Raw genomic sequence first — 72,089 nt, forward strand, 5'->3', positions numbered from 1 at the left:
TAAAGGGGAGACAATACTTTTATTATTGAATCAATATGGAGTTACTCTTAGAACAGTTTTCCTGTGATTCATTAGTAATGCTATTACTTTTCCCTATTATTTTCTATAGACTCTATCAATTACAAAAATTATCCCAAAATATTTTTCAAAGAACTTGAAAAATTTATGCTAAACTCAATCTGAAAAACTAAGGTTTGAAGAGAAAAGGTACTCCTGAAAAATAAGAATGAGTTGGTGAACTTACCAGATCCCACTTGGAGATGTATCTTGAAGCTATATTATTAAAGACTAATATGGTCCTTTCAAAGACAAAGACAATGGATCAGATTAGAGAATCTGTCATCAGTGACATTGCAGGGGACATTGTACACTGGGAGGGAAGTACAGGGAAAATGGGATATTCAAAAGATGACAGGAGTAAATATGATAATCCTCATGAATCAGTATTTTCTATACCATATAGAAAAATCAATACTGGACATTTTAAAGAGTTGGAAAAAACAATGTAAAACAAAATTATGGTCATAGGTAAAAAAGATATATTTAGGCAATAATCTAAAGTATTAATTGCAAATAAAATATATACATTATAACCAAATTAAAGTGAAGAAGTCTTCTACTAAAAATATTGAAATTTAAAAGACAATCTGTAAGCTAAAAGAAGATATTTGCCATTTGGGTGCTTAATAGCATTTTGATATAGAGAATATGGAAAGAATAACTTTAAATCTATATGAATGAGGAAAACAATAAATGGAGAAAATGTGTGCTTTAGTATCATCATCGATTAAACAAATAGCATGCCGCGGGCTGGCTTAAACAATAAGAATTTTTTGGCTCACAGTTTTGAGGCCAGGAAATTACCAAATGAAGGCATTGTCAAGGCTATGCTTTCTTTTCCATGGTTGTTGTTCTGGAGCTGGCTGCTGGTTATCCTTGGTCCATGGATCCTCTTTCATGTGGCAATCTACATGGCAGGCTCACTTGGACTCTCCCTTCTCTTCCAGCTTTCTGGCTTCTGGCTTCTTTTCTCTATAGCTTTCTCTGTGTCTAAATTTCATTCTGCTTATAAAGGACTCAAGTAATAGGATCAAGGATCATCCTAATTGAAGTGGTCAACATTTTGGCTAAAGTAGCCTTATCAAAAGGTCCTACTTACAATGAGCTCACACAGAGGAATGGATTAAGCTTAAGAACATAGTATTCTGGGATAGCTCCAAACCATTGCAAAGTGCAAAGTGAAAAGTGGAATGTTGTTCATTCTTACTAGTTTCAGAACAATGTGGATTTCTGTTTAATCTTCAGTTCAATGTGATAAAATTCCATACCTGCAAAACTGGCAAACACTCAGAAGTTGATTATTAACACAGAGCAAAGAGAATGTGGATAAGTGTACTTCTGCTAGAGTTGAATATGTGCATACCGTATGACCCAGCAATTATTTATCTTGTTTATATCCTGTACATATGCACTAAGAAACTTACAAGGATGTTCATAGCAATGTTTTTCATAATAGTAAATTTTTGAAAACAATTTCAATGTCCTTTGACAAGAGAATGAGTAAATCAGCCATGGTATAATCACACCCTCTTGCTAAAATCTGATGGATCTTTGAGAGTAAAAATTATGTAGATGTTTACCATTTCAACATTGCTCACAAACAAGCAAGGAGGGAAGAACAATCAGTAATTTTAAAGGCATCGTTAGAGTTTTATTTCCTTAGTTGGGTGACTAGATTCATGACTGTTTATTTTGCTATTATGCTTAGGAACTTATTTATGTTATATATGGTCTTTTGTATAAATCAGATATAGAATAATAGAAACAAAAGAATGATCAGAAATAAAAAGCCCAGAAAATCATAGCCAGCACTTACTTGTGCTTTCTATGAGCCAGAAATGGTTATAAGTACTTTATGTGAATTTAATACTTTTTTCTCATAAAAACTCCATGATGTTTACAATAATTTGATCTTCATTTTATATATAAGAAAAATGACACTACGAGGTCAATTAACTTGCTCAAGATAACACAGCTATTAAATGGAAGAGCTAGGATCTGAACATAGTCAACAGGTCTCTAGAACCTATGCTCATAACCAGTGGAATGCATGAAGAACTCAAATGGGGAAAAAAATCTATTAAAATACCAGTGGGACCAGGAACAGGAGGGTAAGAATTCAGTCAGTCTAGCAAATTACAGTACATTGGCAAAACCAGGGTGTTTGTCAAACTTCTCTATACCTCCTATAATTTGCTTTGTCCAATAGGACTTTAGAAAGCATGATACAAATTAAATTTGAAAAGTGTTTCTGTGTTGGAGCTTCCTCTTTTTGTGTCCTGGAAGACTCAATTTCTAGGTAACAAACCAGCTAACAGGATGAGAATCCAGGGAGAAGAAAGACCATTCTAGACTAGGCCAATCCAGATCTATGGACCTACATCTGACCTGGTGGCTACACACAAATGAGTGAACTGAGTGGAGAACAGAGAACCACCCAAATGACCATATTGCCCGCTCACAGATTTGTGATCTAAATGAATCATTATTGTTTTAAGCCACTAAGGTTCGCAATGTCTTCTCTGCTGCAAAATCTAAGTAGTAGAGTCAATAGAGTTCCAGGAAGATGGCATCAAAGAAAGTAGACAGAGCTCAATTCTCTCACAAAAACAGCAGAGGAAGGATAAAAAGCTGTATGGAGGACCTCTTTTGGGGCTCTGCAGACCAGGAGAATGCTGCATACTACACACCTCCCTTCCCAGGAGGATGTGGGACATAGAGATGAGGAAGCTAAAGAAATTTAAATAAAAACTGCGAGTTGCTAGCCACCAAGGCTGAGAATAGCACCCATTCCCTACCCTCAAGATGAACAGCAGCCTACTAAGAAGGGAAGTAAGCAGCTGACTCACTGCAGCAAACTGAGAAGGGAAAAGACATCTTCCTCCCAGGGAAGAAGGACTGTATAAATCGAGGACAGAGAGTGGTTTCTCTTCAGTGAATTTGGCCAGCAGAGCCTGCTCTGAATCTCCATTCTGGCCAGACCAGAATCATGGGGAGGTTGAAAGATTCACCTCTGTGGAAAGATATGCTTATGCACAATCTCCTGGTCAGTCAGGAAACTGCTTTGAGGTGTCTTGTCCCAGTTACCTTGATCTGGTCTGCACCCCATTAGTGAGTCCCTGTCTCTATTTTGATAATTTAAGATGGGAAATATTAAAGACTTAGAATAAGTTGAAACCAGAATTAAAGAAGATCTTTAATTGAAACAAAACCACTAGGCAAGAGAGATAAATTGGCCATCAGAGTAATTCCACCAACATATTTGGCCTAGACACCAGCATAAAATTATAAGTCATGCTAAGTAAAAGGAAGATACGGTCCAGCCAAAAGAACAAATTGAAAATCCTGACAAAACACAGGATTTAAGACAACTAATTGATGATAATCACACAAATCTTCTAAATTAATTCAAGAAGTTGAAGGAAAATATGACTAGTGAGATAAAGTATAGTAAGAAGGCACAGGGTAAACATAAAGAAAAATTTGAAAGCCTGCAAACAAAAGTAACAAGACTTATAGATATGAAGACACAGTGGATAAGATTTAAAAAATATATCATATGCATATAACAGCAGACATGAATTGGTGGAGGATTGAATTAATGAAACCAAGGGGAGAATGTCTGAATTTAACTAGGAGAACAGAAAGAGAAGATAGTGGAAAAAGTGGAACAGGGTCTCAGGGATTTGAATGACAATATGAAACATACAAACATACACATTATTGGTGTCCACGAAGGGGAAGAAAATGAAAAGGGTGCAGAAAGGATATTTGAGGAAATAATGACAAAAACTTACCAACATTTATGAAATACATACATGTCAATATCCAAGGACAATGCACCCCAAACAGAATCAATCTAAATAGACCTATTCTGAGACATTAACTCTTCAGAATGACAAATACCAGAGATAAAGAGAGGATTCTGAAGGCAGCAAGAGAAAAGCAATGCATCACATAAAAGGGAACCTCAATAAGACTAAGTGCTGATCTCTTATCAGAAACCATGGAGGGAGAAGAAAATGGTATGATGCTTTTAAGGTACTGAAAAAGAAAAACTGCCAGCCAAGTGTTCTTTATCAGGTAAAACTGTCCTTCAAAAATGAGGGTGAGTTTGAAATCATCACAGAAAAAACAGAGAGTATGTTACCAAATTATCAGATTTACAAGAGATACTGAATGGACTGCTAAAGACTGAAAATAAGCAAAGGTAAGAGACTCAAAGAAGAGTATAGAAATGAAGATTGTTAAGAAGGGCAAATTAAAGGGTAAAAATACAAACAATATTAAGATATGACAACAGAAAGCCAATGGACAAAATGGAGGATGTAAGTAATGCTTTTACAGTAACATTGAATGTTAAGGGATTAAATTCTCCAATCAAAGGACATAGACTGACAGAATAGATTAAAAAAGAAGTCATACATATGCTGTCTACAAGAGACATCTACATTAATCAGGGAGACTTCCATCAGCAATTAGTGATTTACCTAATCAGTTGAATGCCTTAAAAGGGAAAGTGATTTCAGCACTCAAAGACAACATACCAGCTCATCTTTAGGCAGCCAACATCTCCCAGAAACTCAAGGACCTTCAATGGATTTTCATCAGTGCCCTAGTTTGCAACCTGCCTGCAAAACGTGGACTTGTGCATCTTCATGGGCACATGAGAGACTCTTATAAAATTCCAGACTTGAGAGAGTTTACAGACCCAGAGCCCCAAGAATGAGGAGAAGGCCAGGTCCCCTTGGGGAAGGATCCTGGTAAACTGCCAAAAATTTATACTGCTACTATTCCTCCCACCTTTCCCCAAAGAGAACTATGGCCTTCTACCAAAGTAACTGTGCATTGGGGAAAAAGAAATCATCAGAAGTTTTGGGGATTATTAGACACTGACTCAGAAGTGGCGTTAATTCCAGAGACCCAAAACATCACTATGGTCCACCAGTCAGAGTAGGGGCTTATAGAGATCAGGGTGATTAATGGAGTGTTAGCTAAGGTTCATCTCACAGTTGGTCCAGTGGGTCCCTGGACCCATTCTGTGGTTTTTTTTCCCCAGTTCTAGAATGCATAATTAGAATAGACATACACAGTAACTGGCAGAATCCCCACACTGGATCCCTGACTTGTGTAGCAAGGGCTATTATGGTTGTAAAAGCCAAGTGGAAGCCACTAGAACTGCCCTAACTAGCAAAACAATAAATCAAAAGCAATACAATGTAAATTATAAGCCATGTGGTGTAGCAGTGCTCCAAATGTATTCCCAAAATGCAATGAATGTTCCACAATGATGAAAGTGGTTGTTGATATTGGAGGAGTGGGGTAGGGTGGGTATGAGGTATATGAGAACCTCTTATATTTCTTAATGTAATATTTTTTATGACCTATGTATTTTTTTAAAAAAAGACAATTAACAACAACAAAAAGCAACACTGGGTTCCTGGAAGGATTGCAGAGATTAGTGCCAACATCAAAGAATTGAAGGATGCAGAGTTTGTTATACCCACCACATCCCCATTCAACTCTCCTATTTGGCCTATGCAGAAAACAGATGGATCTTGGAGGGTAACACTAGATTATTGTAAACTTAATCAGGTGGTGACTCCTTTTGCAGATCTTTCCTAGATGTGGTGTAATTGCTTGAGCAAATCAACACATCCCCTGTTACCTAGTATGCAGCTGTTGATCTGGAAAATGCTTTTTTCTCAATTTCCATTAGTAAGGACCACCAGAACAGTTTGTTTCAGCTGGCCAGGCCAGCAGTATACCTTCACTGTCCTGCCTCAGGGGTATATCAACTCTCCAGCCCTATATTATAATATTGTCCTCTGGAACTTGGACATGTCTTCCTCCTGCAAGATATCACACTGGTCCATTATATTGATGAAATCATGTTGATAAGACCCAGTGAGAGCAAGAAGTAGCAAAGACTCTAGACTTATTGGTAAGAAATTTGTGTGAGAGAGGATGGGAGATAAATCCAACAAAAATATAGGGTGCTTCCACCTCAGTGAAATTTCTAGGTGTCCAGTGGTGTCGCTATGTTGAGATATCCCTTCTAAAGTGAAGGATAAGCTGTTATATTTGGTCTCTCCTATGACCACAAAAGAGGCACAATGCTTTGTTGGTCTCTTCAGATTTTAGAGACAACACATTCCTCATTTGGGTATGCTACTCTGGCCCATTTACCAAGTGACCAGAAAAGCTGATAGTTTTGATTAGGTACCAGAACAAGAGGAGGTTCTGCAACAGGTCCAGGCTGCTGTGTAAGGTGCACTACCATTTGGGCTATAAGGTCCAACAGATCCCATGGTGTTGGAAGTTTCAGTGGCAAATAGAGATGCTGTCTTGAGTCTTTGGCAGATTCCTATAGGAGAATCACACTGAAGACCCTTAGGAATTTAGAGGAAAGCCCTGTCATCCTCTGCATATAACTACTGTCCTTTTGAGAAACAGCTTTTGTCCTGTTACTGGGCCTTAGCAGATAATGAATGCTTAACCATGGGCCACAAGTTACGATGAGATCTGAGTTGTCTATCATGTGCTGGCTATTGTCTGATCCAGCAAACCATAAGCTTGAGCATGCACAGCAGCAGCATGCGATAATAAAGTGGAAGTGGTATTTATGAGATAGGGCTCGATTCGGTCCTGAAGGCACAAGTAAATTATATGAGGAAGCAGCCCAGATGCCCATGGTCACCACCCCTGCTGTGTTACCTACTCTTTCCCAGCCCACAGCTTTGACCTTTGGGAATTCTCTTATTATCAGTTGACTGAGGATGAGAAAACTCGGGTTCGGTTTACATATAGTTCTGCATAATATGCAGGTACCAACAGAAAGTGGATAGCTGCAGCACTGCAGTCTCTTTCTGGGACATCCCTGAAGGATAGCGGTGAGGTGAAATCCTCCCAGTGGGCAGAACTTCAAGCAATGAACCTAGTGTTCATTTTGCTTTGAGGAAGAAATGGCCAGAGGTGTGCTTGTACACTGATTCATGGGCTATGCCAATGGTTTCTTGGATGATCAGGAAGGAATATGGTTGGAAAATTGGTGACAAAGAGGTCTGGGGAAGAGGTATGTAAATAGACATTCATTTCTGAGTGAAAATGCTTGCGTCCCATGTGAATGCTCTGCAGAGGGTGACTTCAGCAGAGGAAGATTTTAATAATCAAATGGATAAGATGACCAACTCTGTGGCTAATGCTCAGCCTCTTTCCCCAACCACTCCTGTCATTGCTCAATGGGCCCATGAACAAAGTGGCCATGGATTTAGGAATGGAGGTTACGCATGGGCTCAGCAAATGAACTTCCCCTCACCAAGCCTAGATGAGCTACAGTCAATCTGCCAGCAGCAGATACCCACACTCAGCCCCCATTATAGCACCATTCCTTGAGGTGCCCAGCCTACTACATGGTGGCAGGTTGACTTAATCATGAAAGGATCACTTAATCATGAAAGGGCAGTAATTTGTTTTAAATGGAATGAACACATACTCTGGATATGGGTTTGCATTTCCTGCACACAATGCATCTTCCAAAACTACCATCTATGGAATTACTGAATGTCTTATTTACTGCCATGACATTCTACATAGCATTGCTTCTGATCAAGGAACCCATTTCACAGCAAGTGATGTGTGGGAATGGGCACTTTCCATGGAATGCATTGGTTTCCCATGTTCCCCATCACTGTCATCCCAAAGCAGCTGGATAAATAGAACAGAGGAATGGCCTTTTGAAGACTCAATTACAGTGCCAACTAGATGGCAATACCTTGCAGGGCTGGGGCAATATTCTCCAGGAGGTTGTGTATGCTCTAAGTCACCACTCTATGGTGCTGTTTTCTCTCATAACCAGGATTCATGGTTCCAGGAACCAAGGGGTAGAAATGGGAATGGCATCACTCACTATAACTGCTAGTAACCCACTAGCAAAATTTTACTTCCTGTCCCTGCAACCTGAATCTCTGCTGGTCTACAGGTTTTAGTCCCAAAAGGAGGAGTGCTGTCACTAGAAAACAAAACAATGATTCCATTGAACTGGCCATTTTGGGCTCCTCATAACTCTAGATCAACAGGCAAAGAAGGGAATTACTGTCCTGGTTGGGGAAATTGAGCTTGACTATCAAGGGGAACCAGGACTGCATCTACATAATGGGGTAAAAAAGAGTTTGCCTGGAATACAGGAGATACTCTAGGGTATCTCCTAGTACTGCCATGCCCTATGATTAAAGTCAATGGAAAATTGCAACAACCCAGTCCAAGCATAACTAACATTGGCCCAGAATCTTCAGGAATAAAAGTTTGGGTTGCCCCACTAGGGAAAGAACCACAGCCAGCCGAAGTGCTTGCTGAGAGTAATGGGAACATGGAATGAGTAGTGGAAGAAGGTAGTGATAAATATAAACTTTGATCATGTGACCAGTTACACAAACAAGGACTGTACTAGTCATGAATCTCTCTTCCTTGTTTCATTATGAATATTATTGTATATGTACACAAAACAAATTTATTTGTTTTCTTCTCCAACCTTTTCCCCTATCATAAGACAAGTTGTTTTAGCTTCATGTCATAATATTTAAGGATGTCAAGTATAAGAGTGAATATTACCCAAAGATTTGTACTCTACTCTATAGGTAATTAATGTATTTCTGGTTGTACACAGGAGAGTTGAACATTTTTAGGTAAAAATGTATATATATGCATGTTTGCTACTATTTTTACTTATAGTTTAAGTTCATGTGTATGGTTGCCAAGTTGACAAGGGGTGGACTGTGATGGTTAAGCTAATGTGTCAACTTGGCCAGGGAATTGTGCCCAGTTATTTGGTTAAGCAAGCCCTGTGCTAATTGTAATACAAGGACATTTATGGACTTTAGTCATCAGTGACTTTACTGCATAGATTGTTGATTACATCTATATCAAACAGGGAGATATCCATCAGCAATTAGTGATGCTTTATCCAATCAGTTGAATGCCTTAAAAGGGGAAGTGATTTCAGCACTCGGAGACAATTTTCCAATTCATCTTTGGACAGCCAATGTCTCCCAGAAACTTATCAAGGACCTTCAATGGACTTTCAAAAGAGCCCTTGTTTGCAGCCTGCCTGCAAAACCTGGACTTGTGCATCCCACAGTCACATGAGAGACACTTATAAAATCATATACTGTTGAGAGCTATCTCCTGCTGATTCTATTTCCCTAGAAAACACTGACTAATACAGCAAGGATGCAAATTAATGTTTGTAAGCCAATGCTCTTAGCAGCATTATTTAAAATTGCTAAAAAATGGAACCAGCCCAAGTGTCCATCAGTTTATAAATGACTAAACAAAATGTAATATATTCACACAATGGAATACTATCCAGCAATAAGAAAAAATGCAACTGGGATTTTGAGTGAGATGTTCAGTGAAATAAACCAGACACAAAATGACAAATATTGTATGTTCTCACAAAAATGAGCTATCTATGATGAGTAAACTTACAGTGTTAAACTCTAGAGTATAGCTTACTAAGAAATAGAGGGTTGAGAATGGGAACTGATGCTCAATGTATGCAGAGATTGTAATAAGGTTTATTATAAAACTGTAAATGAATAGAGTTGACGGTGACACATTATAGTGAGTATAACTAACACTTCTGATTTATAAATGAGATTGTGGTTGAAGTGGTAGTATGTGGATGTAAATGTCAATTATAAGGAAACTAGAGAAAAATCTAATGTATGTATAACAGTGATTTTAATGGTTGATGATGATTGTGGTTAAACATATAAATGTAAGAATGTTCTTCTTTTACAGAGTTAAAATACGAAGATACATGCAAAAATTACAATTTTAGTGTGACTTATGAGCAATAGTTAAGAGTAACATTGTGATATTTTCCCAGCAATTGAAGGAAGATATTAGATCACTTCTAATAGACAACTATAGGGAAGTTTAAGGGAGTATGGGATTTTTCCTTTTGGAGTAATGAAAATGTTCTTAAATTGTCTTAGGTGATGACAGAACAAATCTGAGATGAAAATGAGAGCCACTGAGTGTACACTTTGGATGAATTGTACAAAATATGGGGTGTATAACATGGGGAATGCAGTGGGGGAAGATGGTTTGTGGTTAACAGAACAAATATGAGACCATTCTCTTATGAACTAAGGCAAATATATAATACTAATACAGGATGTTAATATATGGTTGGATTGTGGGATAAATATACCAAATGTAATATATGGCTGTAGTTAGTAGTAATATTTTGGTGATACTATTTCATAGTTTACAACAAATGTTTTACAACAATGAAAGGTGTTGTTGGTGGGGTTATGTATGAGAACCTTGATGATGATATGCATATCTGCTTTTTTAAGTTTACAACTTTTACTATACAGTTATTGCTTATATATGTTCATATATGAATTAAATACTTCAATAAAATTTTATTTAAATAAAAGTCAAGAGAAGGTGGTCCAATTCAAACAGTGTGTCTGTCTTCATTCAAGTAGGTAATCACTCATTTCCTATGCTCAGAATTATGTTAAATGCATGAGAGGAGATTATGCTAATCATAGCTGCCTGTACATGGTTGCATCAACGTTTTTAAATCTTTCTGCATTATCCTGAAGAGACAACCCCTTTTTGATGGCTCAGAACACTTGAGACTAGTGAGAAAGATTGAAGTGAAAGGAAACACCCCCTCAGTACTAGTCCCTGGATGGATAAATTGGAACTAGTCCATGACCAACTAATGAGGAACCCACAATCCCACCATAATATCTGTGTGTATACACATAGACTTTTTGAAACAATCCAAAAATTTGGAGGATTCAAAGCTTTATCATAGTGTGATTTCAAAAGTATTCTTGACCAATCTGCCTGCACATGTTTTAGTTTTCCATATGAGGAAGCAAATTAGAAGTAAATCAAAACTTGTGTTATATATAAATGAAAGATTATTTGAAGTAACTCAATGCACGTAGTTTTGCCTATTATAAACATGATGTGTGTAACATTTTGGTAAAGTACTGGCCATTCTGAAGGCATTGTTATAAAACAGTGTTTTAAGCCCCTACTTTGTCATGCTATAATTTATCAGTTTAAAAGCAAAATTAATGTGTTGGTATTTCCCTTTGATTAATACTGCACATTTTATTCAAAGTGGTTTGCACTTTCTTTTTGTTTCTGCCAAAAAGACCTGGTAGACACTGACAAGGAAATGGAATATCATTTGGGCCAAATTTCTGACATTCATTTCCTTCAGACATTAATTTAGTACAAAGGAGAATAATGTGTTGTTCACAAAGAATAAGGAGAAAAAAACCATCATAGTTGAAGCCAAATCCTTTCATTTAAAGGTTATACTGACTTAACATAATTTTCTCAGGAGGAAACTTTGTTGTTTGAGATGTCTAGTACAAAAATCATTGGAAGTGAGTGTAGTTGCATCTTGCCTATTGTATATCTTTGGGTAGTTAAGAAGAGTGAATATGGAGAAAATTCTATCTGTTTGTAACCAGAATCAAATTTGATATATGGTATCAAGAGACAGAAACCAAACTGCCCCTAAGGAATATAATATTGCTAAAGTAGTTTGATGTATAATTAGAAATTATGCCTGTATTTAATTAAATCTGGGTCAGTGGAGAATAAATCTTCAGTTCTTTGAAGCAAAGTTTGAATAGATATTTAGACCCTTACCATTAAAGTGTATCAAAGAACTTTTTGAAGGTGAATTGCAAAGACAAAAAGGAAATAGATGTTGAATATTTTATAGAGAAAATTTTAATTTCAATTCATTAAAACTCATTCTGTAGCTTAAAACTAGAGGCCAAACATGAGGTAAGAGCATTTTTAATTAAGCAGAGATGTAGTAGCAAAGAACTGCTTTAAATTACTAAGGCAAACTGAATGGAGAATACTAGTTTGCCTATATTGGAACAGAAATTGTATGACATTACAGTTTAAAAGAAAATACTTCTATGATATATCCAAATAAATCAAAAGAACAAGTGTAACTTTTAGACAGACATTTTATTTGCATATACAAATATACATTTATAAAGTAGAGGAAATTTTGTTATATGAAACTGGTCTTTATTTTCCATTATACCAACAAATCTACAAAATGCCTGCATAAAATCTGATTATACAGATTTTTCAGAGAATCTGTATTTTAAAAAGACTTTCAAAATGGTCTCAATTTTAGGGAAAATAAAATTTCCTTTATTGCAACTATTTTTTCACATCATCAAAAATATGTAAGGAAGAACAGCTTAAACCCAATGTGCTCTGGGTTTAGTTTGCCTGTATTAAAATATCCATTCCATTAGTTTTGTCAAATATTTTAATCTCTCTAAACCTTTATTTACTTTTTAGTCTTTTATTATCTTTTTTAAAGATACATAGGTCACACAAAATGTTACATTAAAAAATGTAAGAAGTTCCCATATATCCCACTCCCAACCCTATCCCCACTCTTCCCTTATTAACAAACTCTTTCATCAGTGTGGCACATTCATTGCATTTGATGAATACATTTTGTAGCACTGCTACACAGCATGTATTATAGTTTACATTGTAGTTTACACTCTCTCCCAGTTCATTCAATGGGTTATGGCAGGATATATAATGTCCTGCTTCTCTCCCTGCAGTAGCATTCAGGGCAAATTCCAAGTCCCAAAAATGCTCCTATATCATACCTCTACTTTCCTTCCCCTGCCCTCAGCAACTTCCATGCCCACTGTCTCCAGATCAATGATACAGTTTCTTCCATTACTAAGTCACACAAATTCTACAGTAGAATACCAATAAGTCCACTCTAATCCATATTTTATTCCTCCATCCTGTGAACCCTGGGATGGCAATGTCCACTCCACCTCTAAATTGAGAGGGGGCTTAGATCTCACATGGCTGATAGATGGGATTCTCCTGCTTGCAGCTGTAGACACTCTTGGTTCCCTGGTGTGGTGGTTGACCATCCTTATCTCCCTGTTAGCTGACCTGGGTAAGTCCAATGAACTGGAGAGTAGATGTTGAAACTCTGCTGAGGCTCAGGACCCAGCTGGTACATGGACAGTGCAGAGATTAAAGTCTCCTGAGCATACACCAACCCCAGTGCCAACCACAGGTTCAGTAAAAGTGACAGAAGAGGCATGTGTAGAAAGTTCACATCTGAGTCCAACTCCATCACACTCAGGAGCACAAAATCCAAAGTAGGGCTCACTGGCAAAGCACTGTGCTTCAGAGCTATCTGCCATGATTGTAGGATCTGGGTTTCTCCGTAGCCCTCAGGAGCACCACTACCTGGGATTGCATCTACTTTGGCTGTTACTGAGATCCTGCTTAGACGTGCATAAACGCGACCCCTTTGATGACCTCCCAACTCATTTTAAAGTCTCTTAGGGATATAAACTCATTTGTATTTACCATTTCCCCCTTTTATTCAAGGTCTTTTTCTAGTTGCATCTCCAGCTGGTGCTTGGTATTAATCTTCAGCATCAGGGAGGATCATCCCTGGGAGGCTTGTCCCACACTGGGGGGGAGGTAATGCATTTACATGCTGAGTTTGGCTTACAGAGTGACACAAAGTGTACAGTCTAAAATGAAAAACATAATGTAAACCATAATGGAACCATGGTTAGTAGCTGTGTTTCAATATCTGTACATCAGTTGCAGCAACTGTAACATCCACATGTAAAAACATCATTGCTGGGTAAGGGGGAAAAGGGTTTGATGTTGGATATATGTGAGTACCCTACATTCCATATGTGACTTTACTGTGACCTAAACTTTTTTTGAATACATAATAATAATAATAAAAAGATGTAGACACAAGGAAGAAATGGAAGTGATTGTCTTGCCACTATACATACAGTTCAACACCTATTACATCAATAAAAGGCAAAATATTAAAGAAATTTTATGGTATTTTTCATTTTTCCATACCCCAATTTATTTTTTACTTTTCTAAATTATTATATATTCTATTTCTCAGCCTTAAATTCATCATTGCTATTTCATTTTCCTATAAATTGAATTTGTCAATATAGTAGACTTCATTTTTTAAGAAGTTTTGATCACAGAAGGGTTCAACTATGGCAGGGGAGGAGCACTGATGTGGGGTGTCTTTGATTAGGGATTCATGGGTGGGAGGGAGTTCTCCAGGGCATGCATATAGGCTATATAGATATGTTCATATCTTTATTGGGTATTGACACAGTGGGTAGAGTTTCACACAACAACTGAGTTAATGCTGAGTTCCCATTCTGGGGAACTCTTTTGCACTCCCTAATGGAGCAACAACAATCCCCTAAATGCAAGGGCAAAGACTAGCAAATAAGGATGGTCCAATGATGGGCCCTTGATACTGATGACTATGTTTATGAGCCTCTGTGCTTGAAAGTTCAAGTAGGTCTAAAGCTGCAGGGTGCTTAAGAGTTACCTCCTAAGATTCTCCGTGTTGCTCTAAACCTTTATTGATGCAGATAATCCACCTTATTTCATAAGCAGTTTGCAAGAATTGAATGTGGCAATGTATATAAAGGGGTTAATATAATGCTTGATTTTTAAAAAAAGCCGTAATGTGGTGATAAAGACAATTTATTGATTATTCCAATGAAAGTAGTACAAGAACTCAAAGACATCAATGGAAGGAATGATTTGGGTTTAATTTCATATTTTTAGAATAGTACTGTTGCCAGATTATCTCTAGGTTCTTGGCTACGTTGCATAAAATAATTTAAGAACATGCTGGTTTATTTAGACCAGTAGTTTATTAAGGAAATGAGAGAAGAGAATAGAAATGGGAGAAAATAACAGATTATGGGTTCCCAGATGTACTTGCAGACTGGCCCAGGAAAAGAAGGAATAGAAAGAGTTTTCTGCTTGGGTGGTTACTTTTTAAATCATTAATTATTCCTCCCTTTGCTAATGTTTGGGGGAGAGAACAGTTGTTTGCTGTTTTGATTGATTGCCCCACTCATCATTTCTCCCAGGGGAGTGGCAATGATAAGACCCCTTGAAAATATCCGAGGTTTTTCTTGATCCTGAACAAAATCTCGTTCTAATTCTCCCTTAGAACATTATCTTTAGGGAAATGTAATTGTAATTGTAAATTCTCTCTCTACTTCTTTGAGATGTATTTAAATCTTTTAAAACAAGACTCTTCCCAAGTTAACAACCCAATACCATCTTTCATAAATACTTGGGAGTCATCTCTTTGAAAGCCAATCCTGGAGGACGATAGGGTCACTATCTGCAGGGTCCATGTAAAGGGTGGGAGCCTAACCGCCACAGGCGCTTGACACCAAGTTAGAAATCTACCTTCTGCCATAAAGATATGAGAAGTTTATTCCTTCTTTAGATAAAGACAATTAGAGAACACAGGCATCAACCCTATTTACCACATGAATTTAGGATGAAATAAGTATGAGACATGCTACTGTCAAATCCTCTTACTTGAAAACATACTTCTTATCCTTTATCCTTTTTGCATATAATGGATTGTATCTACTTGGCTATGTAACAAGGTGAGATTTCCTTTTTTCTTTGAAATCCTTTTAGCAGATTACCTGAGATGCATATCACATTCTGGTTCAATACATTTTTGAATATTGAAAAAATTCAGTTTTCTTTCTCTTCTACATTCAAGACATGGTTTTCTGGGTTGGGAACAGATTTTGTTTTTAAGTATATTTTAACCACAACATCCAAGTGGAGATATTGAAAAGGTAGCTACACACAAAGCACAGGGGAAAGGTTCAGACTGGAGAGAAGAGTATGAGAGCAAAATAATATATATAGCAGACAGTTAAATTTATTATTTAGTAAGTTAGTTGGAAACAAATAGTCTCATCCTTAAATGCCTCATGTTTACCTTATTTTTCATCTAAATGTTTCTAATTCTTTAGGTCTTGATACATTTATAATTCTTCTTCTTAAATGTTTTTCATGCACCAGCACAGTCTGAATTAAGTTCTGCTCTTAAGGATAATATATGCATGTTTCTCTATTATAGCACATAGCACTCTGTATTGTGCTTTATATTCTTGTTTTGTTTTTGAATATCTTTTTTAAATTAAAGAAGTTGTACATTTAGAGAAAAATCATGCAGAAACATAGAGTTCCCACATACACCCATTATTAATACTTTTTATTAGTGTGACACTTGACAAGAGTATTATTATAAGTATTATAATTATATAATTATAGTATTAATGACAGTCCATAGATTGCATTAGGGTTAACTGTCTCAGTTGTATAGTCCTATATTTGCTTATTTGTGGTTTTGTTTTCATTTATATTCTACAAACATATATCAAACATAAAATACCTACTTTTAACCATTTTCTGGTCTATAATTTAGTGGTATTAATTATATTAGCAACCTTGTGCTACTACTATCACCATCCATAACCAAAATTTCCCCTCACCTCAAAAAGAAATTCTCCACCAAGTAAGCATCAACTCCCCATTCTCCACTCCACACCAAACCCTAATAACCTGTATTCTAGTTTATGACTCTATGAATTTGCATATTCTAATTATTTCATATTAGTGAGATAAAACAATATTTGCCTTTTTGTGTTTTCCTTATTTCACTCATCATATTGTCTTTAAAGATTCATTCATGTTGTTGCATGCATTAGAAATTCTTTCTTTTTGTGGTCAAATAATATTCCATCATATGTGCATAGCATAGTTGACTTATCCATTCATTAAATGAGGAACACTTGGGCTACTTCCATCTTTTGGCAATTTTGAATAATGCTATAGTGAATATTGTTGTGCAAACTTTACTCAAGTCCCTGCTTTTAATTTTTTGGGGGGTATGTACCTAGAAGTATAATTACTAGTTCATATGGTAATTCTGTATTTAACATTCTGAGGAAAAGCCAAACTGTTTTCCATGGCAGCTGCACATTTTGCCTCCTCACAAAGAAGAACAAATGTCCCTACTTTACCACATTCTCTTCAACATATGATACTTTCCATTTTTTTAATAGTAGCCATTCTAGTGAGTGTGAGATGGTTTCTCATTATGGTTTTGATTTACATTTCCCTAATAGCTAATGATTTTGAGTATCTCTTCATACGATTTATGGCCAATTTTATATCTGCTTTGGAGAAATATCTATTCAAGTCTTTTGTACATTTTTATTTAGGCTGTCCTTTTATTGTTGAGTTGTAGGATTCATCTATATATTCTGAATAAGGAACACTTGTCACATATGTGATTTTACAATGTTTTCTCCCATTCTATAGTTTATCTTTTTATTCTCTTGATGAAGATGTTTGGTGTGAAAAAGTGGTTTTGTTATGTTGATGAACACAAATTTATGTAATTTTTACTTTCTTGCTTATGCTTTTGGTATAAAGTCTAAGAAACCTTGCCTACTATATGATCCTGAAGATGCCTCTCTACATTTTCTGCTAAGTATTTTAAAGTTTTAGTTCTTATATTTATGTGTTTAATCCATTTTGAGTTAATATTTGTATATGGTGTGATGTAGAAGTCTGCCTCCATTCTTTTTCACATGGATGTCCTGTTTTCACAGTATCATTTTTTAAAATTTTTTATTGAAGTATATCATTCGTACATGAACATGCATAAACAAGTGTATAGTAAAGATTGTGAACCTACAAAACAAACATACATAACACCACACAGGGGTCCCATAGATCACCTCTCCAGTAACTCTTTGCATTGCTGTGAAACATCTGCCAGAAACCATGCAAGAGCATCACCAAAATACCACTACCAACCACAGTCCATATCTTACATTTGGTGTATTTTTTCCCCAAAACCATATCATTTTTTAAAAACATATTTTTTACAGATATTGTGAACTTGCAAAACAATCATACAGATGTGTAGAATTCCCATACAACTCCACACCCTGGTGGAACATTTGTTATAGTTTATGAGAGAATATCATCAGACTATTACCACCAATCATGGTCCGTAGCATACATTTGGCACACCTTTTCCATATGCCTCCATTATCAACACAGTACAGCTTTGGCATTGATGCAATATTACAGGTTTGCTGTTAACTACAGTCAATATCTCACACCAATTGTTATTTTCCCATGCTTCTCCATATTCCCATCACCCCACAAAGTGATGTACATCTGCTTTAGCTCACAGAAAGACTCTCTTCCCTTTGCACCCTTAACCACAAATCTTAAATGCCTCTGGGTTCACTGTGTTATTCAGTCCCTAGATTATTTTTTAGCTTTCTTTCTACTAACATTTACATTCCCAGACTACCTTTTTCAGCCACAATCCCATTTATAAACCAGTTGCTACTCACTATAATGTGTTACTATCAACTCTACCCATCTCGACACTTTTACAATCAAGTTAATTAAAACTTCTACATACATTAAGTATCCATATTTCCTCTCAACCCTGCTCTTATCTCCTAATAACTTATACTCTAGATTTTAATTCCATGTGTTTATTATTTGCATTTAGTTCATATTAATGAAACCATACAATACTTGTCCTTTTGTGCCTGGCTTACTTCATTTAGTATGTCTTCAAGACTCATCCATGTTATCACATATGACCCAATTTCATTTTTTCTTACTGCGGCATAGTATTCTAACATATGTATACACCACATTTGTTTATCCATTCATTGGTGGATGGACACTTGGGTTGTTTCCATCTTTTGGCAACTGTGAACAATGCCGCTATGAACATTGGTGTGCAGATGTCTGTTGGTATCATAGTGTTTAGTTCTTCTGGATATATTCCTAGTAGAGGAATTGTGGATCATGTTGTAGTTCTATATTTAGCTTCCTGAGGCGCCAAACTGTCTTCCACAGAGGCTGCATCATTTTATACTCCCACAAACAGTGAAGGAGTGTTCCTATTTCTCCACATCCTCTCCAGCACTCATTGTTGTCTTTTTTAAAAAAATAATGGTCATTCTATGTGGTGTTAGATGATATCTCATTATTGTTTTAATTTTCATTTCCCTAATATCTAGTGATATGGAGCATTTTTTAATGAGTTTTGGTCATTTTTATTTGCTCTTTGGAGAAATGTTTATTTAAGTCTTTTGCCCATTTTTAAATTGGATTTCTTGCTCTTTTATTGTTGAGTTGTATGATTTCTTTATATAGAATGGAAATCACACCCTTATTGGGTAAGTGGTTCCCAAATATTTTCTCCCATTGACTGTACGGCCTTCTCCCCTTCTTGATGAAGTTCTTTGAATCACAGAAATGTTTAAGTTTGAGGAGGTCCGATTTATCCATGTTTTCTTTCATTGCTCATGCATTTGGTATAAGGCTTAAGAACCCACCACCTACCTTCAAGTCTTGAAGATGTTTCTTTACGTTTTCTTCTAGGAGCTTTATTGCACTTCCTTTTATATTTAGATCTTTGATCCATTTTAAGTTAATTTTTGTATAAGGTGTGAGATAGGGGCCTTCTTTCTTTCTTTTGGCTATGGATATCCACTTCTCCCAACACCATTTGTTGAATAAATTGTTCTTCCCCAACTGGGAGCACTTGACAGGCTTGTCAAAAATCACTTATCCATAGATGTGAGGGTCTGTTTCTGAACCATCAATTTGGTTCCATTGGTCTATCTGTCTACCTTTATGCCAATGCCATGCTCTTTTTACCACTGTAACTAGGTAATATGATTTAAAGTCTGGAAGTGGAAGTCCTTCAACTTCACTTTTCTTTTTAAGATGTTCCTGGCTATTTGGGCCTCTTACCCTTCCAGATAAATTTGATAATTGTGTTTTCCATTTGCTTAAAAAATGCTTGTGGAATTTTTATTGGGATTGCATTGAATCTGTATATCAGTTAGGGTAGTATTAACATCTTAATGATATTTAGTCTCCTAATCCATGAGCATGGAATGTTCTTCCAATTATTTAGATCTTTTTTTGATTTCTTTTAACAATACATTATAGTTATCTTTTTTTTTTTTTTAAAGATTTATTTTTCCTGGGCAGGCTGCACTTTCTTTCATGCTGGGCGGCTCTCCTTATGGGGTGCACTCCTTGCGTGTGGGGCTCCCCTACGCGGGGGACACCCCTGAGTGGCACGGCACTCCTTGTGCGCATCAGCACTGTGCATGGGCCAGCTGCACACGGGTCAAGGAGACTTGGGGTTTGAACCATGGACCTCCCATGTGGTAGACGGATGCCCTAACCACTGGGCCAAGTCTGTTTCCCTAGTTTTCTGAATACAAGTGCTTTGCAACCTTGGTTAAGTTTATTCCTAAATACTTGATTCTTTTAGTTGCTATTGTAAATGGAATTTTTTTTCCTGACTTCCTCCTCAGATTATTCATTATTAGTATATAGAAACACCACTGATTTTTGCATATTTGTCTTGTATCCTGACACTCTACTGAAATCACTTATTAGCTCTAGCAGCTTTGTTGTAGATTTCTCAGGACTTTCTAGATATACAATCATATCATCTGTGAATAGTGAAAGTTTTAGTTCTTCCTTTCCAATTTGGATGCCTTTTATTTCTTTTTCTTGCCTGATTGCTCTAGCTAGAACTTCTAGCACTATATTGAACAACAGTGGTGTGAGTAGACATACTTGTCCCTGATGTCAACTGGAAAGCTTTTAGTTTTTCACCATTGAGTACAATGTTAGCTGTGGGTGTTTCATATATGGCCTTTATCATGTTGAGGAAGTTTCCTTCAATTCCTATTATCGATAGTATTTTTTTTATCAAGAAAGGAGACTCTTTTTGTCAAATGCCTTTTTCTGCATCAATTGATAAGATCATGTGATTTTTCTTCTTTGATTTATTAAAGTGGTGTATTACGCTGATTGATTTTCTTGTGTGGAACCAGCCTTAAATGACTGGTATAAAACCCACTTGATCATAATGGCTAAATCTTTTAGTGTGTTGTTGGGTTTAATTAGCAAGTATAATTTTTGCATCTGTGTTCATTAGAGAAATGGGTCTTTAATTTTCTTTTTTAGTAATATCTTCATCTGGCTTTGGTATTAGGGTGATATTGGCTTCCTAGAATGAGTTTTGTAATGTCGCAGTTTGATATAATTGATGAATTCCGAAAAGTAATATTGAGTTATGCTTGTAATCTGATCTGTACCTGGACATGATTGAGTTATGATTAGGGTGTTGTATCCCCATCCCTTAGTGGGTGGGGACTCACAGATAAAAGGCATGGCAAAGAACAGATTTGGGGATTCTGATGTTAGAGTTTGAGGCTGAAGACCTGGAAAGTCAGCACCCAGAGGAAAGAGAAGCCAGCACCAGGAAGGAAGAAAGCTTGAACCCAGAAAAAAGCGAGTCCCAGGAACATAGGAACTCTAGAAGCCTGAACCCTCGCAGAGGTCATCAGCCATCTTGTTCCAAATAGACTTTGGTGAGGGAAGTAACTTATGCTTTATGGTCTGGTATCTGTAAGCTCCTACTCCCAAATAAATGCCCTTTATAAAAAATAACCAGTTTCTGGTATTTTGCATCAGCACCCCTTTGGCTGACTAATACAGGTAGTATTCCTTCTTGTTCAACGTTTTGGAAGAGCTTGAGTAAGATTGGTATTGAATCTTCTTTGAATGCTTGGCAGAACTCATTCGTGAAACCATCTGGTCCTGAGCTTTTCATTTTGGGGAGCTGTTTGATGACTGTTTCAATCTCTACTTGTGATTGGTTTGTTGGGGCATTCTATTTCTTCTAGCATCAGTGTAGGTTGTTTGTAAATTCCTAGGAATTTTTCTCCTTCATCTACATTGTCTAGTTTTTTAGCATAAAGCTGTTCATAGTGTCCTCTTATGATCTCACTTATTTCTGTGGGGTCAGTAGTAAGGTTCCCCTTTTCATTTTTTATTTTATTTATTTGCATCTTCTCTCTTTTTTTCTTAGTCAGTCTAGCTAAAGGTTTGTTAATTTTGTTAATCTTCTCAAAGTACCAACTTTTGGTTTTGTTAATTTTCTCTATTGTTTTTTTTTGTTGTTGTTCTCAATTTCATTTATTTCTGCTCTGATCTTTGTTACTTCATTCCTTTTACTTGATTTGGGATTAGCTTGCTGTTCTTTTTCTAGTTCCTCCAGCAGTATAGTTAGGTCATTGATTTTAGCTCTTTCTTCTTTTTAATGTAAGTACTGAGGGCTATAAACTTTCCTCTCAACACTGCCTTCGCAGCATCCCATAGTTTCTGATATGTTGTATTCTCATTGTCATTTGTCTTGAGATATTTATTGATTTCTCGTGAAATTTCTTATTTGAACCACTAATTATTTGAATGTGTTGTTTGATCTCCATAAATATGTGAATTTTTCCTTTATTTGCGGCTTGTTGATTTCCAACTTTATTCCATTATGATCAGAGAAAATGCTTAGTATAATTTTGATTTTGTGGAATTTATTGAGATCTGCTTTCTGACACAACATATGGTCTATCCTGGAGAAAGATAGATGAGCACTTGAAAAGAATGTATATCCTGCTGTTTTGGGGTGCAATGTTCTGTATATATCTGCTGGTTTAGTCCATTTATCATATTATTCAAGCTCTCTGTTTCTTTAGTGATCTTCTGCCCAGGTGTTCTGCCCAGTGCTGAGAATGGTGTATTGACGTGTTCAACTATTACTGTAAAAAAGTCTTTTTCTCCCTTTAGTTTTGCCAGTGTTTGCCTCATGTATCCTGGGGCATCCTGGTTAAGTGCATATATATTTATGATTGTTATTTCCTCCTGGTGAATCATCCCTTTTACTAATATGTAATGTCTTTCCTTGTCTTTAATAACAGTTTTGCTTTTAAAGTCTATATCACCTGATAGAAGTATACCTACCCCAGGTTTTTTTGGGTCACTGCATGTGTGGAATATCTTTTTCAAACCTTTCACTTTCAATTTATTGGTATCCTTGGGTCTAATGTGAGTCTCTTGCAGGCAATATATATATGGCTTATATATTCCTATCAATTCTCCCAGTTTGTGTCTTTTGATTGGGGAGTTTAATCTATTAACATTCAATGTTATTACTGTAAAGGCAGTTCTTATTTCACCTATTTTGATCTTTGCATTTTATCTGTCATTTTATATTTGACACTTTTAGTTACTGTTACTGATACAGTTGTCATTTCTAGACTCTCTTCCAGGCCTCTCTCTCCTGTCTTTTCTTTTCAGGCTGTAGCACACTCTTTAGTATTTCATGCAAAACTGGTCTTTTTGTTATAAACTCTCTCAGTTTCTGTTTATCTGTGGATATTCTAATCTCACCCTCACTTTTCAAAGATAATTTTGCTGGGTATAAAATTCTTGGCTGGCAGTTTTTCTCCTGCAGTATCTTAAATATATCATACCAGAGCCTTTTTGCCTCCATTGTTTCTGATGAGAATTTGGCACTTAATCTTATTGGGTATCCTTATATGTCATGCATTGCTTTTTTTTGCTGCTCTCAGAATTCTTTTTGTCCCTGACATTTGACATTCTGAATTGCGTGTGTCTCAGAGTTGGTCTATTTGGATTTATTCAGATGGGAGTATGTTGTGCTTCTTGGACATGGATATCTACGTTCTTCAATAGAGTTGGGAAATTTTCCACCATTATTTCTTCAAATATTCCTTCTGCCCTTTTCCCCTTCTCTTCTCCTTCTGGGGCACCCATAACATGTAAGTTTGCATGTCTATTGCTGTCATTTAATTCCCTGAGACCCTGTTCAATATTTTCCATTCTTTTCTTCATCTGTTCTTTTGTTTGTTCACTTTCAGAGGCCATATCTTTGAACTCATCAATCCTTTCTTTTGCATCCTCAAATTTACTGTTATATGCTTCCAGTGTATTTTTTCATTTCATTTATTGCCCTTTTCATTCCCATAAGGTCTGCTATTTTTCTATGTATATTTTCAAATTCTTCTTGTGCTCATCCAATATCTTCTTAACATCCTCAAACTCTTTAGCCATCTCTTTGAATTTATTAAAGAGATGTGTTTGAACATCTGAGATTAGTTGTCTCAACTCCTTTGTGTCATTTGTAGGCTTATTTTATTCCTTTAATTGGTCCACTTCTTCCTGTTTCTTGGTATGGATTGTAATTTTTTGTTGCCATTTCCACATTGGATTTGCTAGATGTATTTATTCTGGGTATAGTTTCTCCCTTTAGTTTCGGGATTCTTCTCTTTCTCCCTTGCTGGTTGTATAGTAGTAGCCAAGGATGTAGTTGGGGCTATAAACTATGGAGGCTGAAGCTGCCCATGTAGCCCCAGGAAGTGATGAAGCTTCTTCCACCTTTCTCCTCTGTCAGGGGTAGGAACAGAGTGGCAGCTTGTATAATAATCCATGCTGTACACCACAAGACTGTCTGTAGTCACCCAGAGACACTGATGAGGCTTCACACCCCTTCCTCCCCTACCTTGGGCAGGGATGGAGCTATATATTTGGTCAACAATCTGTGCTGTGTGGGTCCAAAATGATCACAGTTGCTCAGGTAAACTAATGTAACACCAGATCCTCTCCCTGCTGGCGGTGGGAATGGACCCTCTGGTGTGCCCAACAATCTAATCTCTAGGGTCCAAATATGCCTGCAGTTGCCCTGAGAGGCTGATGGAGTACTGTCCCTTCTGCTCTTTAGGGGGTGGGAACAGAACCACAAATGCTCAATATTCCATTCCTGTAGGCTGAAAGTACCCTTCATTGCCCAGAGAGGCTGAGGAAGCACCAGCCCCCTCCTATCCTATTGGGTAGTAAGGCTGGTTCTATGGGTGCTCAACAGTTCAGTCCCTTTAGACTGAGAATACCTGCTGTTGCCTGAAGAGGCTGAGGAAACACCAGACCCCTTCTATCCTCTTACTGCATGGGGTTGGATCCACAGCCACCTGATAGTTCAGTCCAGGTTTCCTAAAAGTACCCACTATTGTCCAGAGAAGCTGTGGAGACACCAGACCCCTCCTATCCTATTGGAGTTGGGGGTGGATTCATAGGCATCCAATAGTCCAGTCCATGCAGGCTGAAGGTTTGCCATTGCCCAAAAAATTCCAGTCCCCTTCTTTCCTATTGGGGGGTGAGGGTGGGCCCACAAGTACCCACCAGACTAGGCTGTGTGGGCCAAAACACCTGCAGTTACCCAGACAGACTGAGCAACCACAGTCCATCTCTTGTCCTATTGAGGATGGAGGTGGAGCCACAGGTGCCCAATGGTCAGGCTTGTGTGGCCCAAAACTATCTGAAGTTGTCCTGAGAGGATGAGGCAACACCAGGCCCCTCCTATCCTGTGGGGAGACAGAGGTAGAGATGGGCTCATAGGCACTCAACAAACCTGTTTGTGTGGGTTGAAAACTCCTGCCAATGCCCGGAGAAGCCAAGGATACCCAGCTCTTCTCCTATTCTCTTGGGGTGTGGGGATGCAGATCTAGGTGTCTGGCTATTCAGCTTGTGTCAGCAGAGAGGACTTGCAGTTACCAGGAGAGCCTGGTGCAGGTCCCACAAGCCATCTCTCTGCTGGAGGTGGGACTGGAGCCTAGGCTAGGGCTGCAACCCGATCTTGGTGGAAAGAAACCAGTCCCTAATTTCACTGGATTTCAGTTAGCCAGGCTTCCCTTCATGCTGGGGGTGGAGTCAAAATGATAGCTATTGGACTCTTTCCTGCTTGGACAGACTCAGACCATAGCTGTCTCTAAGATTATACTTTAGCCAGCTGAGTGTACTAATCAGTAGCCAAGGTCAGTGGACAACTGTCTCTTCCTCCACCATTTATGGGGAATGGAGCTTCCAACGCCAGCCACAGAATAGCTCCTGAGGCAGCTTGCACCCCTAAAGTAGGATGGGCACCAGCCTCTGCAGTTGGCTTGCAGCTTCCCAGAGAGGTGATGCAGGTCCCCCTAGCTTCCTTCCTGTCAGTGGTGGAACTGGGATTTAGGCTAGACCTGCAATCCAACCTGGGTGGAAAGAAGCTTGTCCTTATAAGCACTGTGATTTTCAGTCAGTGTTGCTTCCCCTTGTGCCTGGGGCAGAGTCAAAAAGATGGCCACCGGCTTACTTCTGACCTAGACAGACTCAAAGTTTAGTTGTTCCTAGGATTCTACTTCAGTCTGCTGAATCCACTAATCAGTAGCTGAAGTAGGTGCCACACTGTATTTTCCTCCTGTTTTCATTGGGGGAAATGGAACTTCCAATTCCAACCATGGAATATCTAGGTGGCTTCCACACCATGGACACTGACCTCTGTGGCATGGAGGGCTCTATTCACAATTTCTCTATGCAGATGGGTTGTCTCCTCCTTCCACACTCTAAAAGATGTTGCAGGATACTCCTCTCCTCTCTTGGATCCTCCAAACAGATGCTTTATGTAGTTCTGGGTGACCACCAACTGCCCTGTTTCATGAGCTGATTCAAGGAGCTCCTTACTCTGATGCCATCTTGGCTCCACCCTCACAGTATCATTTTTTTCCAGTTGTGCAAACTTGACACTTAATTCAAAAATCATATAGACCATAAATGTTAGTGTTAATTTCTGAATTATAAGTTTGATTCCATTGGTTTATAAGTCTGTCCTTTGTGCCATTACCATGCTATTTGATTATTGTGATGGTGCATTAAATTATAAAATTGGTAAGTATGAGTTCTCCAGCTTCATTTTTCTTTTTCAAGATGGTTTTGACTATCTAATGCCCATTATACTTCCATCTAAATTTGATAGGTTGCTTTTCTATTTCTGAAAAGAAAGGTGCTGATTTTTTGGGGATTGCATTGAATCTGTATATTGCTTAAGGTAGAATTTATATCCTAACAATATTTAGTCTCCTAATCCATGATCAAGGGATATCCTTCTTTTAATTTAGGGGTTCTTTGATTTCTTTTAGCGATATTTTGCAGTTTTCCATGTATAAGTCACTTACATACTTGGTTAAATTTATTCTTAGTCATTTGATTCCTTTAGTTGTTACTCTAGATGGAATTCTTTTCTTGATTTCCTTTCAGAGTGTTTATTACTAGTTGTGGCAGTATGAGATTATTTAAGAATCTCTAAAAGAGAATGATTATATTTGTAAACAAATCTATTCTTCTGGGTGTGATACCCTTTGACTGCATTAAATTCAGTTGAGGGTCCTTAGATTGTTTGGTAAGATCACTTTAGGGCTTTTGATTGGACTCTATCAGTAAGATGTGACTCAGGTTGAGTCTCTGCCCTCTTACTGGGCCTGATAAAAATGGAGGCATAGAGAGACACAGACAAACACAGCAAAAGGGAACTGCCATGTTTGATTCTGTCATGTGAGAGAAAGGACTGTAGGAAAACAAAAGCCCCTGTAAGGCTCAAAGAACTAAGGCTCAGAAAAAGACAAATCCTATGCCTGATTACTCACAGATGAGCTCCAGGAGACACTAGAGTTTGGAGGGGAAGACTAATAATGTGCTCCCTTTCATTTCTGATTTTAATTATTTGTGTTCTCTCTATCTTGGTATTTTTCAGTCTAGCTAAAGATTTATCAATTTTATTGATTCTTTCAAGGAACCAACTTTTTAAAATTCTATTTCATTTATTTATGCTACAATTTTTGTTAGTTCATTCTTTGCTTGTTCTATGTTTAGTCATCTTTTCTTTTTCTTTATCCTTCAGTTGTGAGGTTCAGTCTCTGATTTGAAATATTTCTTCTATTTATGTAAGCATGTAGAGCTATAAATTTCCCTCTCAGAATGTCTATGCTGAATCCTCTGAAATTTGGTATGTTGTATTTTTTTTTTCATGTGGCTAGAGGTATCTCCCAATTTCCATTGTGAATTATTTGATCTCTTGGTTGTTTAAGAGTGTGTTGTTTAATTTCCACATACTTGTGAAATTTCTACTTCTCCTTCTGTTTTTGTTTTATGGTTCCATTCCATTGTGCTTGGAGAAGATGCATTGCATTATTTCAATATTTTGAATATATTGAGACTTCTTTGTGGTCTAACATATGGTTTATAATGGAAAATAATCCATTTGTACTAGAAAAGAAAGGATATTGTGCTGCTGTTAGTTGAAATGTTCTATATATGTCTGTTAGGTCTAGTCTTATAGTAATGACTCTTCTCATTTTTCTGTATAAATTTTTCTTATGTTTTCTTTCTCATTATCTTGGCGCAAAAATTAAATATCCTAAATCTATTAAAATCATATTTTTTATTTCAACCTAACTTCAATAGTATACACATGTACTCTGCTATACCCCTTCATCCACCACCTTTTGGTTGTACTTATTAAAACTATATCTTTATACACTGTATTCCAAACCATAAATTTACAGATTTATCATTACATTTTTTGGACTTACATTTTATAAAAGTGTTGTTATGTACTAAAAAACATACTATAGTAGTAATAGCATTTATAATTAGCCATATGATTACCTTTATCAGCGGTCTTTACTTTTTATACTGATTCAATCTATCGTCTCATATTCTTTCAGTCTGAAGAAATTCCTTCACCATTGCTTGCAGGGCAGGTGTTGAGGTGACAATCTACCTTAGGTTTTGTGTATTTGGGAGTGTCTTAATCTCTCCCTCAATTTTTAAAGATTTTGTATTTGTCAAATATAAAATTCCTTATTAGCAATTTTTTTTTCAGTATTTTTAACTATTCTTCCTACTGCCTTCATTCCTCCTTGATTTGTGATTAGAAATCAGCCCTTTTTTTTATTGGGATTCCCTTATATATTATATGTTCCTTTACTCTTGCAGCTTTCAAAATTCTTTCCTTTTCCTTGACATTTAACAGTTTGACTATTTGTCTGAACTTGGTTCACTTCGAGCTTATTTCATTACATTTGGGAACTATTCAGCCATCATTTCTTTGAATATTCCTTTAGAACTTTTCTCTCTTTCTTCTTCTTGAACCCTCATAATATGTGTATTAGTATGCTTGATGGTATACCAGAGGTTTCTTAGGTTTTGTTCACTTTTTTAAAAATTCTTTTTTTTTTATGCTCCTCAGTCTGAATCATTTCAGTTTTCTTGTATTCTCCTTCTGTCTTCTTTCTTCTACCAGCTCCAGTCTGCTGTTGAAACTCTTTAGGGATTTTTTTTTATATCAGTCATTGGGGTTTTCTACTCCAGTAGTTCTGCTTGATTCATTTTAAAAATATCTCTTTACTGATTTTCTCATAATGTTCATTCATTATTTTTCTGATATCATTCAGTTCTTTTTCTGTCTTCTTTTATCTCCTTGAGCATACAAAGGATCATTTTTTAAAAGTCTTTGTTCCCCATGATGTGGTACATGACTCCTAAGGTTAAGACTCATTGGCATGGAGGGATAATTGCCAAGATTGTCAGTGCATTTGGAGAAAGACCTTGACCAAAAGAGGGAAATATTAAAATAAAATAGTTTTTTTATATATACTTATTTCACATATACCTATTCCTTTTATATTGTGACTTGTATATTAGTAGCTAGGACAAGTTATATTGTTTTTGTTTTATTGGGAATTTAAACTAAAACATTGACTTGATAAAGCGATATCCACTCCATCTCTAAATCAAGAGGGGGCTTAGATCCCACATAGCTGATGGATGGAATTCTCCTGCTTGCAGTTGTAGACTCTGCTCTATCTGCGAATTTATTGAAAGCTATTTCCCCAATAGTATAGTTATATTCATTTATAAGCTCCCTAATCATGATTCTTCTAATTCTTTTATTTGAACCTAAAATTTAAAATTTACCTGTTAATTATATTTCTCAGAGACATAAAGCCTTCAGATTGCTCCTACACCAGTTGAGTCATGAAACTCAGAAGATATGTGGCCAACTTTTATATTCCAGTTCTTTGGACTTTCCCTGGACAACTAAAAAATGATAATGATGGGCCACCTTATCTCAAAAGCAAGGAGTAACTTAAACTGCAAGTAAAACCATTCCATTCCTCTGCTCCATAATATCCATGTCCCTTCTCAGTTTGAAGTATTCAGAATGGACATTTTCCCAAACCCCACAAGACTGAGGAAGAACCAAAAATAAGGGGGGTGGAGATACTACCACAGACTAAAACAGATTTATTATTATTGTAGTCATTATCTTGTAACTTTTAATACTGGTATAAAAATAAATTTAAGTTTAAAATAATGTCTTTGATTTTTCCAAATTCTGGTCTTCCATGTTGATGAATCATATATTTTTATCGTGTTCTTTTTTTCAGGCTATCATTTACTGTTTGTCTTGTTATATTTTGTTTGACACTGGACATTTTAATACTTTAGTACTAACTGAGATTAAGTCCCTGAAGTCTCTGTTCATTAAGTTTGTATCTAGCTAGTGAGAAGACAGAGATTTCCTTTAGTGCTTAGCGCTAACAAAAACAAATAAACCATGCAAAAATACCATTCTCAGTCTTTGAAAAATGGCTGTGTTTTGGCTGGTGCTCTCCTTCGGAGTTTAGCCCTCCTATCATGAAAATGAGTTTGAGGGAATGTTAAGTGTAGGGTCCATTTATTTTGAGCCTGTCTTCTCCTGCGCTTGTGATTGTTAAGGCTATTAGGAATTCCCCTATTTACAGGAACTCGAATACCTCATTTGCCCCCTATTGAATAGACTTTGTCACTCTCCTGGGTACTCTGTTCTATGACTTAAAGCAGGTAATTCTCTGCCCAAGCAACCTTGACTTAATTATTATACATCTTTAACTGCCTACTTGCTGCTTCTATCCTCAGGACAAGTTCTGAGATGCCAAGTCAGAGAGGAGTTTCCTGGTTCAGTGTGTCAGAATAAAGCCAGATGAATTGGCATGGACATACAGACCCCCTCATATGAGCATAGGGGTCACACTGCTCCATCCAGAACTGGTTCAGGGATACACAATGAGGGCATAGGGAGAGTCTCCACTGTGCTGCATCCATCCAGAGTGCCATCAGCTTCTCTTACCATTTTTAAAGCCGATTTTCTGGATTCAGCCCTTCCAGTTACTGCAAGTCTTTAACTCTTTCCCAGAGTTTTGAGGAAGCTGGCTTTGCCAATTTTTCTAGTTATTCAAAGATGCTATGACAAATAGTACTCTGGAGCATCTTATGCTGTCATCTTGAACCTATACTTTAATTTTGTTTCTTCACTATAATAGATTGAGATCCCCCAAGAAGGAGATTTTGATGTATTCTTCTTTGTGACTAGAGAAATGACTTACCAAAAAGGTGATGAAATTTTAAGACTGGTTGTAATAAAGTCATATAATTAAGGAAAACTCTTTATGTAGTTTAATTAAAAGTACATTATAGAAATAGGAATATTAAGCAGAAGTGGTCAAATGAGCTAAATTTTGAGTGTGCAAATGTAAAGAATTGTAAATCTTTTTAGAAAAGTATGAAAATCTACTAAAAGTCTTTGAATAGTTGATTTTTCTTATAGCATGTTGGATGATGGACTGGAGTGAATGCAATGACAGTAATTTACTTTAGGAAATCCTTAAAGATATCTAAAGGATATGAACATCATTGCATTGAGTGTAATATTCTTCCACATAGCAAAGATGCCTGGGGTAAATATGGGGATCTATAAAGGTTCTTAGTTTGGTAGATTTCAAAATGAAAGTAATGGAACTAAGATAGATTTTTAGTGAATTGTTCATATGTAGTGAAAAAAAAATAGACCCCAAGGACTACAGTGAGAAAAAATAGCTAGAATTAGAAGGGAATAACCAGGAAAAAAAGGGATAACATAAGAAAGAGCTTCTGAATTAATCAAATAATTTCTGAACAGATCAAGAATACAGAAACCCAAACTATTGTTACCATAAGCACAGCTATTTCCAATAGAAAGTCCCACCCAATCTGGTGCTACAAAGGAAAAAACAAGTCTCTCAGTGAGAAGGTGACTTATTGCAAATGCCTAAGCAAGGAACTGGGGGAATCTTCCCCAAAGCAAGTTCAAAATGAGAAGAGGGCTAGAGGTTGTTGTAGAGAAAACAAGGTTTGAAGATCAAGTGATGACTGCCAGAATGCCATGTGTGTGATGACTCTGGAATTTTTTACAGTGTTTCCTGAGGGACATGAGGACAAATTTCTTAATTCAGTGTTATCTCCTATATGCAGAACTACTGTTTGATGTTCCAGTTCACAACCTTTTATCCCAGGGAAGTTACAGATTTTCTGGGCTATATGGCGTTTCTGCTGCCATTCTCTGGTTTTGCTGAGATGTTACGTTATTCCTGATTTTCTTGGGAGTAGCACTGGGAAGTTCTGAGTATTGTCTCCCTGGGAACTAAGAACAAAGAGTAAACTACTAAGATTAGGTTAATAGAAAACTCTTTCAACTGGATCTGGGGAAGGAATTTGTATTTTTCAGAGGTGTTTATGAAAAAAAAAGAATAAGCACATTGTCCAGCTATCACTATCTATTGGGGAATGTGCTAGTCATTGTAATACTTAGAAAGAATATTTCAGTGATGGTGAGTAGAGGAGTGAATGAGAAGATTGAGAAAGAATAAAGAAAGGAAACATAGTAGGAGTATGGTATGCCATTCTACAGAGCTTGGAGATTAAGGAAAAGAAAGAAAGGATGTTAGCTATGGGGCAAAAGGGTTCAATGAAGTTTTCTGATTTTTGTTCATTTGGTTAATGGATGGAAATTATGAGCATGTTTAATTTCTGAAGGGAAAGATCCCTTAGACTCATGTACTACCTTTTTTTCTTCTTTATTTTCTTTTAAATGTTACATTCAAAAAATGTGTGAGGTTCCCATATACCCCCCACCCCACCCACGCCACCCCTCCCACATCAACAAACTCTTCCATCATTGTGGCACATCCACTGCACCCAGCAAATACATTCTGCATCATCATGTACTACTTTTTAAGAAGCTCTTTATGTTTCACTTAATGATAAAAATAAAATGTTCATGATTGTGCTTTACCTGAGTTTCCTCTGGGAAATGAGACTTTCATTTTTGCCATTACTATAGATTGAGAACATTTCAAAACTTGATGTTTCTAAAATAATTGTCTCTGAAGCTCTGGCTATCTTAAATGATAGAGGTTTAGGTTAATGAAGCATCTACTTTATAGATAACTGTATGCATTCTTTTTCATGATTCCCCAGTTAAAACCTGCACATTTTTCTACTATAAGGGTTTTCTTAATGGAATGAAATATGTTTTTGAAACTTAAGGAAAGTAGGCTTTATTTTGAATGTTTTAACAAAAAAAAATCCGTAATCCATAAAATAGGTCTGAAACAAACTATTTAGAGAGGTCTAATCACTCAAAGACTAATTAGTCCATTGAAGCCAAGAGCTATTCCAGAGGAGTATCTATCTAGTTGTCAGTGCTCCTCCCTGCAGCAACTTTTGAGCACTTCTGATATAGTAGGTTAAACAAATCCCTTCTCACAAGTATTCATGAATGTTAAGGTATTCTGAGAGTTTACACAAAAAATAATAAGAATTAATTCTCTTTGACTATTTTCAAACTAAAATGCAAAGCTAATGTAAAACTAATAACCCAAATAGTTCATAAGACAAATAGTTCTTAACCCAAATAGTTCATAAGACAAACCATTTTAATAACATAGCATTAGATAGTCTAGTGCCCTATACTTAATACTAAACAGCCATTTTGGTTGAACAAACAATAGAATTGGATCTGTGCTATGTGTTTATTGTGTGTGTATGTACAATATATTGTGATTTATAAGTTTCACGAATTTTTAAGGGGTTACTGTTAGTTATTAGAAGGTCCATTCTTTGCTAAGTTCAGGGATGGCTATGGATATGCAAGCTTTTAAGAAGCATTCACAGCAGGGAAGTATTATTCTATAAAATAAATTCAGGAAACATTTGAGTTCTCCTGGTAAGAATTCAAGAGGAAGAATATAGCCTTTGAAACACTGGACACTGAATTGAATAGGGGTCTTAAAACAAAGAAACCTTGATCTGTGGTATATCTGAAAGAATTTGCATGAGAACTGTCATCTGAGATAGTGGGGATTGAAAGAAGACATAGAAAGTTGTTGAGGTCTATGTATTGATGCGTGTAATAGATGCACGCATCAATACATACGTCTATCACATGCATGTATGCAGATTTGAATGTGTAGGTTTGTATATGGTACTCATAAACTTGTATGAAAGTGTGTATTTTATCTACAGTATAGCATTCTTGAAAAAAGAAAGCAGACAAGGGAGAAAATAAATCTGTTCTTCATTTTCAATTTATAAAGTGTGGGCATTATTTGATTCTTGCTCTGTTAACGAGACTAACACAAGATTAAGATGGGAGACAGGACAAGTATGATCTTGTCAACCTGTCGCAGTTTCCTCCCTGACTTAGAATCACTGAGTAGTGTCCCAGAGTTTTTGAAATAAATGTCAAGGATGCTTACATGAATTATTCAGATCTAGTCCTAAATTCTTCTAGAGATTTATTTTTATGTTTACACCCCTTTTCTATGTTAGTTTCTGGGAAAATACAGATACTTTATTATTTCAATAACTTTTTACATTTTTTCATTTGTCTGAAAAAATTCCTATTCTTGTCTCCCCAATATTCGATATTCCCTGTAGCAGTTTGATATTGTTTATGAATTCCAAAACTAGATATTGGATTATGTTTGTGACCTGGTCTGTCCCTCTGGACATATTAAATTGGATTGGATTCAGAGGTTTCACTTTTATTTGATTAAATAATGGTTAAGACTCTGCGCCACATCAGTAGGACGTTGAGTCCCTACCCCAAATGGACAAATAGAGAAAGTGTACCACAGAGAAGGGAGGTTGGAATTTGAGCTTGAGCCTGCGAAGTAAACCTACTGGAGAGAGCAGAACAGCTGAGCCCCGAGAGAATAGCCCAGGGGAGAGACAAAGCCTAGAGAGCCTGATAGACAACAACTTACCTTTTCTCTCTTAAGAGAAAAGAGCAGCTAAGTCCAGAGAGAAATGAGCCCCAAGAAAGAGATGAGAGTTATCTCAGACTAGAGCTGATACTGGAAGAAGCTGGGACCACAGAGAAGAGGAAGGCTGAATGTTGGCAGCCATCTTGCTCCAACACATGGAGACAGACTTTGGTGGGGGAAGTAACTTATGTTTTATGGCCTGGTAACTATAATCTTCTACCCCAAATAAATACCTTTTATGAAAGCCAACAGATTTCTGGCATTTTGTATCAGCACCCCTTTGGCTGACTAATAAACTCCCTGTGTCTTATGTCTCTTTAATTTTGTAATGAGTATTTACATGTCTTCTCTATTAGGCTATATAACCCACGAAGTCTGTTTTGTTCTCTCTGATTCTTGGTAACAATTAGAATATCTACACCTGGACAGCAGGTATAACTCAGAATCCTGGGTTCAATCCCCACTACCTCTTAAAAAAATAAAATAAATAAATAAATCTCTTTAAAAAAGAATGCCTACAACTATAAATAGTGCTTAATAAATATTTGTAGACTAAATGAATAAAGGATTGAATTAAATATCCACAAATAAATTCTTTTAGTAGAAGATCACACTTTTTCATAGTGGGGGGAAAATCAGTTCTAAGTAAATATTTTGTTTGAGTATTTTAGTAGGGCTAATCATGAACATATTTATAAATAACAATAACAATATTGAAAATCTATTGATAGCAAATTATGTCAGATGCCATGAATAGCTATTCTATGTACAATCCTATGAGTTAAGTTCTTTTAATAGCCTTATCTCCTTGTTACCTCTGAGACATTGACACAGGGAAGATAGGCAAAATGTACAAGATTGTATGACTAGTGACTAGTGGAGGGGGAATATGAGTCCTGGTATTCTAACTCTGATACTTTTTCTCTCAGCTGCTCTTTTTTGACTTTTCCTCATAATTTTCCTTAGATGCTTAAAGTATTTAGTAAGTAATGGTCACATTTATCACTAGAAAAGTGTGACAATGCTATAAATTAATTCATTTATTTCTATTAAACCAGTGTTTCTTGACTTCCTGTTAAGTATACCCACTGTGTTATACACTGGGATATAATGCAAGCAAGATCAGATTGGTTCTACCAGATGAAGCCAGACCCAAAGAGAGTATCATGGTAATTAACAAACACCTTGGGCTCTGGAAAAGCCATTTCATGTACTTCCATGACATGAGACTAGTAACTTAATTTCTTTTCTCAGTTTCCTCATCTGATAAAATAATTGTTTCGTGGGATTAAATGAGTTAATACTTTTAAAATGTTTAGTACAAATAAGTTGACATGTTAAATATTCACTTCACTTTATTTTTAGTGAGAAAGTCAAGCATGAAACAAATAATCACACTGAAAAAAATTAAGTGCTCTGGAAAGAGCAACAAAGTCTTATAATAGCATTGACCAAAAACCCTATCCTAGCCTGGGGGTAAGGATAGCAGGAAACAACCTCTGTGGGTAAAAAATTAGTCCTGGAAAACCCATACCTGTTGTGAGATAAAAACGTGTTCTCTTGACTGTGACCATTAAAAAGAGAGAAAGATTTCACTTCAGACAGGAATAAGTTTCTGCAGAAAGCTTTGAACAATGGATGACCTTAGACCAACCTATTTCAACAAGGCATTCAATCAAGGTTTGACCTCTCCCTTGGGCCCACACCTATCTGAAACTTTGAAGTTCAGAAAATAAGAGAGATAGATAACTGTAAACAGCATCCCATTCTGAAATGTCTTAGATAATAGACCTTTGATATCAGGTTATAGCTATATCAATTTATTTTCCTGCCTTTCTCAGTTTGAAAATATGTTATAGACCAACAATAAGAGAACAAAAGGTCAAAATAAAACAGTAAAAAAGAAAAAACAAAGACATCACATTAATTTTATTTTTGCATATCCTTCTCATCATCTAAAAAATTAAAGTCTGTTTAATATGTTTTCTGTCCTGAAGGAAATCTTTATATGAGTTCTAAATATGTAAGTTCATACTTACCATTTAATAGGGATAAAGAAAAAATATTTTAATAAAATAATAGTAACTTACTGAATAAACTAGGAAGTAGCTACCTAGAAACTTGCTATAAAGAATACCAATTCATGAATAGCATGATTATCTCAAAATTGTTAGAAAAAAAAGGAAAATTTAAACATTCTAGTTGAGATATTACTCCAGCCATTTTATTTTTGCTTATGCCTTTAGAAATAGTAAACAAAAGCAGGTACAAAAGAGAGACTCATTTTTCAAGCACTCAAATTTAGGTACATGGGTAATATCTAAAGCATTTAATGATCAGTACAGTAATATAATTTAATAAAGCAACATATAAATAAAAATAAAAAGACATTCACTTTTATTCTTAAAATAAACTAAACTTTACATTTAAAAGGGACTTAGGTTGTGGCACAAATTGATCATCAAATTATTCTAATAATTGCCAATCATTATAGAATTTGTGTAATCCTTCGGTGTGATACAGGTTTCACTATGTCATTGATATGACAAGGAGCCATATTAAATCGTTCAAAAGACTTACTCATTAAATGGCATTCATCAGTGACTGAGTACTTCGCATATACCTAAGTACTCTCATTTTAGCTTTCCCACTATCCTCCAGGTCTTTACTCCTCTATCACCATGCTTTCTCCTCAGATAATCAGTCAGGATTTTATATTCTAGACACTGACTATACACCTTGTAGCCAGTGTAAAGAGCAGTCAGACTAGTTGGGAATGGAATTAGGAGAGAAAACAACTGTGAGACCTGTTGCTATAGAGAGAGGATGGTTGAAGCTTTGATAGCGCACTCCATTGAGAAAGTATGGAATGACTTTGTGCGTTACACAGGTCAAGAAGCAGCTGATACCATACAGGCAATTGTCAATTGTCTGGGTTCTGCTTATTAAATAGGATAAGAACAAAGGGGGAGAAAAGGAAGAGGATGATACAAAAGAAAATTCAAGTGGTGATTACTGACAGACTGCACCAACACTCTAAGGTCATATTGAAGTTAATTCTTCCAGGCAGTGATGGGGGAAGCAGGGGAAGGGGTGTTGATGGATGGGTATGAAGCTCCTCGCCCTTGGGGGACAGAGAAATATTTCACAATGTCATCCCACCAAGATATATTGTAGTCCATTTCCTGATAACAGCGATTAAAGAGATAGTTTCCTTCCCCTGGAGACTTTATCACAAGGAACCAAAATGGACAACCCTTTCCTCTCTACCCCAAGGCCAACTACCACCAAGGAATAGTTTTCAAATATGCAACATTCCCCAAACGTATGAATAGTTTCTGTTCATGTGTACCCTACTCACCAATTTTCAATCCCCTTGAATCCCACTAATCTCCCCAGCCATGGCCTAAACCCAGACAATATTAGGCATTGCATTAAGTGGTTGTGAGTGAGTTTAAGTGTGTGTATGTGTGTGGGGTGGGGATGCTCACGAGGAACAGCTGCCATTCCAGAGCATTTAAAACTAGCCACAACTCTTCACATGCGAAATAATTAAAATACCTGCAGCAACAGGCTTACCCCTCCTTCCAGCACACTCACAGGTCTGCTATGATTTCCAAACCTAAATTGTGAGAGCAGACTCTGTTTGCAGGATAAATCATATAAACTAGAGCACATATTATTCAATACTTTTGCCACTTATTGCATTTACTATTATCATATTTTCATTACACAAGTCTTGCAGTTACATCTTTTAACTTCCACTGCACCTGTGAGAGCAAACCAACAATCACATAGGCCGAATATTATTTATGTTTTGTCCAGCCTGGTTTCAGGTCTCCTTACTTGTTTCTATTTTGGATTAATGTTAAAATAGTTGTTAAAAGTCACCCCTCCTGCTGGTAGATTGACCCATTACTGTCATGGATTTTTGTAATTTAAGACAGTACTATTGAAGATGTTTGATATTTACTGCTTTCACTTACTTTGTCAGCAGAATGCAGGTTTGATCTAAGTATGATACTCGTATCCATTCTAAAATTTTTATTAAATAATTGTGAACATATGTGTTTAAGAAGGTACTAGAATTAACTTTATTCTCAGAACCATTATGTTTAACATGATTTTCAAGGCTCTTGTGCAGAAGAATGTAGTTATATTACCCAGTTACTATTATACAGATTCAGTTTCCTTTTGGAATGTTGATAGATTTTCATAATTACCCTTTAAAAGATTTTTGTCATCTTTGTCCGTATCATCATTTATCATTGAATATTGAAAGATTAAAACTTTGTTTTAGGATTTGTTAAAGTTACAATACTAACCATGATTTATAATTCTGTTATGAGATGTGAGGAAGAAATAAAAAAGCCATAGAATTCCAAAATACTAATTCTAATTTAACTTGATAGCTTAAATGAATTTGATTATTGAAATTTATATATTAATTTATAAGTGATAGATGTAAAAGGCCTAAACAGGATTATATGTTTTCACTAAAGATCTACTCAATATATCAGGCTTTGAAGTTGCTCTGATTATAGACTTTGAAATGTATGAACATTCTCTGAAGATGAAATCATAAAGTAAAACATGCATAAATGTCTATATTTTAAATTGACATTTCTCTCTAAGCCTAAGACATATTTTGGGATTTACTAATGTTGATAGTAAAATAGACTGGTCCTAATAAGAAAGACATTTTTAAAAATAATTTTGACAGAATTAATCAGTACAAGAGATGAAGCTGGGGAATCGATCAATAAACAGATCTCAAAAGGCCTTTCCAAAGATGTGAAAGAGTTTTGATTTTATCCTGGGGAAAATGTGAGGTCATTAATGGATTTTAACTCTCACATTATTCATGTCTCTGCCAAATGCCACTTTCCCAGAGAGGTCTTTCTTGACCCCTTAATCTAAAATGACAGACTCTGCATCTCTCTATTTTGTTTTACTCTTTAATTTTCTTCATAGCCCTGACACTATTTACCATTATTTTATTTATATCTATTGGCTTAATGTCTAACTTTCCCACTTTCCCATTTGAATATACCCTCCATTTAAGTAAAAACTTTTTCTTTTGTTGTTATTCATTGCCTTTAATCCTGGAATCTTGAAGAGTACCTGGAAAATAAGTAATTTTGAATGAACGAATGAACACTAGCATAATGAATCCTTGAATTACAAATGACAAATAACAGTTCATCTATCTGAAATGTGCATTGGCAACTTTACCTAACAAGAAGAAAAGTAAAATCTGGAAGTAAGGAAGTAATGATCACAGAGCAGTCTAAAAATTAGAAGGCACAGATTTATTTTCTAGTGTAAATGTTTTATGAGTATTTTTGAGGGAAATCTTTGTCTTTCTCATAGAACTTACACTTATTCCATGCTAATGTAAGTTATTTGGCAATCTGATTTGTAGACTTATGCCAGTAGAATAGCAGAATATTGAGAAATTAGAAAGTGGTCCACTTTGCAACCAGATCAGTCTTCTTGAAACCAAAAAGCAAATGGCATTTTCTCTTCTTTAAATCCTTCAGATACTTACAATTATATTACATTACATTAGTCATAGTACTGAACAATTTAACAAGCACATAGTGTGCTGTAATAAACATCTGCTGAACATTGCATAGTCTCACTGAGGTAAAGGAATTTGGCAGGATAGATTAAGCTGTGTCTCAAGTCAATAGCAGAGATCCAGGGGTCTTGGGAAAAGGAAATTCAAATTGTTCTCATGGCAAGTGTTTGTGAAGTCTATCAGTTAGGGTTGGTTTTAGTTACAGAGTACTGAATATGATAGATTTAAATAACAAAGACAATATTTATTTCTGTAACACAATTTCACAAGGTACAGTAATTACAGGGTTTCTTGATTTAGTGGTTCAGTGGTGTTGGATATCTGCTCAACTTCCCTAAAATGTCATTGGCCTTTTCTTTTTCAAAGAAACTTTAGATTACATGACTGTTACATAAAAAATATAGGGGTTGGGAAGTAGATGTGGTTCAACAAGTTGGGCACCTACCTACCAAATGGGAGGTCCCAGGTTCAGGTCATGTCGCCTCCTAAAAGAAGACCAGCAGACGCTGCCCCCACCACACTGAGTTAGACACTGCCCCAGCCACGATGTGTAGATGCCACTAGTCAGCAGTTGTGGCCTCAGCCACAACTGAGGCCTCAGCCCTCAGTTGAGCAGATGTGGCTCAGGCAGTTGAGCACTAACCTCTCATGTGGGAGGTCCTGGGTTCGGTTCCCAGTGCCTCCTAGAGAAGGTGAGCAAACAATGACCAAGCAGACAGGAGAACCACCTGGGGTGGGGGGCAGGGAGAAATAAAGAAAAGTAAAATGAATAAATAAATCTTTTTAAAAAAGCTTTGAATTAGGAAAAATAAATAAATATATATATACGGGATTCCCGTATGCCCCACTCCTTCCCCCTCCCACACTATCCCACATTAACAACATCTTTCATTAGTGTACTATATTTGTTGCATTTGATGAAACCATACTGAAGCATTGCCACTAACTGTGGATTATAGTTAACACTCTGCTCTGCACAATTTTGTAAGCTATGACAAAAATATATAATGGCCTGTATCTGTCATTATAATGTCATGCAGGACAATTCCAATGTCACTGGCTTTTACCCTGGTAGTTTCAATATGACTGTAGCAGTTCCAGATGTGATGTCCTCATTTAAGATGCTCAGAGGGTAGATTTTAGGTATATGTATTTTAAAGGATTAGGTCTCTAAAGAGAGTTTGGATTTTGTCTTCATTCTTGGGTACAGTAGTTTGGTATTGTTTATGAATTCCAAAAATAAATATTGGATTATGTTTGCAAACTGGTCTGTCCCTCAGAACATATTAGATTATAGTGGACTCAGAGGTATCACTTTTACTTGACTAACTAATGATTAAGGTTTTGATTGGGCCACATCAGCAGAACCTTGGGAAGGCTCAATTAGACAGAGCAGAGGCCCTGGGAAGAGAGACAAGAGTTCTCCTGATAATCTGGTCCTGGAGAGAAATGAGTTTAGGGAAGAAAGGAACCCAGGAAGCTGAACCCTTACAGATATTGGCAGCCACCTTGCTCCAGCATGTGGCAACAAACACTTGGTGAGGGAAGAAACTTATATTTTATGGCCTGGTAACTGTAAGCTTCTACCCCAAATAAATACCCTGTATAAATACCAACCAATTTCTGATATTTTTCATCAGCACCCCTTTGGCTGACTATTACATTGAGGGTTAATCTCCTTTGGAATTTCCTCAGTGATAAGTGTCTTTGTTATACATGGTATGCTTCCCAGACCACACAGGTAGTTTATGACTGTGTTACATTACAAGGCACAGGGGGATAGCTCAGATTAGGCTAGCCACTATGGTATACTTAGATTGAGGGCTGGCTGCAGCAGAAAGAGCAACCATATAATTAGAGGATTGGGGCTTTTAGTCATATCATCAGCCTGGCCTCTGGGTTGGGGGCTGGGGGATGGATTAGGGACTGAGTTCAATCACATGGTCACTGGGTCATTCAAGCATGTGTAGGAAATGAAATCCCAATAGAGGAAGGACAACAAGGAGGAAATATTTATTTTTTATTCTTTTTAAGAATGAGACTATCAATCAGCTCTTGGTCATTTTATGACATATAGAAAATTATTGGTTGGCCAGAAAAATATAATTTGATATCTAAGGGATTTTTGTGTGTCAGATTCTTGAGGAAACACACTATAAACCATTCATTTCTTTGCAGGAGGGTTGCTGTGGAATGGCTTCCAAAATAACACCTTAAAGAAGTGATGGAATACCCCCCATAGTCATGTTTACACAAAGTTGCTTGCTCGACTTCTTATTTTTGCACGTTTCCCTAGGAAAGGTAGCTACGAAATTCAAGGTTTTTGGATTTGAATATAGAGGAATGGTTATTGCAAAGATACAGAGAACAAAAAGTAATTTTTAGCTTCACTCTCAAATTGACTTTGGAGAGAATAGCTCTGAAGGTTAATTTTATGTGTCTCTGCTTGGTTACAGTATCTAGTTGTTTGATCAACACTGTCCTAGATGTTGCTCTGGAGGACTTTTATTGATGGTATTAGTATCCACAATTAGTTGATTTAATTAGGAGATCATCTTTGAGAAGCTGGTGGATCTCATCCACTCAGTTGGAGGAATGAAGTGAGGCAGAAAGAAGAAATTCTGCCTCAAGATTATACCATTTACTCTTTGAGATTCCAGTCTGCTGACCTCTGCTACAAATTTTAGACTTGAGACTGCAATAATAACTCATGAGAATATTCAGCCTACTCACCAATTTACAGATCTCAGACTTGCCAGCTCCCACAATCATGTGAATCAATTCTTTAAAATAAATCTCTTAATACATATACATATATCCTATTGGTTCTGTTTCTCTGACTGATGCCATAGACATGAGAGACAAAAGACTTTTTGATTTCCAAAAGTCAGAATTTTTTTTGCAAAAGAAGGCCACTGGAAGTCTCAAGTTCATGTCAAAAGCAGAAGACAAATTTTTCTTATTTTCCCAGGCTGGAGAAAATTCTCACAAGTTTTGCTTAAGAAGGAGGGTCTTAGAAGAGATTGACAGATCAAAGGCTAAGGAACTGTATTCTACAATACTTCTTTCACTCTAGCTGAGTGCTGTGTAGTGGAATGGAGATGGAAATAGATCTTTATGATGAGTTAGGGTCCTAGAATTAAGAAAAATATATCCCCTATTTTACATATGTGTCCAGAGGAGGTCAAGCTCCCAAAATTCCCTATTTGCATGTCAAAGGAGAATATAATATGATAATTGTTGAGATAATTATGATAATAGGTTGATGGACTAGATCTACAGAGCCTCACCTAGTTCCTAAACATTCCCCATGGGGGCACCAAAACTTTACTTATGTAGCTAAATCTGGTAAAAATGTTATATTAACATCAGGCTAAAATAAAGAGGGCTTGACACTTTGAAAAAGGAATGCCTTCAGTAAATAATGCATTGTTTGTTTGGTTGGGAACAATTTGGGAAAGGCGATACGGTGTGAATGCCTTGGGGAGGTATGACCATATCCAATGGTGATTTAAAGTTTATCTCATTGGGGAGTATATGTGGTTCATGCCGTTGAGCACCCACCTCACATATGGGAGGTCTCAAATTTAGTTCCCAGTGCCTCTTGAAAAAACAGAAACAAACAACAAGCAAAACAAATGGAAAACAAAAACAAAAAACTCAAGGAAATCATTGGGGCTCAGTGGTTGAGCACCAGCTACCCAAATATGAGGTTCCAGATTCAATTCCCAGCACAGGGGACCTCAAAAAAAAAAAAAAATATATATATATATATATATATATTTATATTTATATATATACATATAAATGATGGAGACACAGATCAAGTGCAGGTGTCTTCCCAAACAGCCATCTTAATAAACATATTCTCCAGAATATATTAGATGAAATTTTGGGTGTTGAATTGGAAAGTGGAGAGATAAAATCCTGACTGACTGAAGAAAATACAATATAAATGTAATTTAATCAAATTTTCCTCAGATTTTCTAGATTGTTCCCACTATTTGCAAAATGATAAATCAAGATAGGGATGAGGTTGGAAAGTAAAGGCAGATTTTATAAACACAAACATCAAACCTGACTAAACAGCTTGAAAATATCATAGACCAGGTATAGGAAAAAGTAAATTAAAGAAAACAAAATTGTAGTACAAGAAGAAAGCAGAAAAACTTGAAGCACAGACCAATTAGAAACATTTACAATAACGCTGAGAGATATAATGATTTCAGCACAAAGTTGAGATAACATAGATCATATATGGACTCTACTTAGTGAACACTCATTTCTGTGAGAAGGCATTTTCAACAGTTTGGGGACTTTACTTTTCATTTTTTCTATGAAATAGTTTTGGATTGAGGTTTATGCCTGCTAAGGAAAGTTTTTACCTAATCCTTTATCCAGGAAAACTGTCAAAGACTTAGAACTTGACCATCAATATCACTGTTTTAGTTTGCTAATGGCACCAATGAAATATACTAGAAATGGGTTGGGTTTTACTATGAGATATATTAGATTAAAAGCTTACACTTCCAAGGCTGTGAAAATATGTCCAAATCTAGGTATCAGGCGAAGCTCTCTCCTTGAAGGTTGCCTGCTGGCAATCATGGACTCCTGCTATGTGGCAAGGCACAATGGTGGCTCTGCCACTCTCTGCCTTCTCCTGCAGGCACATGAGCTCAACTGTGGGTGATCAGGCACATGACAGGGTCACCTGGTCTCTCCCCTCTCCTCTGGGGGTCATTTCTTCAGCTTCTTGCTCTCATGGCATTTTCTCTGCTTAGCGGATCTGTGTCTTTTTTCTGTGTGGAATTTTTTATTCCTCAGTTTATAAAGGAATCCAGTAAGAGGATTAAGGCCCATCCTGGGTAAAACCCTATTGGGACATTCTAATCAAAAAGCCCTTAAGTGATCTAATCTAATCAAAGGTTCATAATAGCTTCAGTTGAAGAATCTGATTTTCTGGGGCCCACAAAAAAGGCTCAGACCAACACAACAGTGCATGCATTTTCTGTGGGCTATTAAACATTGTTTAGTGAACCTTCTAGGGGTTATTTGATTTTACAAGATTGTGCACTTTTGATGTCTTTCTATTGACTATGTTATTTTGTAATTCTTAGGGGTGGAAATTAAGAACTACCAGAAAAACTGATTGTAATATAAATAATTCTTGTCCATAGAAATGCAAATGAATTTTATTAATAGAAATTAAATTAATTTTTTCCTGGTAGAAAAAAAATGTACCCAAACTTTACCATTGAATTTTATTGCCTTATATGCTATTAACCAGTTTTGCATCTATTAGCAAATTCACGTCAGCATTTCTTACATGTGTATGTGTGTGCTCTTCAAATTTCCTTTGAATCAGTTTCTCATCTTAATGATCCTCCCAATAATTGAGTTAACTTAAATCATCGATATATGTTTATTTTATATTTGTATGAATAAGTGTCATTATATCACCATTTTTAAGACTAGAGTTAAGCATCCTCAACTTAATTCAACTGGAATCAGATTCCTGAATTAAAATTCCCTATGCTGCATCTGCTATTATTAGAGGCCTAGGCGACTAATACCTTAGTTAAATGCTAAGTAAAACACTTTTTTTCCTGATTTTGAATTTCATAAATTTTTAAAATATAATTGATTAGGGCAAATCCAATATCTATCATCTAGCTTGCCTTAAAAGTTTTTCTGTAATTCTTTCAATATTTTCAACTTTAGATCTTACAGAAAAAGCTACATGAATTTAAAATTTCCCTTCAGTTTTTCCTTGGCTCTCAATACAGACGAGAATTTGGAAATGCTGATCTCCTTCTACCAACACAGGCCTCACATTACCAATTTAAAAGTTGAATCACACTAATCTATAATTGCCAGATAACCTATAGCAGGCCTAGTTAACTTTGAATTTCAGGTAAATAGAATTTTTTGTGTGTATGTCTTATAATATTTAGTATATACATACATTAAAAACGCATTCATTGTTTATCTGAAATTCAAATTTAAATAGCATCATGTATTCTTATTTCCTAAATCTGCCAATGCTACACTAGCAGGAAGTAACACATGCTGAATCAGGCTGCCTTGCAGTTTAAAACCAAGCAGCAATGTCCAAAGACAAGAGAACCTCTTTTCCTTACAAGGAAATTTTGCCTAAGTCACATCTATTGTTTAGGAAACAGAGCTCCTGAGTTTTAAGCTGAAGTGGCCTACAGTCTGAAGTCTGAGCTAGTTAAAGTACATCTGGTCATGCTGCCTGTATGGAATATGCCGGGCTTGTTTACTAAGGCCTCTACAGATTGTAACTGAGACTCTCTTTCAGCTTTTATTTTATGCTTTTACTTCCCTAAACACGGGCATCTTTGCCTTTTCTGAGGTTGCCAAAACTAGCATTTCGCCTGAGTTGCCCATCTTTCCTTAAAGTCCAGTGTAATTCTACACATTAGAATTATTTACTGAGCATTGAACACAGATGCCTGGACCCAACCCCCAAAATTTCTGGATGCATCTGGGTGAGCTTTAGATGCAGCCCAAATTAAGAGCAACTGCTCCTCTTGTGGAGGTACTCAAGCATTAGTTTGCATCACAATCACCTGGAGGGTTTGATGAAATACTGATAGCTGGGTTCCATCCCCAGATTTTCTGAGTCTGGGGCAATCCTGAGAATCTTCATTTCTAACAAGTTCTCAGGTGATGCTGATAGTATCGTGACTGCTTGAAACTGCCACTCAACTCTAGATGAAGCCAGGGTCAAAAGATCAGATGCCCTAAGATTTAAAGTCCCTTTCCTATGCTTCAACTACATTGTATAAGACCAATCAACATAGTTTCTATATAGTATAGAATTTAAATATCACACTAAACACTGAAGTTCAAGGTTCAGGGTCATATGCCTAATCTCACCAAAAACATATCCACATGTTCATTTTCCTTCCACAAATTCATCAGCATGCTCACCTACAAATCCAATCACCTTGTTTTTATTTCTCTTGCTTCAGTGTTGGGATCTTTGAGAAGGTCCAAGGAATATTATCTGTCTTCCCTGTCTGAGTTCTGAACAAATTGAGGAATACCAAACAAATGACACCTCAGGAACAAAATATTTCTTATTTTTAAAAATCACCCTGTTAAAGGACTTTACTTCTGTTCTACTTTTGGCACCATATCTGCAAGTAAGTCTGTACTTGCTTCTCACATTACATAGTCAATTTTAATTAAAAGATTGATTGACAGACATCAGAGTAAATCTTATCAGACCACCAGAGTAGTAGTTAGAGTAAAAGGAGTTGGTTGGATGATCTTACTGTATTAGTACTGAATCTTTTCAATGTAATGGATCCATTTCCACATTACCCTATAAATGTCAATTTAACTGGAGTGCTCAATTAACCTCCAATAGTCTGCTTATTTTCCTATTTTCTAGGGTTTCCTTACTGCCCTATGAGTTTTTTGTTGTTGTTTTTAGTAGTCTGGCCTTTATTGGGTGTACTGGGCTACCTGCAGGGAATGAAACATCAGGAGTGTGCCATACCAGGCTGCAGACCGGCTGGAATTCCAGGGCTTGGTGATGGAGAACTTGCCCCGATAGTGCACTTGATTTCCACCTGGTGGGAGGCTGTCCGTTGTAGACACCCACCGTGCTGCCTACCCTAAGGGACTGGATGAGTGTGTGGGGCAGGTGCGTCTCCACCATCTCCTGCCTAGAGCAGCTGCTTCAGCCCTGGCCCCGGTCAGCCGCTGCGGGGCTCTGTATAGCTGCATGCGTTCATGGGACATGCAAACCGCGGATGGAGGTCCATGCCACTGGGAGGAGAACTTACTTCTGCTGCTTCTTTTGCAGCATTTCCGCCATTTTGTAGGTTCTTCAAAAAGCAAGCTCTTTTTTTCCCATTAGATTTTTTAAAATATTTGTTTTATTTTTTTAAGGATACATAGAACATACAAAATGTTACATTAAAAAAATATAGGAGATTCCCATATGCCCCACTCCCCACACCCTCCCCCCCCCCCAATTTTTCCACATCAACCACTTCTTTTCATTAGTGTGGTACATATTATTGTGACTCTAGAAATGGGAGAAATTATATCATTGATGTGGAGACAGTGACCACAGGAGTTGCTGGGGGCAGGGAGAGGGAAAAAGAGGTCTGGGAGCTGTCCTGAATGATAATACAGGAACAGATACAGGACTTTATATATCCTACCGTAACCCACTGAATGGACTAGAAGAGAGTGTAAACTACAATGTAAACTATAACCCCTATTAGATTTTAACATCCTTTAAAAAAGAATGAAAAATTTCTCTCATTTTTACCTTCAGCACCCACACTAAATAGATAACATATTGAATATCAGATGAATTAATAATAACACAATGATTAATGCCAATGAGAAGTTAGCAATAGAAGGACACCTTGGCCAAAATCGTATATCACAGAAAATTCTAAGACACAGAACTGGCAGAAGAGCTTTCTCAAGTGCATGCGCCATCTTACGTAAGTGTGAGGAGAAGCAACAGAGTATGTGTAACCTGAATCATGCTCTGGTTGAGAGCTATGGGTAAAGCCGCTGATGAGCAAATTTTCCTAGAGTTTTAATGTTTGCCTGACAGCAAGCTGTGCTTTGAAAAATAATTCCCTCTTGGTCAAGGCTTTAAATTGTTTTATTTTGCTATTTTAAGGAAAAATAATAACAACAATATTAGTATTTATGATAAGCTAAGAGCTGGTTAGAGAAACTAATCTCAGCAGAGACTGTGGAACTATGTCGATTGGGTGCACATCAAATTCTGCCTTGAGCTTTCTGAATTACTTTATTTCTCTGTGTGTTAGTCCCCTCATCTATATATTGGGCTTATAATACTTACATCATAGGTTTGTGAAAAATACATTAGTTAATCTATGTTAAATGCTTAGATCAGAAATTGACACAGTGTAACCACCATACAAGTTAATAATGAGGGACATTTTATAATTATTTCTACTTACAGTAAACTTTAATTTTTAAAATATTTACTTAGTTTCAATAAAATAGACCAATAAAATATTTATATCCTTAAGTTTTGATCTTTCAATCTCCAGCTTTTGTTTGGAATTTATGACTTTTTACTCTCTGCAAAAGTACATGATCAAAGAAGTCCAGTTAGCCAAATGCTAGAAATGGAAAACTAGTAATTTTCTACATATAGAAGCAATTTGCATTCAGGAACTCTTCAGTCTGTAGCAAAGTATGATACTATGTGTTTAGAGCATGATAAGGACTAAATTTGTTCCACAATATTTCTTGGACTGCCATGTAGAAACTTCTTGATATCAAATGCATGGCATTAGTTGAGAAGTTGGAAGAAAAATATTGTCTCATAAAAATAATAGTAAATTTTACAGACTTGACTTACAGACATCTTGTCCCTGGTCCTAGAAACTGTGCAAAGTTTATTTATGTCACCTGGTAGTAAAGATAATTTTTAAGTGATATGGTTCCTTTTTCTTTAAATTTCTTTTTTCTTTAAATTTCCATCAGTATAAAGTATTTTATGTATACAAACTTAGAATATACAATTAATTAAATATACATAGACATATAACTCTTGTTGAAATATCAGTCTTTCAACTTATGTTATTGCTAAAATTTTTCTTCAAGAGAAATAAACCTTTATGACTACATAAATTAAGATTACATTTAATTTAGTAAGATAAATATATTATAAAGCTTAATTTATTTTCCAATTTACCTAGTGCTTTTCAATGCCAGTAGTATGAACGAGTATTATTTTAGTCTAAAAGATATTCTATTTTTCATACAGATGCATTTTTGTTTGGAGATCAATTTTAGCTATAATTTCCATATAATCTATGAATTTGGAAGGGACCTAGATGATTATATGAAAATATTTAAAATATGCTTGGGCATATTCCATTAAGTGCTGTAAATGCATTAAAATTATTACTACTCTCTAGTGTATGTTATAACATTTTTATGCTGGTACCATATGTGTGAATTAACATACTCTTCAAAGGAAGATAGTACTTAGTACTGTTTTTCTCATAAACATATTTTGTATTTTAAGTGAAATACATTGATCCAGACATGGGTCAACAGAAAATATGTGGGTAGCTTTAATATTTTTTTCTAATGTCACTTTAGATTTTTAAAAATTCTACAGAGTAGATGATATTTCTAGAATATAAAAGCAAAATGTACATGGTTTTGGAGCACATGGGATTACATAAAGATGCATTGCCTTAGTTCAGAACATAGTGACTTAACTCTTCCTTTCAGCCTTTCAGAATCCAGGTATATGCCTTTCTTACTCCTGTTTGTTTAGATGTATTCCTCAGTGGGGAACTCACAGACATTTTGCTTATTAACCTCATTAGTACTCTTTCATGTACAATTTGCTGACTAACATTAACTTATGGTGGAAAAGCTGTCATGAGCAAGTGACTTTCCCTCTACTCACAGAAACGTTTCCAGGAGAATCTCTTGTGAACCAATCAAAGTTTCTAGCATTTACTTTCCAAATGCCATCTGTTTTGACATATAAAATTCTCTAGAAACCCAAAGAAAGAAATAATGTTAGAAATTCAATTCTTATTTGTCATAACCTTTTAAGATAGTTTTTTCATCTGTTTTAAAAAGAATAAGCTAAAATTTTTTTCCATATTATACATTTACAAAATAATATTACCTTACTTTAATGCCTTAATCTACTAATAGAATATTAATGTATTATAAACTAAAATGCAAATGCATAGGGTTTGTATTAGTTCCGGCTCTCTATGGAAACAGAACTGATAGGAGATATCTGAATATATTATGAGATTTTTAGGATTGTCTCACTCAACTGTGGGAATACATGAGTCCAAATTCCACAGGGCAGGCTCCAAGCTGGGGACTCTGAAGAAAGTTTTCAATGAATTCTCCAGGAGAAGCAGGCTGGCTGAATTCGAGACGGAAATTCTCTCTTCTGACTGCTGAAATCATCTTATTTCCTTTTAGGGCCTTAAACTGATTGAATGAGATGTCTCTCATTGCTAAAGGCAATCTCCCCAGTTGATTATAGATGTAATCAGCCATACATGCAATCAACTTACTAATAATTTAAGTCCATGAAATGTCCTCACAATAACAATTAAGCCAGTGTTTACTTGATCAAGCAACCAAACACAGTTACCTGGCCAAGTTGACACATGTGCCTAACTGTGATTAACCGTTACAGTGTTATAAAAGTTAAGGACATTCTTTGCTATTAATTTGGTTCCTCTCATAAGTATATATAATTGAAATGGTGATTTTATATAATTTTTTTGTGGGAAAAATTTAGACCAGGCACTTCAAAGAAAAACAAATAGTATCTCTGCTTTAAAACACACACACACACACACACACACACACAAACACACAAGATGATGCTTTTAGAGATTTTATACAAATAAATTTTTCAAAAGGAATTAATTCTTTAATGTGATTAGCTTATTTTCTGATAAAGGTAATTGTTTTAATGTGATTATTTTCCTTCTTTTCACCAGCCCCCCTTGTTGTTGAAGTTGATATTACCTCAAACTGGTAGCATATAATGGCACAAATATAATTATGAAGGAAAATGAAATAAGAAAAATGCTTTGAGGGTATGATAGGGAAAATTCTAAGGTGATTTCCAAGATTCCTATCCCCTGGTATAATGATTATAATCAGACATCATTCATTTGATTAGATTACTAGTCAGTTAACTTTTAGTTGGAGGGAAGATTATCTGGTTGGGCCTAATATAATCAGACAAGCCTTTTTATAAATTCTGTAGAAGTCAGAGATTCTAAGTGTTAAAACAGCTATGAAGTGGCCCATACAAGGAACTATGGGAGGTTGAGGGGCTTAAAGTGGCCCCTGGCCAATAGCCAAACAACAAACACCTCAGTTTTGCAGCCCCTAGAAGCTGGTTTCTGCAATCGAGCACATGGGCTTGAAAGAGGACCATGAGTTCCATAAAGGAATACAGGCCAGCTGACAATATGATTTTAGCCTTGTGAGTCCCCATGCAAAGAACTCAGTTAGTTCAGATGCACTTGGACTTCTGACCTACAGAAACCACAACTTAATAAGTAGGTATTGTTTCAAGCTGCTAAATTTCTGTTAGTTTGTTTTGCAGCAATGGAAAACAAATAGCATGTGGGGGATGAGGTCAGGGTGAGAACTGTGATGAGGTATGCACAGACATTTTGGTTAAAATTTCAAACCCATGTTATAAATTACTTTCAAGAACTAAGTACACCCAAAGTCTAACTCATCGCAAAGTTCTTCATTGTATGCTCTATTGCCTTTTCTTTTACTAAAGGAAGGAATAAAAATTCATCAATGATTGTTAGAAAATTATTTGAAATTTATCCGTTGTCTGCTTATCTGTCTATAAGATGCTTTTGGATTTATAGAAATTAATGATAAGTGCAATAATTTTGAGGTATCAGTATAAGTAGAAATAAAGTAACAATGTACATCTGTTTGAAGATGCACATTACAATCATTACTAGTGTTATAATATTTTTGAAAATGATTGCGTATGACAAAATTAAAATGAGAATGTCTGCAAAGTATGAGGAACGTGAATAAATAATAATTGTAAGTTTCTGACCAGGACTCTGGAGCCAAATTGTCTAGACCATTTATTTTTTAGTGAAATTCAGTGATATTTTTAAAATCCTTTGTTTCTGTGTCTGTATCTGTAGATTTTGGATAACCATACTAATTATTAAATAGTTTGTTAGAAAGATGAATGGAGTTAACACCCTTAAAGTGTCTGAAATTCTTCCTAGAATGAAGTAAACACTAACTGTTATAATTATTTTTTGGTTATATTTGTTATATTTATTCTCAAAGTGACTCTAATTTCTTTTTAAAACAAAAGAATGGTTAGATTATTCTTGTTTTATAGAATTAATTCAATAGATATATGATCAAATTATGTTTAGTGAATATTTTAATATTTGATATTTTTCCAATTGTTCTTGATCCGCTTATTAAGCTATTATCTTTCTAAATTCTGTCATTCACTTTTTTATAGCTAGGAAATAGTAAGACAATAGTAGGCTTTGTAAATATAACTGGCAATATTTGGGGGGGGAATTAATTAAAAGGGAAATGAACAAAGGCAGAATAATAAGGAATGCAGAAAAACATAACTTAGACTAGGGGCGAGGACATTTTTAACATGGGAAATACACTAGAATTAGAAGTAAGGAAACATTTAGAAAGATTAATAATTCAATGTTTGGTTATAACCCTTCTTTACAAATTTGAAACCATTCATTTAATTTATCTGTATTTTTATTTTGCTTTTATTGACTCCTTAGTTTCATATAACAACAAGTTTAGAAAATTTAGCTTTAGAATTTGTTGAAAGTATTTTTGAAATATGGGTATTTCTACATATATATATATATATATAATCTTTTTGTTTTCTTCCCTTCATATCTCCTTATCACCTACACATAGGATGTATTAATAGTAGTTAACCCAAAGTCACAGTATTTAAGTTTCAAGATATCCAGGAGAAGAGTGCACTCACCCGAGGACTTTGTATCATCTTCTTAGCTTCTTTTCAGTTGTATGTAGAATAGTTGTATCATATAAGATGGAATTAAGACTTTGTTACTGTCTTTATCTGGAGATTAACTATGGTTTAAGGAGATGAATATGGGTGCCATGTTGACAAGGGTTAGATTGGGATGGCCAGTTTTATTTGTTAATTTGTCTTGGCCACAGTAGCCAGTCATTCATTCAAACACTGATTTGATGTAGGTGTTGCTATGAAGTAATTTTATAGATGTGATTAACATCTATAGTTAATTGACTTTAAGTAAAAGAGATGATCTCGAATAATTGTGTGTATGTCTTAATTTCCTGACTGCTAAAGTAAGTACTATACAATGGGTTTTCTTAAAAAATGGATATTTATTGGCTCATTGTTTTGAGGCTATGAGATGTTCAAAGTCAAGGCATCAACAAGGCGCTGCTTTCTCCCTAAAAACTATGGTGTTCTGTGCGGGTCTGCCAAAGATCCTTGGTCCTTGACTTTTCTATAACATGGCAATACACATTGTGATGCCTTCTCCTTCTCCAGGATCAATTTCATTCTGCTTATAAAGAATTCCAAAAATCCAAATTAAAGCCCAACCTCATTCAGTTGGGCTACACATTAACTGAAGTAAAGTCTTCAAGAGCTCCTATTTACAAAAGGTCCACACCAACCAGAATGCAGACCAAAACCAAGAACATGTCCAAACTGGGGTATACAATTTAATCAAACACAGAGTGCCTCATCCAGAAAGAAGTGATGTTTCCATGAATAAGAAAAAATTCTGCCTACAGATTGTAGCTTCAGGTTATACCTGAGAATTTCCAGCTTGCACTTGCTGGCAGCCTACTCTCAGATTTTAGCTCAGATTTAGACAGCTCTTTAGTGGAGTTTTGCTCTAAAGAGCAGAAAGTGGCTTCATACTTGGAGGAAGAGGTGATGTGTTCTAGAATACATTTATTAACACAGAAGATATTACCATGCATATTTATTCTTAGAACAATTGATGGCACATGAAAAAGAGTGTACCATTATTGAATCAAAGACATTGACAAGGCAAAAATGGTTCTTAGCCACAATCTTCATCTACCACCTAAATCACTATGTCATACATTCCCCACATTATGGAAAATAGTACAAGAATGTTCTTTTGCCAAGTGTTAACAATGTGGTGATATACAGGAAAATGACAACTGATATGGATTATAGTTAACAATAACATTGTAATATTTTTGTACCAATGACAAAGAAGAGAGTATATTAATTCTGAGGAGGGTCTAAGGTGGTATGGGATTTTTCCTTTTGGAGTAATGAAAATGTTCTAAAATTGACTGAGGTTATGACAATACAATTCTTTGATAAATATGAGAGCCAGTGAGTGTACAATTTGGATTGTAAAAAGCATGGGACTATATAATACAATGAATCCTGTGCTAAAAGATGGACTATGGTTAACTGAACAAATATCAGAGCATTCTCTCATGAACTATAACAAGTATATAATGTTAATACTAGGTATCAATAATTGGATGAGTTGGGGGGGAAATACATCAAATATAAGATATGGGCTATAGTTAGTAATGTTCTGACGATGTTCTTTCATAGATTGTAATAATTGTTTCACAACAATGCAAGGTGTTGGTTGTAGAGTAATATATAGGAGCCCTATGTGATGATATGTATGTTTGTTTTGTAAGTTCACAACTGTTACTACACACTTATTGTTTATGGATGTTTACGTCTGAATGATAAACTTCAATTTTAAAAAATTATAAAAAAAGAAACAACTTGAATGTACAACCTGTGGGAATGGTAAAATGAAATGGTAAAGTAAATCAGAAGGTAGAATATTACACAGCTGTGAAAGTGGTCAGTGTTGAATATTTGAAGACAGCCCATTAAAGGATCTCATTGTATAACAATCCAGAGGAAATAGAAGGCACTAATACCAAAATACCAATATTTACTTCTGAAAAAAAATGAACCTTATCCATTGTACTAGGGAGCAGTAAGTCTTAGAGAGGAAGGAAAAGGTGATTCTAGATGTGTGTTGGTATTACATAAAGTCATAGAAAAGTGTAAAAGTTTATTTCTGTTAGTTTCTATTTTCTCAGTGAAATAGGAAGCAAAATAATCATATAAGAGTATGTACGTGTATCAGGTGTTGGAGAAAGGAAAAGTTATGAAATAACTTCCAGGGAGAATTTTATATATAAAATTTCCAGGGTAATATATATATTACTCTGGAAAATGTTTTGAAAATAAAGTGGATAGTATGATACCATCATAATGATGTATAGTGTTAAATTAATAAAGCAAATAATTAGAATCTTTTATTTTGGTAGACTTAAACATGAACATTTATACTAGATAATGCTAAATATAGGAGACAACATTTTAGGGTTATACATTTTAATGCAAAATGTATTTGGTTATAACTTTGAAAAAATAATGTCTTATTTTATGGAATTTTCTGGGACTTATTTATGAACATTTAAAACTAACTGTCCTTATGGGCAATATACCCAACAGTTCACAATTTGTTGACTTATTCATGGCTAGCTGAAACACTGAATTCTAACTATCCCCAGTGGTCGACTTTTAATCATTTGGATCACTGCTTGCTCTGGAAACAAACTGAGCAGAGTTTGAAATTTTCATCCTACCAAACCCAAGAAATGTACTCAGGGCATTGACCTATTTTAGGTTTCCAGGCTAAACTGGACTCGACTTCATCTGAAACCCAGACCATGCCATCAAAATATAATGATGTCCAGTGTATTTCACAAGTTTCACATGGCCCACAACTATTTCTTCTAAAAGAGAAATAAGGTCCATGACATCTTTCCTCCTCTGCCACATAGGTTTATTTATTCTTCTCAACAGGTAGAAGCATTTCATTCAGTATTTATTGAACATCTCCTGTGGGCACAATATCAGGAAACTGATGATAGTAAATGAGCCAGATTATATTGTTAGCAAGCAGATGTTCAAGCATTATTTGTCACCTGTGACTAGCAGGGTGCTTGACTTAGCTGGTGTGTGAAAATTCAGCAAAGCAGCTGGAATCCTTTATGTGAATGTGTGTGAGCTTTTTACAGAGATGCAGGTAAAAATGTAGTTCACTGGAGATGGAGTATAAATTCAGAGAACTATTAACTCATATATCAGAGCTTTGTTTTTATCAATAGCAATGAAGACTCCTATAGAAGTAATGGGAAATATTTATGCATTGTTTCTTCCATTCAACACTTTCTTCCTGAAAATGAATTATTCCCAACACAAAGATGAGTTTATAGATTGAAATCTGAGATAAAACCAGATTACCATTGTGGAATGTAGTTCTCCCTATGTATTTTTATCCATGCAATGTGTTTTAAATGAGTGGCTGAATGGATTCTAAAGATATTGACTCTCCAGATATCATCAATATAGATCCAGTACCATACACAAAAAAAAGCCTCTTTATGAATCAGAGTAAATCAACTAGTTCCTCATGAATATGCAGTTCTGGTTCCCTGGAAATTATGACCTGGGAAAACAACATTGATTGAACTGAATCACTTATCTAACTATAATTATTTATCTTGTGCATACCATTTGTAATTTTGTTTGTTAATTCTGGAATTTTTTATTTTATTTTCAACATTCTGTGTGTTTGTGAGTGTGTGTGTGTCCTGGGATACATTTAAGATGTATCTATTACATTAATGATTCTTCTAAACATTGGAGGTAATGCAGTGAGCAAGCTGGGCATTCTGATAGTCTAAAGATGAAGGAAAGAAGAGGAATAAGTGGGAGTTTAAAATGGAGTTAGGAAAAGGGAATTTTTAAAAATAATTTACTTGCATATATTATATATGGATTAAAGCACATAAGTGTTTCCATTTGTACATTCCTTAATGAAATAGAAAATTCAAGCTGTATGACATGTAAAATGTATCTCTGCATAGCTTCAAATGGTGGAAATTGAACATTTAATATATATTCTGAGATGAAAATATAAATTTAAACAAGTAAAATCTTAGGTCATAAAGAAAATGATATTCTAAAAATGAGTTATCCCTTTTAAATACACTATTCTCTTATATTTTGTAAGGCTGATGTATACACAGCATTAATAAGAAGCATTCTACAGCAATTGTGATATTCCTACAAAGAAATATAATCTATCAAAAAATTGTAGATTTTTGTGTATACTGTAATGTTTACTCCCTCTCTCTAGGAATATTATTTTATATAATTTAAAAATATAATATCCTTGGAATATAAAATTTCTGAAGTTTGATAAAGAAGATTTTGAGAGGAATAGCTTATTTCACAGGATGTAGTTTGAATATAATTTCAAGTTTTTTCTTTGTATAGTTATGCATATAAAATGTTTTATTAAAATGGGTTATATTATAAAAGAAATATGATCTTATTTTTGAATCTGTTGCTTTTTCTCTTAATGTTTTTTGACCTTTAAAATTATGACCAGTTATTTCAGAATTTGCCAGAATTTAACTCCCCATTCTTTTCCTAATGGCACAGAGACCTAATGGGCCATAGTTAACTTTGTTCTCTCAAAAATAATTTTAAAGTAAGTACATAAAAACCTAGGCAGACATTTCCCTAAATGTCAAAGATCAATTTTTAACCTTTAATTCAAAGAGAAACAGTTTGTATAAAAAGTATATCTTTAAAATTCTCTGGATATTTTATCATAATTATGAGCTGTGCCTTTTGTAGATTCATCTCTAAAATTAAATTTGTTGTAATTAACTGAATGTAATATGCTGTGGTGTTTTCTAACTGTAAAATCAATCAGGTCTGAAAGAACAAGGAACTTCGTTAAAGATAAAATACACTGATCACCTGAGTATTTGTCCAGCAAAACTAGTTTTGCTTTATAGGTATAGCTTCACCACATTTATGTCTTTATTACATAAGGGAAAGTAAGAGTTCAGATGCTTATTGCTGACTAGATGGAAACCAGCTCAGGAACCTCATCCAATCACAGAGAAATCACAGAAATCAGAGAAAAATACATGTCTATGAAGAACTTTGGTAAACCTCTGAAGAAAGAGAAAGCAGTTTGACGAGATGAAAAAAGAAAATTTCTCTCTATAGCTGAGCTAGTCTCCAGATTTGAGGGACAAATAAAGTAACAGGTATAAATTTGAATTTTTTTTTTTTCAGTTCAGACACAAAACCAAGGAAATCAATGTGCATAGCCCCTGTGGGAAAGTAAAATAATGCTACGAAAGCCACAGTGCATATTTTATCTGGGTGAGCCCAAATCCTGACTGGGATGTGGAGTAAGTAACAATAGTAATGACAAAATGGCTGTTCTGACAGTGTCCCTTTCATCCTCTTCTCCTCAACCTCAGTGTTAGATGACTACAACCTAGAGGAAAGGGAGTAGAGTATGAGAAAAGTCAGAAAGAAATGTCCTAAAGAACAAGCCTTCTCATTATTAACTGATCAAACCAAATCAAACAAAAAATTAAAAAGACAAAGCAGCAAAAACACCCTGTTATAAAAGATAATCTATTAATAGGAAAAAACAAACAAAAAACCACACACATATACCCACATATACACCCATACCCCCCCACACACACACACACACAAACGCACAAAAACAAACCAAGAAAGCCACAGAAATTGGACCTGGATCCAACATGGTAGTGTAAACTCACAAGAGAACATCCCTCCCACCAAGCACATCCAAAAACTTAGACAAAATACAAGAAACAACTATTAGACTCTGAAATATAAATAATAGCAGGCATATTGTAGAGGAGAGTCAAATTTGCAGAAGCAACTCTCCAAATAAGGGGAGGAGATTTCTTTTTTTGTTGTTGTTTATTTAGAAGCAACTCTCAAAGTAAGGGGAGGAGGTTTTATTTTATTTTTTATCTCCCATATTTTCTGTTAAGGGTAGGCACAAATCTCAGATGGCATGTCAGAGGTGGCAGCATGAACCGCCAAAACTAAATGGGTATTTGTTTTTATGAACCATAAAAAGAAGTCCTTATAGGCTTAAGAGTGTTGGGGAAATCCCATACAGGAGAGCAATTGAGAAGATCCTCCAATCCTGTATATGAACCCACAAAAATATCAGATTTACCTCTGGACTGTATATACACAGGAAAGACTCAAATCTAATGATAAAAAAAATTACATTATATGTTAATTTCCTAAACATTCCAAACAAAAGTCAAAGGTTGACAGAGTGGATTAAAAAGCAAAGTTTTAATCATGCTACCTACAAGAGACCCATGATGTAGTCTGAGTGCCCGGGTCTTGGGTTATAGATACCATTTCTAACACAAAAGCATCTGGATTTCCTTTTTGGTTTCTGGTAAGCACTTTGTCAAAGCAGGATAAAACCCCACCCAACATTTGTTTTGGATATTGAGGCTGATGATGCTATACACATACAAGGAGGATTTGAAAAGTTTTATTACATTATGAGGATTTATGGGGATATAAGGGCAGGCTTCCCATGCTGGTCCAAAAGAAAGAGAACAAGGAAAGGAACTGGTTTGGGAATTTTATTGTGGTTAGAGGCAAGGTTGGGGTGAGGGTTCCTGAGCACAGGCAGGAGCTTGTGTGGCTTAAATCTCCTACCGGAACTAAACTAGAGAACACCTAATCTTTCTTACCAGATTGGCCAAGCGTTGGGCAGAAAAGGAGGGAGGGGTAAGGTGTAAAAGTTGTCAGCAGTTTAACACCATAAAATGGAATCAAAGTATTAAAATACACTCCTGATATTTGACCGATGATTGAAATATGCTATTTTTTATTTAATTCAACTTGAACTTGTTTAAATAATTAATTATGGCACTCCACATGTGGCCTGAAGCTTATAAAGAAGAATTTATAATACCTTGTTCAAGATACCGAAATTGTGTATTCTGCAAAGTGAAATGAATGTGTCGGTCATTATCAATAGTCTGAAACTCCTCAAAATGTCAGTGGAAGGCAATTGTGGAAATGTGGCTATTACATTAGATAATATTTTTTTTTTTTTTTTTTTTTTTTTTTTTTTTTTATCTTTTTTTTTTTTTATTTTTTATTGAATTTGTAATAATATTACATTAAAAATATATATGTGAGGTCCCATTCAACCCCACCCCCCCACCCCCCACCCCCCCCCAACAACACTCGTTCCCATCATCATGACACATCCATTGGATTTGGTAAGTACATCTTTGGGCACCTCTGCACCTCATATACATTGGTTCACATCATGGCCCATACTCTCCTCTATTCCATCATGTAGGCCCTGTGAGGATTTACAATGTCCGGTGATTACCTCTGAAGCACCATCCAGGGCAGCTCCATGTCCCTAAGACGCCTCCACCTCTCATCTCTTCCTGCCTTTCCCCATACCCTTTGTCCATTATGTCCACTTTTCCCAATCCAATGCCACCTCTTCTATGTGGACACTGGATTGGTTGTGTCCATTGCACCTTTATGTCAAGAGGAGGCTCAGATTCCACCTGGATGCTGGATGCAATCCTCCCATTTTCAGTTGTAATCACTCTAGGCTCCATGGTGTGGTGGTTGTCCTTCTTCACCTCCATCTTAGCTGAGTGTGGTAAGTCCAATAAATCAGATTGTAGGTGCTGGAGTCTGTTGAGGCTCAGGATCTGGCTATCACATTGTCAGTCCAGAGATTCAAATCCCCTAAATATATCTTAAACCCCAACATTAACTGCACCTCCAGCACATTAGCATGAAAGTCTTATGAAGGGAGATCCCATCTGAGTCCAGATTCATCACACATAAACACCATTTCCAAAGAGGGGCCATCTGCCCTGGTAGTTAACCCCATCGGCCATGACCATAACTCCCATGGGTCTCTTTAGCCCTCAAAGGAACCAATATCTGGGGGTTGTATCTGCTTTATCTGTCTCTCTGACTCTGCTCAGTTGTGCATGAGGGCAAACCTTCTGCCAGCCTCCAGACTCTTTTTTAGAAACTCGTAGCCATATAAACTCATTTCTCCTTTCCATTTCCCCCTTACTTTAGGTCAAACAGCATTTTAAAGTCATGGTATTTTATGTAGACATGGATATTCTGCTGATCCGCATTGAACCTTCCATATAAGGTCATTTTCCAGTTGCATCATCAGTTGGTAGTTGATAGTGGTCCCTCGTTGCCAGGGAGGCTCATCCCCGGGTGTCATGTCCCACGCTGGGGGGAAGGCATTGCATTTACATGCTGAGTTTGGCTTCGAGACTGGCCACATTTGAGTAACATGAAGGCTGACAGAAGGGAATTCCCAGGCACAAAGTTGCTCTAGGCCTTGTTATTATTTTGGGTTTATCAGCTCACAAGCATAGTCATTAGTATCAGGGGCTCACTGTTGAACCCTCACTCCCTCCCGGTCCCCACCACTGTACCTGGGAGACTGTCGCTGCTCCCCTAGGGACCACGACAGAGCACCACTGGCCGGGAACCCAGTACCCCCCCTACTGTGGTTTTTAATTGTTGCCACTATGAGTATATCCAAACATTACCATGCACCCTGGACATATGTTCTGTACAGCTCCCTGTCAGTCATATATCATCTGTCATTGGTATCCCATACCAGTATCCCTCCATTGCCATTGTTGAAACACTCTGTGATCCAGAACTCCCCGAAATTTGAAGCCCAATATAATGTCATGGTCCCTTACTAGGGAATGGCATATAGCGATGAGTTTAAAGGATAGATAAAGAACTTGGATAAAGTTAGATAAAGAACTTAGATAAAGAATGTTGACTTGAAAAAATTCCACATCCTATTTCCCCCCCCCCCCCCTAATTATTCAGCTTTTCTTCACAGGAGTCCTAGACCACAGCAATGTATATATATAATATACAGCACTCCCACACATCCACCAGAAAACCTTTTCCCTTCCACAGTGATACTCTTACGCCCTATTCATATCATATTTACTTAAAGTGATGTACAGAGTCTGAGACATTAGCTTTCTAACAAGGTGACATCTGTATTTACATTATGGTGCATACTTTAGGATACACAGTTCTTTACATTTTTAGTTATCCTATGTTTTACATTATGGTTTACATTATCAGTCTGTCATCTCCTATATGTTATGGTGTAATATTACATGTTTTATATCCATCCTTGTGTACTCTCAAGAAACTCCTCTCTTACCCCCCATTTACTTTGGTTCCACACATTTAACGTCCATTTTCCCTTCCACCTTAGTGCCCTCAGTGATAGCCAACCTCCGTTTCCTGAGGAGCCACTTCCAGAGATAGATGGAATAGTGTTCAGGGCCTAACTTGCTCAACTGCCCCAATGCCCTGGGATCCACCCTTTCTCTCGAGGGATACAGTTCCCTCTATTGGATGGCATTAGTCCTCCCCAGGATGTGGGTCCACCCCCACTCTCACTACTTGGGTTTCTACCCCATGGTGTCACCCACTCTGGCAGAATGAGCATTTAGACATTCCCCAGGAGCCCGTCCTGCATCAGACCCTCCCCTCCGAGCATTCTAAACAGGTAACCCTCTTTATTATATTTTGATATGATTTTCTCGGCATTTTACTCTCCACCAACACCTGACCCTCTCCTGGTTCGTATGCTACCCCTCCCTCCCCCCACTTTTGGGCAACGTTACCCACCCGTCCCTCCCCAGCCACCCTCAAACCCGCAAAGCCCCAAGCAAAGGCAACCCCTTGCCCCCCTTTTATCTCTTCTTTGTGTTCATACTTACCACCATCTCGTCTTAAATTCCACCCCTGCAGACATCGGCTCATATCCTTCCTCCACCCTCCGATTTCCTGCAAGCCTATCGTTCAGTCTCTTGCTATCTAGGGCAGCTTGTTTATTTCATTAGATAATATTTTATCCAATTTTTAATTTCTTGGATATGCTAACAATGGTGTAGATCATAGGATCATGTCCTTCTTAGGAAACACACTCTAAAATATTTGAGTGAAATATTTAATGTTTGCAACATTTAAAAAAATGTTACCCAAAATACACACAGACACTTACATATGCATACACATACAGAAACAGAGTTGGTAGAAATGAATTAGGAAAATTTTAAAAATTGGTGATTCTACATAAGGGGTACATGGTCTTCAGTGTTCTAGTATTTTAAATTTTTGTAGGTATTAAAGTTAACAATAAAATATTGTGGAAAATTTATTTTACATGAATATTTTAACTAATTTATATTAAATAATATAAAATATATGTACTAAAAGTTTTTAAATAAAAAATAAAAAATAGAGTAAACTATAAGGGTGAAAAGAGAATAGTTAAGAAGCTTGTGCAACAATTCAGATAAGGAATGATAGCAGCAGGGCATTAGAACTGTGGGAAATGAGAATTATTTCAATTTAGGAATGAGAATTATTTTGATTTAGGATATATTTTTAAAATAGCACACACTGTACTTGAATGATTGAACATAAATGGAGAGAAAGCCAGAGGCACCAAAGATGTCTCTGAACAATGGAATGAATAAGGTGTCCTAATTCAAAGGAAGAATGGAATGCATGGGGAATAGGGATGGACATAAATTTTACATTTGTTTAAGAAATCCATGCAAAGAAATTTCACACGTAATTGTATATATTAAACTGGAGGTGGGGATGGAGTTTTGAGGTGAATCTAAAATCAATTTGAGTCATCAGTCTCTATTATTAGTATGGGTCTACCTTATAATAAGTTAGCTGTTTTCCCTACTGGCCATCCATTAGATTCACTTGAGCAATTTTAATCGATATTTATACCCAAGCTCTATATTAGACCAATTAAATCCTAATCTATGAGTTTGGGGACAAAGCGTTTATATTTTTTCAAGCTCCCTGAGGGATGATTATGTAGCCCTGATTGAAAAACCATTGATATTAATAGAATGTATAAAAAGAGGAAACATCCCAAGTCTTTATCAGGTACAGCATTATTTAGAGGTCTAGAGAGGGAAGACAAACCAATAAAGAAATAGTGTTTGAAGGAGCAAGCAGAGGGGGAGGAAAACCAAAAAAGTATGCTAAATCAGAAACCCCAGGAAAAAAATCTCACACTTCTGAAAGAATTAAATGGATTAGGACATTTTACCATCACTGGATAAAGTGACGTTCCTTAGTTACCGCAGCAGAAATGTTATTTAAGTAGTTTTTAAAGAGAGTGGAGGGGATGTCACCCTGATTGGAGTGGGACATAAAGATGATTTAGAGGAAATAAAAAGTTGAAAAAACAAATCATGCAGAATACATTTGACTTTATGACTTTTTTTGTGAAGAACAAAGGAGTGGTTTGTTAACCAATGGTAAGCAGAATCATTGCAGTGATATTTTATTTGATTTGCAGATGGGAGCTATTTTAGCATATTTATTTTCCAGTAAGTGATAGGGGAGACAGAAAGATTGATGGAGGACAAAATGCTGACAACAGCAGGTCCAGATTATTTGCATTTATTACCAACGTGTAGTAGATGTCCTCTGGAGGAAGGAGTGCCTCTCTTAAGGAAGAGATGTCTGAATATATGAGTACATTTGAAGGAGAGCTGATAGATTAGAGGACGGATGAGGTAGTCTTTTTCCAATTGCTTCTACTTTGTGAATGAAGCAGTAAACAAGACTAAACACTTGAATTTTAGGGAAAGTTTCCTAAATATTTAGGAAAGTTGTGGAATTGTCACTTCAGAGAGTGGGAAATCAGATTTACCTGGGGGATATAGTGGTGTTCTAGAGTAGTAATGTGTTTTTCTGCAACCAGGTTAAATGATGCAGGTGCTAATTAGGGGTGCTGTTGTAAGAAGGGTTGGGGTTTTGAGAAATGAGTGGTATGGGGTTGGGGCAGAGATGATGGGATTGATGGTTTGCATAGTATGTGAAAGTGTTATTTTAATGATGAACAATGTATTCTAAGCTATATTAAGGGATAACATAAGATACTAAGGAATGTTAGGGAAAATGTGAAAAGCCAATGAACTGCTTTCTCAATAGATTGATTAATTTTGGCATGTGAGCGTATAATAGATCAAGTAAGTTATGAGATGGTGGTCAGAGAGTTTGATGCTTGAGTGAAATTAAAGATTTTATAGTTATTGTTGATATGACTGGAGTGAACAATATCTGGATGATAGTAGCTGAGTTAAGTGAAAGGGATAATCGATGGATAAAATACTCTCAATGAGAAAAGAAAAATATTTTTGTTTTATATTTTAAAATTGGAAGAATCAGTGGAACAATTATGATCAATTAATTTCTGACAAAAGTGACAAGGCAATTCAATTGGGGAAATAATAGTTTTTTTCAAAAAATTGTTTTAGAACAACTGGAGATCCACAATGAAATTGGAACCTTTTTTCACATCATAAACAAACAATAACTCAAAAATAAATCATAGACATAAATGTAAAATAAAAATCTATAAAGAACTTAGAAAAGATCATCGGAGCAAATATTCATGATCTTGTGTTAGGCAAATATTTTCTAAATGTAATACCAAATGCACAATAGACAATGAAAAAAGAGATAAATTAGACTGTCGAAATTTAAAAAACAAAAACATAAAACAGTTGTACTACACAAGATACTATCAAGAAAGCAAAAAGACAATTCTCAGAAGGTGAGAGAATAATTAGCAAGTCATATATCTGATAAGAGTTTTAAGACCACTTTTTATAAAGAACTACAATAAAAAGAAAAATAACTCAGTTTAAAGGGGTGGAAAACCAACTGAATGCACATTTTTCTGAAGTAAATATATGAATGGACAATACACATATGAAAAGATGCTTAACATTATTAGCATTTAGAGAAATGTAAATCAAAACTATGAGATTCCTCAATGAGGCCCAGTAGTATTTCTATAATCAAAATTATATTAGCAATTGTTAGCAAGAATTTGGAGCAATTGGAAATATCATACTTTGTGGTGGTAATGTTAAATGTTGTGGTCACTTTGGAAAAGAGTTGGACAGTTCTTCAAAAAAATATTTAACATAGAGCTAATATACTACCCAGCAATTCTATTCCTTGGTACATATCTAAGACAAATTAGAATATGTCCTCTGGAAAACTTGTACATCAATGTTTACAGTGGTATTATTCAAAATATCCCAAAATAGAAACAACCCGAATATCCATCAGCTGATAAATGCTTAAATAAAATGAGGCATATCAATGCAATGCATACTAAAACATGGAGTAAACTTGACAACATCAGGCTAAGTGAAAGAAGCCAAAGGAAGCTGCATATTGTGTGCTTCTATTTCTATGAAATGTCTAACAGACATAGAAAAACAAAGTAGTTTAATGTTGGTATAGGGTTTAAGGTTGGAAGGAATTGGAGGAGTAACTGCTATTGGATATGGAGTTACTTTTGGGGGTGACAAAAATGTCCTAAAATTGATTATGCTGAAAGTGTACAATTCTGTGAATAACTAAAATCTGTTTAATTGTGCCCTTTAACAGGGTGACTTTCATGGAATGAAAATTGAATATCTTAAAAATAAATACAATGAAAGGAAACCATAAAAAGTAAAAGCTTGTGTGTGTGTGCATGTGATATGCAACTTGTTTCATATAATGCATACTGATATGACTGTGGCATCCTAAGCTACACACAAAATCCTAACAGGTATGCAAGGTGTCAGTATTTCATGGCTTGGGGATCAAAGACTTTCTAGTTTCAATGGGAAATTGTATTTCAAGTTCCAATCATTAATATTGCTTATTAAGGAAAAATGTTTTCATTCCATCACAATATACCAAAAGCTTTAAGTCCCTTCAAAATAAATATTTTTTATTGATATTGGGAAGAAAATTGGTTTCTAAATGTGTGACAATAAATACTGTATTTCTTTTCCCCTCAGGACAACCTATGTAGGAAGTGGTGCTAAAATTCATGATTTAGAAATATTGTCATTTCTTGAATAAATATTTATGCTTCAGAATTTCATTTGTAGTAACTAGAAATACAGAATGTAGAGTTGAACTTAGTCTAGATCATCTTTGTCAGATTTCACAATGGAAATACATAAATTATCTATATAGTATCTTTGACAGTAGTCATTTTGTCTATTACTGAATGTAGAATGATAACGTGAGTTTAAGTAGCAGCACATTCAATACTAGACAGTTCTAAATATTTAATTTCTTTTTATGTTAAAGCAACTGAGTTTATAAATATCACATAAGTGGCTTCCATCTGCTATTTAAAGTAAGAACATATCTATTCATATCTAAAATAGAATAATCAAATATTTGCATAAAAATTCTTTTTTTCCTTAGTGTTTGATGTTTCAGAGTAAACACCCAATTTTAAATATTATTCATTTAAAAAATTTTGTATGTTTAAATATCAATTTAGGGTGTCTTTGATTACATTAAATTGTTTATTAATTCATTTTCCATCCACTAAATTATCTATCTTCCCATACATTCATCCAAACAGCTAGCCATCCTATACAGGTTAAGTGAATCAGTAAGCTAATTAATGAAATCACAAGATGAATAACCCACAACAATTTTTCCTTGAAGTAAAGCAGCTGATTAATAAGCCATATCTGGTCTCAGATTGCTTTCATTGGAATATTTTGATATTGATATTCAAATATTTTTTGCCTTCTATTGACAAATGATTATGTGATTAACTAGTAAGAATTTATGAGTTAATTTTATATGGAGGAAGTTTAGATCAAATGTGGCAATATAGAAAAATTCTATAAATTAATAAAATTTGTTGTCATCAAATTTCATATAGGTTATATAACAATATCAAATATCTATGAACTTATCTGGCAAAAACATCCCACTTTTACTTCTATAATATATGATTCTATCATTTTGATTTAGCATATTAATTTTCTTCATTTTTGAGAATAGAAAGTTTCAAATGTATTTAAATTTAGATAGACTGTATAACAAGATCCTATGTATTTATTACTCAGCTGTAACTATTGTTACCTTATGATCAATATAGTTTCACCTATATTTCCACCCACTTCACTGCCAAATATTGTATCAATTCATTCATAAATATTTTAATGTTTTTGAAGGTTATAAATTTTTAAAATAATCAAATGACATTGTCAAAATTGAAAAGTAATTGTTTCTTAAAATTAAAACATATTTGGCACTCAAATAAGCATTTGTCTTACAAATATCATAAATATTTTCTTGTTTAAGTGTTTATGATTTTTTCGTTTGAATTATGATCAAACTAAAGTCCACACATTGCTGTTGGTTGTTAAGTGTTCTAGGGTCTTTTAACATATAGCTATTCCCTCCTTTACCATGTTTTGTTTTTCTTTGTATTATATTTGATGAAGAAACCAAGTTGTTTGTCATTTAGAATTATCACAGCAGCTTGCTCTTTTGTCTTCTATGTTTGTAGTTGAATATTATATGATTTTGGATAAACCAAGGCATATTGTTATAAAGTCTCAATTATTGTGGCACCTATAAGTAAGTAAATTGCATTTCCTATGTATATGTCAATATTTATTTTATTTAAAATTATATTTGAATAAGGATACAATGTCCAAAAATGCGATTTTCTGATGAAAGAATAGCACTCTGTCCTTGAATATTTTTGTAATTATATGACTCTCTGTTATTAAATGAAATAGTAGAAAACATACTCTTAAAATAAGGGTGACTGAAATACAGCAACTGCATTTAAATTCCTTAAAGAGTAATACATTATAATAATTTAAAAATATATGTGTGTATTCATCTTCAAATTAAGTTATCTGAAAAGGGAAGAAATACTCTTTATTATTTATTAGTAAATAGCAGAGATAAGTTAAGTAAATCTTTGTTAAAATAACTTCCCTGGTTTAACCAGAAGCAATTCACAGTAGCAAGTAAAATTTGGTGAAGAGTCTTCTAAACTTCAAATATAATTATTTTCATATAATTAAAAGAAAAGTTAGCTCAAAGGTTTTCACCACTCAGAATCTTTGGAAATTCAGTTAAAGGTTTTTATTTAAAATGACCTTCATTCTCACAAGTAATGGCAGGTAAACATGTTATTGTTATTATTATTATTTGCACAAATGCACTATAGCAACATTAGAAGAAGAAAAAAAAAAAATCATCCCCGTTTTTGATAATCAAAATTTTGCTTAATTTTTTTCAAGTTTTCTAGTCTCCCATTTATTGATCATTTTCATCAGTAGACTCTATAGCATAATGTAATGATTAACACCTGTGGATTCAGGATGATCTGTGTTTAAATTTTCACTCCTGCTACTTGCATATTTATGTATCCTGGAATCATAACTTCTGACTCTTGTCTTTATGTTTTAAAAAATAAAAATATTTATCTCATACCCTGTGATAATTAAATAAAATATTAAATTGTACATGTATTTGATAAAATAGCTGATGAAAAAAGGAGTAAATAAGCTATGATTATTATGCTTAATAGTATAATCAAGAGAGTTACAAATTTCCTTTTAAATGAATCAATATACCATACCATGCTTAATCATGTCCATATTTCTTATCTGTTCATATCATCACAAGAAGGTTCAGATTCTTTAACCATCCTTCATTTCTTATATACAAATTCTTATAAGGTTACACACATATGTTAAACCTTCTTATAAGGTTACACACATATGTTACACACTCCTTCCCAAATTCTAAAAATCTTCCCCTACCTGAGAAAGATAAAAGTAACCCCTGAAAGCCAGGAGATGGCCTAGAACTCACAACTAAGCCATGGTGTTCTCTTTTTGAACAAAATAACACTAACATCAGAATAGAGAGATAAAGTAAAAAAAAAAAAAAAAAATACCGTCATCATTTCTAAACACAGATAAAAGCAAGAACATTTTCCAAAGTGTGGAAGTGACCAAAACTTTTTCTACAGCCTACATGAGTGACTGATGCTTTTTTACCAATCACAGATTTCATCTTTTTCTGTTCTTCTCATTGTCTAGATAGGAATTATTAAGACACCCAATGAATGATTAGTGTACTTCCTCACAGCATACAATCCAGGTCAAAGTCCCTCTTTCTGAACCTTCCACCAAATAACCAACACAGCCCCAAATCCTATAAAAAAAAGCCTTTCTAATATCTTCTCACTGAGACATTTCATAAGTCCTTAATATATACATTCCATCTCATTGCAACAAATCAATAAACCCAACCTTGGTGAACTGCATGCAGTCTCGTTGAAGGACATTGATGAAATCTTCTGAATTCCAATGTCCGTCATAAACAACATGCCCTCAAAATCTTTTCTGAACTCTCTTTTCATGTTTCTTTCTGAATTAAAAACCTCGATCTCCACTGATTGTGCCACTATCCTTGCAGGCCTCTCACACATTGACTGGTTTTTCTCCCTCAGCCCTTATACCACTGAACCTAGAGTTGGAGAGATGTCCTCTTTGTTTCCACATTGTCCATTTTAGACAACTTTTTCTCCTACCTTCAATAGATTCAAGCTTTGAATCTTGTTCCATATGATTATCTCATCAACCATATCACAGTAGTACTATTATCTGCCAATTTGTGACTTACTCCCACTGACTTTGCAAAATTTTATATATTCTGTGTCAGTGTCACTGTTTCCAAAACTATTCCTGCCTTCATGTCTGACTACTTCAACATACCCATAAATGATTTTTCCCAAAACCCTGGTCTCTCAGTCCACTGAACTACCCATTTCCTTTGGTTTTGTCTTCCATTTATCTTAGCTGCTCACTCCCATGATCATAACTGACATTTTATCGTCTATAACTACAAATCCTCTATTATCTCAGTTTCATCCATTCTACTCTCAGACTGCCGCCTCTTATGTTTTCAGTAAACTCCCCTTAGAACATCACCACTCCAAACCAAAAGGAGCATATGGAAGTCTGGAGAATGTGGCTGGAGGAAAATATACAATCACAAGGATGCTTCATACAGCTAGGCACTATAGAGCATATGCTTAATCCATTCTTTCTCTCACTTCCTACATGACGATTTCATACCTTTTCTTATCCTCAAACAACAAACACTTTTTTCCATACTTTACTACTAAATGATAATCTTTCTATGTACTAAAGCAAATTAATAATGGGAGAACCACCAAAGTTCGTATATTAGTTAT

Source organism: Dasypus novemcinctus, chromosome 1 (assembly GCF_030445035.2).
Source record: "Dasypus novemcinctus isolate mDasNov1 chromosome 1, mDasNov1.1.hap2, whole genome shotgun sequence".
Taxonomy (NCBI): Eukaryota; Metazoa; Chordata; class Mammalia; order Cingulata; family Dasypodidae; genus Dasypus; species Dasypus novemcinctus.